The 72,089-nt window shown below is 40.6% G+C and overlaps 2 protein-coding genes across 2 annotated transcripts in view; both read right to left on the bottom strand.

The window, feature by feature from the left end:
• Positions 1-7,923: 7,923 nt before the first annotated feature.
• Positions 7,924-27,715, bottom strand: UGT3A2 (UDP glycosyltransferase family 3 member A2). Its single transcript, XM_062211710.1, has 7 exons — positions 27,478-27,715; positions 25,141-25,242; positions 20,714-20,828; positions 17,737-18,268; positions 14,720-14,951; positions 13,915-14,134; positions 7,924-11,245 (listed from the first exon to the last, which is right to left on the bottom strand). The coding sequence occupies exons 1-7, from the start codon at positions 27,569-27,571 to the stop codon at positions 10,969-10,971; spliced, it is 1,572 nt and encodes a 523-aa protein (XP_062067694.1). The 5' UTR covers positions 27,572-27,715; the 3' UTR covers positions 7,924-10,968.
• An 18,923-nt stretch (positions 27,716-46,638) lies between these two features.
• LMBRD2 (LMBR1 domain containing 2) overlaps positions 46,639-72,089 on the bottom strand; it is a 64,552-nt gene continuing 39,101 nt past the window's right edge. The window contains exons 12-18 of the mRNA XM_062211764.1: positions 67,352-67,457; positions 66,463-66,560; positions 60,731-60,834; positions 59,527-59,573; positions 57,039-57,144; positions 53,366-53,495; positions 46,639-52,097 (exon numbers count right to left, since the gene is read on the bottom strand). Of these exons, the coding sequence (XP_062067748.1) occupies positions 52,037-52,097; positions 53,366-53,495; positions 57,039-57,144; positions 59,527-59,573; positions 60,731-60,834; positions 66,463-66,560; positions 67,352-67,457 (652 nt within the window). The 3' untranslated portion in view covers positions 46,639-52,036. The remainder of the gene's footprint in view (positions 52,098-53,365; positions 53,496-57,038; positions 57,145-59,526; positions 59,574-60,730; positions 60,835-66,462; positions 66,561-67,351; positions 67,458-72,089) is intronic.

Raw genomic sequence — 72,089 nt, forward strand, 5'->3', positions numbered from 1 at the left:
GCATGGCCCTGCTCTGTCAGATTACACTACACAGTTTGCAGAATTTGGAAAACTTTATTTCTGTTTGACTTCAGATGATGAGATGTAAAATGGGGTGGGGATGGGACAATGTTCAGACTAGGGAGGAACAGTACTCAGACTGGGGGGTGGGGGGGACAAGATACTGGATGGCCATGGAGTGGTGGCTAGCCATGTGTGGGAGAATCTCCGGCAAGCCTGTCGCACACAGATCAACATTCATGAGATTAGGACAACCAAGAGAGGGTGACCTGTGACCCTTTCTTCAGTTTGCTGTCTTGTGATGCTATCTCCACCCAACTGCCAAGCCTGTTTCTGAAATACATTAAACTGATCTTCTGAACCGGGGGATTTTTCTTTTATACAAAAGTGTCCGAGATGAGAATAAAAAAGCAAAATATTACAAGAGAAATTCAGTAGGGTAAAGCCATACTAAACTCATAAATTAATGCAATTGAACAACAGTTGAAGCCGAGAGGGTTACTCTGTGGACTAAACACCCCTCTCCTTGCTCCTGCACGCCTCATCACCACTGTAAGTCACAGTGAGAGGCTGGCCCTCATGGGACCTTCCCCACAGAGCCACTTGGACTTTCGTTGGCTCCTTATTCCATTGTAAATCTTCTTGTCTTGTCTTCTTGTCTTGATGGGCTTCTCAACAACTACCTTCACACTGAGCTGAATGTGGACTATCCAGATTCCTCTCCCAATCCACTCTCACCCCAACTGTGTCACAAGAGGTTGACCTCCAGAACTGCACTGACCAGATTTCCTGCCCCCCCCCCCCGCCCGGCTTCCAGTTGGTTCCACTAATAGGAGGAGAGCAGAGGGCAGGAAGAGCAGGAGGTTTAACTATTTATTTCCCTGGTTTCCTCTCTGCCAAGCTGCGGTTTTTCAGCCACCACAAGCACTCACCAAAGGCAGCCCTCGCTCCCTACAGCAAGGCTCCTGTTGAGGTCTGGTCACCCCTCCCCTTCTTGCTCTTTCATGACTCTGGGAAGTTCCCCCTCTTTTCTGTGGCAGGTTGGAGATCCCAGCATCCCTGACCCATCCTATATCCCTTAGCTTTTTGCAAATGGTCCAGCATTAACTCTTGTCTGCCTCCCATTTCCTGCCAAGACACAGGTTAAAATGTCTTTGTTCTGCCTGGTCTGATTCCGTATAAGGTGCTCTACTTCCACAGCCTGCTTAAATGCAAGCACTTCTTACCCTACATTCTGAGTTCTAAGGAACCTCACATGCATGATGTCACCTCCTGCTGGTCTCCTCAGAAAATTCAAAATTCAACATTGACTGTTTCTGCAACATTCAGGTCATTATTCTAACTTGATTGCAACCCTGTGCGACCTCTAGTCTCTTGCATTTTCACTCCACCCATTTCCTCTGGTATCCATTCTACACACTATGCCCATCATTCTGAGCACTCCTCACCAGATACCTCTTGTTTTCACTTCCACAGCCTCACTGATAAATGCCTAACTTGGCCCAATTTGGCCACACCCTTCTTCTGAAAGACAAGCTGTTAAGTGCAGCTGACCAAGCCCACATGTTAAGGTGGATAGGGGACATTGCATTTATTCTTTAACCACCACTGGACCTTCAGAAATACTCAATTTACTTTCCACGATGCTGACCAGATTCTTCTCACAGTCTTCTCAAAGGCAAATTCAAACATTTGCTGGACCTCCACATCTTGTCTTGATAGTCACAGAAAAAAAAAAAAAAAGCCACCAGATGTGAATGAACTCACTCCACCCTCCTCCAAGTCTGTGAAGCTCAGTATCTGGCTGAGCTCATCCTGACTTTGTCACCCATCCCCCTAAGTATTGCTGAACTTCCTCCCATTTGAGGAAACCTTTCCACCTGCAACATAGAACCCAATCCCTCTTGAACCCTTGGCCATCACTTATGCTCTTTCTTTCCTTTCCATTAGCTTCTTCCTTTAGTACCTGAATCCATGGTGGTCTCTCAATCCTAGAATCCCTGGGGATGTCACTCTTCAAAGTCAAATTACTTGAAGCAGTCTCCATTTTCTCCCTGCCTCATTCATAATTCAGTCATTTGCAGGGATCTCCACTTCATCACTCCAATGAACATAAACTCAGTAAGTTGTTGCTAACGCAATTGCCAGCTTTAACAGCAATTCTTAGTGCCTAGTTCACTTCTCCAAAGAGTTGATCCTATTGATCGTGCTTCCTTTTTGAAACTCTTTTCTCTTAATGTCTGTACCTCTAAATCCTGTCTCTCCACCTTCCTCTTGGTTCTATCCTATTTTGTTTATTCCTTGTTTTCTGCCCATTTCCTTAATGCTACTCTTTCAAGTCTTTATTTATCTTCTTCTCATTCTCATGTTGTCCTGTGGCACAACAGCTATATCCATCTCTGTAATTCTTACTCCCAAATCTTTATTGCAACACATGCACTCTCCTGAGCACTGTGTTTATGTTCAGAACTGCTTGCCCTAGTAGACTAAAAGCTCCTTTGAGCAAGGGCTCTATCCCTGGCATTTCCTATCACCATGTCATCAGCACTTCATATGATGCTATTAGATTGCTGTTAAAATTGGTGAGTTCCATTGTTATTAGATAATAGCTATCAGAACATAAAGACAAGTGAATGCCTACAATTTAAATCTCAAATATTTAAAATTCACAATAGCAAAATAAGGCAATCTGTGTTGTTGTTAAGGAAAACATTAGAGTTCCAAAAACAGGAAATAATTCCATCTACTTAATATGAGTTAATTACAGTCTAGAGAAAAGGACCTGGGATCTGGCACCTGAGCAGACGATGTTGCCATTTACTAGGGTCCTTCCCAAGTCATGATTTATCAAATGAAGTCTTTGATACAGTTTTGAACAAGCCGTGTCAGTATACCTTAGTCTGGATTCTGATGATTATTCTGATTGCAAGTAGTCAGTTCAGCATGCACTAGCAGACTCAGCACACACTTTGACTATCACACAAGGTAACGTCTGAATGAAAGCTCAGTCTTCTCATTGTTTTGTGGCTTGGTGATACTGAAGCTCAGTTTTACGATGACCATCAGAATTGAGACAACAATTTACCCAAACACTTCACATTCAAATTTACTGACATTCATTCTGATGTATTTTTGAACCAAGCGTCTCTTCGCAAAGATTGAAATCTTTACTTAATATATACTAAACTGATCTTCTGTATATAAAGAGAATTGAAAATGAATCTTGATGTGAATGGAAGGGGAGAGGGAGAGGGAGCAGGAGAGGGGAGGGTTGCGGGTGGGAGGGAAGTTATGGGAGGGGGAAGCCATTGTAATCCATAAGCTGTACATTGGAAATTTATATTCATTAAATAAAAGTTAAAAAAATTTTAAATAAAAAATTAATTAAAAAAAGAACCAAACTATTTCCTCTAAGGACAGAGAGGCTAGTGCTGACTTCTCCAATCCAAAAACTCTCATCAACTTGTAGGTTCTCTTTTTACAAAGTAACATCTATTATCTTCTTTTCCTAGCTAAAATAGAACAAAGGGGGGTCAAATTAACAAAAACACCGATTTACCTTAAATGTCAACCTGTTGCCTCCAGTTGTTTGGAACTGAAACTATGGACGCTGTCTCCTGCATCTGGGAAATCTGGTCCCCTCCCTGCCCTTTTGCCTCCTCCCTCTTACCTGTCTTCCTCAGATCTCCTGGTCCACCCTCTTAGTGCTAATTGGTCAGCCTGGAAAGAACTGCTGCAGACTCACAGCTTTATTGGCCCAGATCACAGTCAATCCCTATTCTGGGCTGGCCTTTTCTCAAGTTTACACTCCTGTTGCCTAGGAAATCCCAGTAACTGAAAGCTCAAGCTGTTTACCCTGGGCGAGAAACCAGCCGGAAACCTTGCTTGAAATTGTTTGGTTTCTAGAATGGTATTAAAACTTGTCAACCCTGTTTTATCTGCTAATATTTAGCAACTTGTCTTACATCTTTTAGGCAGCCCCTCCCTGCCTTCTGTTGTCTCCAGAAGACTTATTGCTAGGGTACTTTATTACCAGGTGAGACTAAAATCATGACTCTTGGGAGCACACAGATGTAATTATAGGTGCTTCAAGGTCTTCCCTAGTTCTCTGCATTGACACACTGGTATGGTGCCATTTCTGCTTTTTCCATCCTTGGTTTCTTCCCTCCTTTTTTCTTCTCTTTTTTACTTTTCTTTCACTTATCCCTTGGCACTGAGATTGCCAGACAAAAAGCAGCCTAGTGATTATCTAAATGATCTTGCCTTTCATTGAGTATGGCATTCACTCTACCCATGCCAGTCTCACCCCTGTGCACCCTTACATCATGGAGTGACATAAACAACCCAGCACTGGAATTATGAAGGCTGGAGTCCCACGTTCCACTTCACAGCGTACAGGATGTGGGTTCCCAGGCCAATGCTGGTTTCCAGGATCTCTAAATTAGACAAAGTGTCTTCTTTTCAACTTCTTAGACTTGCCTAGGAGCGCAAGGAGGTGGATTTTAATATTCTCTGTCAATTGTAATAAACACTGAAATCAGTTATGGAGATTTCTGACAATGTGATTTGTGGGGCAAGAAAAGCCCACTTGTTCAAAAGTATTTCCTATGTCCCTCCTGGGCTTAGATGCTGTTTCTAGAAGGCCCTTACCTGTGGTGCATGACACCTGCCAGGCAACAAGAAGCTGCTGAGTTGGCAAGGATTAAATGTACCTCCCATTGCCTCACTAAGGTAGTTCAGCTCTGGCTGGCCTAGTTTTGTTAAGCTGTGTCATGTCACTTTCAACAAGTGAAATTGTGAAGCTAAACTACTTAGCTGTTGAAGAGCAACAATTTAGGTAATATGAACGTCCAACAACCAATAAATCCAAATTTTAATTAATCAATAACACCTAGGAAGCCAACAGAGTGCTCAACAGGGAGGACCAAGAGGGTACCTGGTTATCTTTGCATCTTCAAAGGTGCCCTGCACAGGTTCTGCACAAACATGAAATCAATCACTGTTGGCTGAGTCAAGTTATTGAGCTGAGCAAAATACATTCACACTACAGACATTGAAAAATGAAATATGAAATTTTGAGTGGACACTTAGTTCAGCCATTAAGCTGCCACTTGAGATGCCTACATCCCATACTGGAATGCCTGGGTTTGAGACCAGGCTCCACCTCTGCTCTCCATTCCAGCTTCCTGCCAATATGCACCCTAGTGGGTAGCAGGTGATGGCTGAAGTAATTGGGCCTCTGCCAACCACGTGGTAGCTGCAGATTGACAGTGAGTTCCCTACTCCTGGATATGGCCTGAGCAAGTCCTGGCTGTTGCAGACATTTGGGAAATAAACCAGTGGATGGGAGATGTCTCTCTGTCTCTCTCTGTCAAAGGACTTGAACAGGCATTTTTCAAAAGAGGAAATTCAAATGGCCAATAGACACTTGAGAAAATGCTCAGGATCACTCGCCATCAGGGAAATGTAAATCAAAACTACAATGAAGTTTCACCTCATTCCACTTAGAATGACTCTCATACAGAAATCAACAAACAACAAATGCGGGCAAGGATGTGGGGAGAAAGGTTCCCTAATCCACTGTTGGTGGGAAGGTAAACTGGTGCAGCCACTGTAAAAGATAGTATATGTTGAGGAACAGCTTACTATTTTATTCTTTTCAGTATTTTCTTTTTCTACTTAATACCATTGGTTGAACTCTTTAATTAACACTCAATTATTCTTAGGTGTTTAAATTTAACTGAAAATTGATCCCTGTTAAAAATAAAAGTGGGAATAAGAGAGGGAGGAGACGTAGAGTTCAGCACATGTTCACTCGGACTTAGCCCTAATGGTAGAGCTAGAAACGTGCCATGGGACTCCAAATCCCATTAAGTTGGCACGTACCAATGCCATCTTACAAGTTAAAGTGATCAGTTTAAGTTCATCATTGATCATCATGAGAGGATTAAGTGTCAAAGGATCATATAAATAAGACCGGTGTCTGCTAATAGCAATGGATAGAATTAAAAAGGAGAGAATGACCCAACATGGGAAGCGGGATACACAGCAGACTCATAGAATGGCAGATGCCCTAAACAGCACTCTGGCCTCAGAATCAGCCCTTAAGGCATTCAGATATGGCTAAAAAGCCCATGAGAGTATCTCAGGCATGGAAAACCAAGAAAGACACTGTGGCAAAAAATGACCTAAATGAAAGATCTCTGGGAGTGAGATCCCAGTGGAAAGAACAGGCCATCAAAGAAGGAGTACCTTTCTCTTAAGGGAGGAGAGAACTTCCACTTTGATTATGGCCTTGTCTAAATAAGGTCAGAGTTTGTGAACTCAAGAGGCTTCCATAGCCTTGGCAGCTCATGACAAGAGCCTCGGGTGATTACTGCCGTCATAAATAAGAGTGTCAATTGTTAAATCAACAACAAGAGTCACTCTGCACTTACTCCCTATATAGGATCTCTGTCCTTAAAGTGTTGTACTATGAGAATTAACGGTAAAACTAGTATTCAAATAGTACTTTATTCTTTGTGTGTCTGTGTGGGTGCAATCTGTTGAAATCTTTACTTAGTATATACTAAGTTGATCTTCTGTATATAAAGATAATTAAAAATGAACCTTAATGAAGAATGGGATGAGACAGGGAGTAGGAGATGGTATGGCTTGCAGGTGGGAGGGAGGTTATGGGGGAAAAACTGCTATAATCCAAAAGTTGTACTTTCAAAATTTATATTTATTGAGTAAAAGTTTTCTAAAAAAAAAAGAAAAGAAAAAGATTGGAGATACCTCAGAAATCTGAATATAGACCTACCACATGACTCAGTCATCCCACTCCTGGGAATTTACCCAAACCAAAAGAAATCAGCACATGAAAGTTATCTGTACCCCCATGTTCATTGCAGCACAATTCACAATAGCTAAGATATGTCCATCAATCATTGACTGGACAAAGAAATTATGATATATATACACTACAGAGTTATTTTCTGCTGTAAAAAAAATGAAATCCTGTCTTTTGCAACAAGATAGGCACAACTGGAAACCATTGTACTTAGTGAAATAAGCCAGTCCCAAAAAGACAGATATCACGTTTTCCCTGATCTGAGGTAACTAATTGAGCACCTAAAATGTAATGTATTGGGGTGAAATGGATGTTTTGAGATTTGATAATTATTTACACCTTATCTCTTCCATTAAGGAACAGTGTTTTTTTTCTTCATACTATTTGTTAAACTCTTTTAATTAGTGTAGGATTAACTATACAATCATTAAATAAGCTGAAAATAGACCTTTATAAAGATCTTTGTAAAAATTAAAAGTGGGAATGTGAGAGAGAGGAGGAAGGGTGGGAGTGTGGGTGGGACGGAGGGTGGCAGGGGGGAATATCATTACATTTCTAAATCTGTATATATGAAACTTGTATAACAAATAAAATTTTCAAAAATTAAAAAAGAATGGCAGAGTTACAGAGAGAGAAAGGGAGAGACAGAGAAAGAGAGGTCCTCCATCCAGTAGTTCGCTCCCCAAAAGGCTGCAATGACCAGGACCGGGCCATACAGAAGCCGGGAGACAGGAGCTTCCTCCAGGTCTCCCATGTGTGTGCAGGAGCCCAATTACTTGGACCGTCTTCCACTGCTTATTCCAGGCTATTAGCCTGGATCAGAAGTGAAGCAACTGGGACTTTTTTTTTATAAGGTATACAAATTTCATTTAGGAACCTAGTGATACTCCCCACCCTACACTCCTTCCCGCCGGCCCATGCTCCCACCCTTCCTCTTCCTTCCTCTCCTAATCTCCCTCTTAATTTTTATGATCAGCTACTTTCAGTTTACTTTATACTTATAAGATTAACCCTACACTAAAGAGTTCAATAAACAGAAGAAGAAGAAGAAGAAAATAAAAACACTGTTCAAGGCTGTAAACAATCATCAAAGCTCAAAATGTCAATTTTACTCCAATACATTACATTTTAGGTACTCTACTAGTTACCACAGATCAGCACTGCAGGTAGCAGCTTTACCCACTATGCCACAGAGCTGGCCCCCAGATGCCTCATCCTTGTGCTTCTAGAACTGTGAACTAAATAACCCTCTTAGCTTTACAAAGTTAGCTGGTCTTCGGTATTTCATTACAGCAAAGAAAAGCTAACTTGTAGGGACAGAAACCATTTCCATGTTCACAAAAGTGACTTTCCATTTTCATGTTCACAGTAGGAGGCATATGTCATTATGTTGTATTAGTGATCCTAACTTTGATCATTGATTAAGATGATATCCACTAGGGTTCTTGGATGTAAAGTTGCTGTTTTTCTATCTATAATTACTAAATAATTTCCATGCAAATATTTTGAATCTACCTTAAAATGTTCTGTATCAACTGGTTTTTTTTTAAAAGAAAGGATTTATTTATTTAGTTGAAAGTCAGAGTTACACAGAGAGAGGAAAGGCAGAAAGAAAGAGAGGGAGGGCTTCCATCCGCTGGTTCACTCTCCAGTTGGCCGCAACAGCTGGAGTTGTACCGATCCGAAGCCAGGATCCAGGAGCTTCCTCCAGGTCTACCACGCAGATGCAGGGGCCCAAGGACTTGGGCCATTTTCTACTATTTTCCCAGGCCATAGCAGAGAGCTGGATTGGAAGTAGAGCAGCTGGAACTCAAACCAGCACCCTTATGGGATGCCGACACTGCAGGCAACAGCTTTACCCACTCTGCCACAGCGCTGGCCTCCATCAACTGTTCTTTATGAAGCTTTCACACAATCATTTCATCATCTTTTGTGATTGATTGAATCAATTATAGTTTAGCTCCATTATTCATCCTACATTAATCATAAGGTATTTTGTTATTAAAAAAACTTTTCTTTCTGCTCATTTATCAATCTATGTTTCCTTTTTTTAAGGTTTATGTATTTATTTATTTATTTGAAAGGCAGAGTTACAGAGAGACAGAGGCAGAGAAAGAGAGAAGTCTTCCAGCTGCTGATTCACTCCCCAGATGGCTCCAATGGCTGGAATTGTGCCAATCCAAAGCCAGAAGCCAGGAGCTTCCTCTGGGTCTCCATGCGGGTGCAGGGGTCCAAGCACTTGAGCCATCCTCCACTGCCTTCCCGGGCCACAGCAGAGAACTGGATTGGAAGTGGAGCAGCCAGGACTCAAACCGGTGCCCATAAAGGATGCCAGCACTGCAGACGGTGGCTTTACCCACTATGCCACAGCACCAGACCCCAATCTGTGTTTCTTTATTATCAATTTTGAAGCATATATTCTTATTTTCAATGATATATTATTTATCATTATCATTATTTGCTGTGTTACTCCTGTGCATGCTCCATCTTTTTGGGACATTTTCTTTATTCCTAGTACAGGATGCTCATCTTGAGCATTCCTTGTCCTCGTCTTAAAATCATGCCTTTTCCAAGGCAGCTTGAATGGGGATTTAGAAACCAGGATATGGTGTGTCCATTGCTCATGAATCACCATTGTTTTTAATCCTTTCATTGAAAAGAGCTAGGAAATATAAAAATATACCTATGGATATAAAGATTTCATATCTATATCTCTAGCTCAAGTCATGCCTACATTATTATATAAGATTATGAATTAATACAACTGCACTAAAATCTACATGGGTTCTTCTAGTCTACACATTCTCACATTTCTAATTCCCCTTCTCAACACTAAGAAAATTGACTGTCAAAATTACTGATATATTTACTCACTTGTGCAAGACTAAGTAGATTCTAATACACCAGGTCACACAATTGAGAATTACAAATCTAAACTCTACATAACAAGCTTGTTTGAAGTTACATTTGTCTTTAAAGTGAGAATTCTGTGATCAAAGTACTTTTTTCAGCAGTTCATGTGTTAAAACTTTTTTTGTTTTGCCATAACAGCATGGTTGTGTTGTTCATCTGAAAATAGATAAAGTTCATTTATTTCTGTCTATATTTTTCAGTAAAGGTTTCACCTATGGTTGATTTAAATATATATTTATTATGTAAATATTAGCATTCATTAAAAATCCAAAGCTGCATAGAAAGATAAACTCAGAGATGTGCCATCCTCTTCCTACCTCCAGCTACTCTAGCAAATGCTTACACTCTATCACAGGATTCTCTGGTTTATTCTCTGGTGAAGAACAGGTGTATATTCCATGAAGAATAAATGCACATGTTTCAATTTCCTCTCAACTTTCTTTGTCTTGCAAAAAAAGGGCATGCTACACTTTCGCTTCGCTCCGTTTTTGTTGGCAATGTTAGAATTCACTCACTACAATTCATAGTGCTCTTGCTCCATCTAGCTTATGGTTCATTCCACTGACTATATCGATGTTCCATCATTTTGTCCCTATTTTAACTTGCTTAAATTTTCAGCAACTGTGTGTTTCATTTGTTATGCATAGTGAAATCTTTTTTCCCAGAATGTCTTTGCTTCTGATTTTACAATACAAAAATTGATTTGGCTTTCTTATATTTTGAAATCAGTTAACCTTTTTTTTCTTTGCTGAGAGGGTCTGTTCCTGCCTAAATGCAAGGGAGTAGACCAGGCTTCCTGAGCTTTGAAGACAGCTTACAGAAGATGCAAGAGCCTGGAATAAAAAGGAAGAATGTGCCAAATATCTTGTGTATTTTTTATGCAAAGTGATAGAAAGAAACATATGGGACAGAGAGTGAGAATTCATCATGGCAGGGAGGATGAAATTATCAGAGCACTGTTTCTTGGGAAAGGGAGTGAGGAGGGGGCAAAGCAGTTATGAAATTCGGTATCTGCCAGAAGTCTGGGTCATAAGGAACAAGTCAAGAAATCTGTGAGTGATACATAGGATTTCTAAACCAAGGTAGATAATAGGAAGGAGTCACTTGCAAGACCATCAGCAGGGGAGAGAAAACGGAGACCCACGCAGAGCTTGTCCAGGTCAGGGGAGACTCCAAAGAACCAGGGACTCCCAGATACCTCCACTCCAGTGCCACACTTGGCATCACATCTCTTTCAGCTTCTTGGCCCCACACAGCCACCTGACCACTATGCCCAGCAGCTTCCCACCAAGCCATACAGAGCCCAGAGTGAGCCCCAGCAGGAACAAGAAGACATCAAGTAGGTACTGCTCATGCCACGACTGCTGGAAGGCATAGGGCTTGAGGTGCGCTGCCCCTCTGCTCTGAAGGATGTGGTTGACCCAGCCCACCAGCCTCTGGGATGGGGTCAGGGGGTGGGAGCACCTGACGACACTGGCAGACATGGCTGCAGCCTTGTACCTGTTGGCAGAAATAGAGACAGGTTGTTTCTGATGTGGCCTCACAAGACCTAGGATGTGTTCTCCTTTTCTATCTTATGCAACAATAACTGAGTTTTAAGGAAACTTTGGCTTTACAATAGTTTACTAGGGCCACCTCCAAACATCAATAATGATGCCTACACACAAACATCCATGCTTAATGCTACAAACGCTAAACTACATGTTTAATCTACAAGATCCAGCTTGTGAGGACTAGTCTCTATGCCAAGGAAGCTCATGATATACTATAAGAAGAGTATGCATGGTGCAGCTATACATATACACAGAGCACAAGCTTTGTGCCAGCCTCCAGACTAAGTGACAAATCTCAATGAGGACTCCCAGGCACAGGATGAGGTCTGTGCTTTCTTTAGTCATCTGTGTATCCTGTCGACCAGAGCTGGCTTCCTGAGCTACAACCTGCATATTTACACAACACACTTGATAGCATCTTCATAGCATCTTCTGCTTTCCTTAAGTCTCTGCTGTCATTGTCTTGACATTTTTATATTTATGACAATAGACTATGCAATTTCAGTTCACACTGAACTATGTGGCTGGTTCTGGTGCTGCACAGTGACTGGGGATCATCCCATCCCAGAATGACTCCATCAAAGGGGCCAGTGGATCATGGCCATTTGGGGTCTAGGCCTTTGAAAAATCTAGTGAAAACTATAAACTCACTTGCTTACTTGCAGTTTGAGTGGCCCCCAAGAGTTCATGTGTTGGGATCTTGGTCCAAAGTGTAGTGATATGAACAGGTGGTGAAACCGTGAAGACCCATCCCCGGTCTCTATCTTCCTGTCCCTCCATGCGATCTCTTCCTCTCACATGTGTGCCCTTCATGATGCCATTCACTGTGATGTGACCCAGCCACGGGGCCCTCACCAAAGGCTGAATCAGTGAGGCCTCCTGATCTTAGATTTTCAGTCTCCAAAACTGTGAGCTAAAGAAACCTCCTTTGGGGCCGGAGCCACAGCTCACTTGGTTAATCCTCCTGTGGCGCCGCCATCCCATATGGGCGCTGGTTCTAGTCCCAGCTGCTCCACTTCCAATCCAGCTCTCTGCTATGGCCTGGGAAGACAGTGTAGGATGGCCCCAGTGCTTGGGCCCCAGCACCCACGTGGGAGACCAGGAGGAAGCACCTGGCTCCTGGCTTCGGATGGATGCAGCATAGGCCGTAGCAGCCATTTGAGGAGTGAACCAACAGAAGGAAGACCTTTCTCTCTGTCTCTCCCTCTCACTGTCTATAACTCTACCTGTCAAATAAAATCTTTAAAAAGAAAGAAAGAAAGAAACCTCTTTTATTTATAAAGTACCCAGTCCCAGGTGACTTTATTTTAATATACCAGCAGAAAATGAACTACTTCAGAAAAATAAACATCCACCACAATGAAGTTGCAAATACATACAATTGTTCTGGAATGATCTGGCCGCTGGGTTTGACAACTTTTCTGGGGCTAAAAATCACAGCAGTGTGTTTGTTTTTCAGTCATCTAACAAGAATTGCCAGAATGTCTTCTATATACAAGGTAATATGTAAGCCCTCAGAATTGATTCAGATTGGTATCCTTGAAGCTCTAATAACCTATTTAGTACTTCCTTCTTTTTTTTTTTACAGAGTTAGACAGTAAGAGAGAGAGAAACAGAAAGGTCTTCCTTTTGTTGGTTCACCCCATAAATGGCCACTACAGCCAGAGCTATGCTGATCCAAAGCCAAGAGCCAGGTGCTTCCTCCTGGTCTCCCACGCGGGTGCAGGGCCCAAGCACTTGGGCCATCCTCCACTGCCTTCCCAGGCCACAGCAGAGAGCTGGACTGGAAGAAGAGCAACCAGGACTAGAACCCAGCGCCCATATGGGATGCCAGCACCACAGGAGGAGGATTAACCAAGTGAGCCACAACACTGGTCCCTGTTTAGTACTTCTTAAGCACAGGAAAGAGGATTTTTTTTTTCTTCACATGAGGTCACTCTGCTAAATGAGTAGTTAATGATCTTGGATGTCACCAGAACCCTTTTATTTCCTCATTTAACCAAAATTGATTAACCAACTCAGTTTTGTGACAGGTACATGTTAGACACTGATAACACATTGGAAAATATCAGGCACAAGTTGCTATCCTCACTAGTGAGGGGAGACAGGTAATAAATGAAAGCATTAAAAGTGGTGTAATCCCAGATGGTAAGTATTGTGACCCAGCAAACAATATAATTGGGTGGGCAGGAGAGGAGATGAGACCTGACTGTCTTGAAAGACTCATCCCACGAAAGGAAGGGAAGGAGTGTTGGGGCAGTCGCATGGACAAAAGGCCAAGGATGGACCAGTGTGGTGTATTTGGAGAACAGAAAGGAAAGCTCCTGCCTCAGTGGGAATCTACTCTAAGAACCCTGAACACCAGAGCTCTCATGGAGACTCTGTAGGTAGTTGGGGTTCCTCAAAACCCATAACATAGACAATAATTCTCAGCATCTCACCAAATTGCTCTAGTCTTACTCCAGGAGGGCACAAGTCAGCTGTTAGCATTGCTGGCTTGACAAATATTCCATGCCTTGACAAATTCACTTTTTATTGGAAAAGAGTCCCGCACAGTGCCTGCGTGTTAAGGTCTTTGTTCAGTCTACATGACCACCACTCAAGAAAGGTGCATACCTCTTGTCTTCAATGACTTTCTTCATTGTAAGTGCCAGTGTCTCTGCTTTGAGGTTATGCAATTGAATAGAGACACCAAGTTTCTTGGCTTCTACTCTGACAATGTTTTCAGGCTGGTCTCCAAAAAGAGGAATCCCCACCATGGGCACACCATGCTGGATGGCTTCCATTATGCTGTTCTGCCCTCCATGACTGACAAACAGACGAATGTTAGGGTGAGCTGTTGAAAATAAGGGAAAAAATGGAACATATCAGGATGGAATGTTTCAGAACACAAGGCATAGCAGGAAGAGCATAAGAAAATACCAAAGAGAACTAGAAGTGTGTTAAAACCATTGCAAATAATACTGTGCTTATCTCTCCCTCTCTCTGACTATAACTCTACTTCTCAAATAAATAAATGAAATCTTTAAACATAAAAAAAGAATGGGACCAATCTCCTGTTGGTAAGTGCTCTCAGAGTTCATAGGTTGCCATGGATGTTTGTTTTGGTTACCTTGTTCAGGACCAGTTGCAAAAGTATACAGAGGATGTTATAAGAATACCACCTCTGGCTCCAGGCTATAGGCCTAGAGTAATAAAGAATGAGGACACAATGGCTGTTTTGGCATCTGACCTCATTGGAGGTATAGCCTGGTTCTCCAAGAATTCCAGCTGGCTGATCCTTTCTTATCCTGTAGAGTCTTGTGTTTATCTACCAAGAGTTCTTTCTAAGCTGGTACAAATGCTAGCAAGGTGTCAAAACACTGAAGACACCCAAAGATAGATAAATGAAGATAGAGGAGCAGATCTGGGCAACACTTACCTAGGAGGTCATTCTGAGGAAGCCAGTCCATAATTTTCACATTTTCAGCCAACTTGACACCTTTGGTCCAATGAGAATGCTTACACTTCCATATTACCCCTTGTGAGAGCTGGGCAAAGGCACTGTTCATCTCCTGGAGGACTTCCCAGGTCTGGTAGGTGCTCACCATGGAACCAAGGGCCACAAGGACAAAACCAGAGTCCCCATACTTAGCAATGAAGTTCTCTAAGTCCTAGAGAGAGACAACAAAGGAAAGGGGGTAACAGGTTGTAATGAAAGCTGAGGTGGAATTGAAAGGCAAGTCAGACTATGTTAAAAATACACCTTTTCATCTGTGCCTTGCGCTCACTATCCTGAAGCTATTATAACCCCTGGTACAGGCCTGCGTTGTGGCTCACTTGGCTAATCCTCCGCCTGCGGCGCTGGCACCCCGGGTTCTAGTCCTGGTTGGGGTGCCAGTTCTGTCCCAGTTGCTCCTCTTCCAGTCCAGCTCTCTGCTGTGGCCCAGGAAGGCAGTGGAGGATGGCCCAAGTGCTTGGGACCCTGAACCGTGTGGGAGCCTTGGAAGAAGCTCCTGACTCCTGGCTTCGGATCGGCATAGCACCAGCCATTGAGGCCATTTGGGGAGTGAACCAATGGAAGGAAGACCTTTCTCTCTCTCTCTCTCTCTGTCTATAACTCTCTCTCTCTCTGTGTCTCTCTCTCGCTCTCTCACTGTCTAACCCTGCCTGACAAAAAATTAAAAAATTAAATTAAATTAAAAAATAACCCCTGGTACAGCTCAGTGTCCTGTGCATTGTGTTCATGTCCATTGTGATGGGGAGAACTTCTTTCTTCTTTGAAACCTTGGCCCCACTCTCAGGCCATCTCTGCCCTCCAGGAGTCAAGGTCAGCTGGCAGTTTTCCAAGGGCAGTGCAGAGGTGGCAGTATCTGAAAGACTACCAGTGGGAAATCAAGGTCCAGCAGTGAGTGGGACTTCTAGAAGCTGGAATGGAGAAGCTGGGAAAACACCTGGGCAGTAAAAAGAAATGGAGGCAGCATAGGTTGAAGCTCCTTGCTGCCTACACACAATGCACCATTCAGCGTGTGTGTCTACAGTATTCCATAATATTCTCAGCCACTGATCTCTATTTATTTATTTATTTATTTACAGATAGAGTTATAGACAGTGAGAGAAAGAGACAGAGAGAAAGGTCTTCCTTCTGTTGGTTCACCCCCAAATGGCCGCTACAGCCAGTGCTGTGCCAATCCGAAGCCAGGAGCCAGGTGCTTCTTCCTAGTCTCCCCATGCGGGTGCAGGGGACCAAGCACTTGGGCCATCCTCCACTGCCTTCCCGGGCCACAGCAGAGAGCTGGCCTGGAAGAGGAGTAACCAGGACTAGAACCCAGTGCCCATACGGGATGCCAGCACCACAGGGGGAGGATTAACCAAGTGAGCCACGGCGCTGGCCCCAGTCTCTGATCTCCGTACTTCATCCCTACCTCAGTGATTCACTCACATAGCTCTAAATTATACCCTCGTGGGAGGATTTTTGTTAATTCACATTGTCCATTCCCAGGGGCAGACCCTGGACACTGCTTTCTTCAAGTCCTCCAGGCAGTTCTTTTTAAGGAGGTTTCTGATATAATATCTTCATATTCACATTAATACAGCGCTGTCAATTTTTGCTTCTCAATATTTCTTCGCTTTTTAGTAAACCTGCCCCCAGCTTCTCGAACCTTACCCTATTAGGGTGCTTTGCCCTATGGGATTCCCTCCAGAATATCATTGTGTAATATAGCATCCCAAAGGGCCACTTTAACATAGCCTGTCAACTTTTCTTAATTATAAAAGTGAAATAAGATCATTAATGTATAAAAATTGGAAAATGCACTGAGGAAAAGGCTTTTTGAGAACAGCATCTGTTATCTCTTAGCCAGCACACCCTTACTCATATTATTACCCTCCTAACAATCCCACATCTGTCCCAGGGGCAAGGCCTGACACTTTCCTGTCAGGTAAGGCCTCTCATAATCCCACCTGGCTTTATCTGTGCAACTGAATCTTCCACTGCTCTGGTTCACATGTTACCAGGGAACCAATCTCATGGCCATCTCACTTCCACCTCCGCTGGAGCCCAGCTCTCCCTGCCTGAGAGGCCTTTCCTCCCAGGCCCATTCCCTAACATTCCAACCACCAACACAAAGTCCTTCTCACCAAGGATCATTCCCCAATTCCTCCTGCTCGCTCAATGCAAGGTGAGGGGAAGGAAAGCAGACACTGTGGTGCAGGAAAGACCCAGAACAAACCCTGGCTGACCCTGACTCAGAGTTGAACTAAACTGAGAAAGCCATCTGCTTCATCGGAGCTTCTGTCTTCTGTTCATGAAAATGATCGTGCCTCCCTACAGTAAGCAACATATTACACATGATAATTTGCATATAACAGCAACCCAGTGTTGATATGCAATGGGCAGCCAACTAATCTAACTAGCTCTTCTCCCTGTTGAAAACTTTCATGACAGTGATTCTGAGGCCAGGCTGTGCATTCAAATCACCTGGGCCCTGTTCATAGCTGATATTAGATGCAGCCCACCCTGAGCAATTCAAATTAGAAGGTCCAGATAGAACTAGGTGTCAAGGGTCCATAGGTAGGAGACACTGGAGACAATATGTGCAGTCCTTGCTGTCAGACCCTGGTAGTGTTCTCTGGTTCACTGGGAATAATTCATTTCCTTAACAATGATTGCACATTATGAGCACTTGTTACATAACTTTCATACACATGGTCACATAAAATGCAAATGAAAACATCAACCTTAGTAAAAAGAGTTTATCCCACTGAGGCCAGGACTGGAGGAAGGTGAGAGGAGGCCAAGGCGTACTGGAAGTGAGAAGTTCTTCAGAAAGCATGGCCCAGGTACCTCCCTTACCTAACCCTACTTCATTCTCAGGATCCCTCTGGCCAGTGACAGCCACCAACGATGCACTGGCAACCTCTATATAAAGCTCAAATGGAAGGCAATATTTTACTTACTTGTGGTACTGGCTTAATAGTTTTGACCATTAATCCTCCAATATAAACAGTGTTGGGATTCAGGGGCCGAGCAAATTCAAAGGCAAAGTCAGAGTTAACAAACCAGAGCTCGGCTTTCTGTAGAAGGTGAGACAGAACTGGCCTAGAGCCCTCCTGGAAATGCTCCTTGATGCTGTTGTCAAACTTGGACTGTATTTGCCATTGCTTCATGGAGAAACCAAAGAACACTAGGAAATTCTTCATCCGGCCCCAGAAGCTCATGTGGTCAGTCAGCAAAGAACTGAATACCGGAACGTAAGACAGGGGACTAGGGAGCCCAAAGTCCAAAGTGCCAAATGAGGAGGAAAGAAGAGACACAAACGGCTTCCCGAGCTTCTCAGCAATCAGGAGAGGACAGTAGTCAAAAATTTCAATTATCACCAGGTCGAAGTTCTCACTCTTTAGGGACTCCACAATATCCCTTCTCCTCAGCAAGTGACTGCACTGAAACCCCAGCTGTTCCATTAATTTTAAGAAGTTTTCAAAACTTCCTCTGTAAGAGAGAAAATAAGTGGTAGTCATGGCAGGTGGTAAATTTATAATGCCTAAAAGTATCTTGAGATAAAGAGAAAATATCCCAGGTAAACAAGAGGACATCTAGCAACAGCCCACAGATACAATCATTTTCCCACACATAACCTCTACGATGGTCAGCCTCGTTTAGTTATTCCTGCTCCCTAGAGCGCTTTCCTCTCCCCTCCCCTTTCTTCTTCTGATCCAAATCCCACCCAGCATCAGTGTCAGCTCAAGGTCCTGCTGCTCTGGAAGCTGTCAATCATTGTGGCAGAACTCAGAGTTCTATGTCTACTTAATAAATTTGGAAATTCTCTATTTACCTCTCATTTACACATTGATTGTATGGTTAGTGATTTTCTTGTTTTCTGTAGAAGAAACTTGATGACAGAGTCCATCAATATATGATATAGGTTATTTTCCTTAGTCATTGTGTGTTTGCATATGAAAGATTGCCTTGCTCAAGAAACTCTTTGATCATACTCAAACACAAAACATGAATTAAAAATAGGAATTATGGGGCCAGCATTATGGCCCAGTGAGCTAAGCCCACCTATGATGCCAGCATCCCATATCAAAGCACCAGTTGGAGACCCAGCTGCTCTGCTTCTGATCCAGCTCCCTGCCTGCAACCACATGAGAGACCCAGACTGATTTCCAGACTCCTGGGTTGGGCCCAACCCAGCCCTGGCTACTGCAGGCATTTTGGGAGTGAATTAGTAGATGGAAGATCTCTCTCAATCTGTTTCTCTGTCTCCTTCTCTCTGTGTCTCTGCCTTTCAAATAAAAATGAAAATAATTTTTTAAAAAATTAGAAGACAACTCTCTCCTTTGTTCCTTGCAGCACATTGTCCCTATCATTCTGTACTGCTGGCTGCCTTTCCCTGTTGACAAACTGCTGCCAAAAATATAGCCTGCCTTTTGTGATAAATTCTTCTCCAGTGAATTTTTGCTGACAGTTAAGCAAGGGAGTGGGGGAAGCAAAGCTAATTCTGAAACACATTTTTAGCCTTTCTGTTACAATGCAGGCTGGGATATTCAGACAAAACGATACCAAATCTTTACAACAAGATTTAGCCTATGCATCTGTTCCGGGAGGTTTCTTGAAATACTTTTCCATCACTGCCTGCATTCAATGTCCTGCTGCACAACATGTGGGGGAAGTAGATGAGGACACCCAGCCACAGGTGATAGGCACAAGGCTCTAGACCCTAGAGCATGCTGGCTACAGGAGGAACTGGGGTGCCAATACCTTGGCACACTTGTAACCTGAACACCAGCGCACACTGCCCTCCTGTCAGAGAAGATACACAGCCTAGACCTCTGCTTGGTCTTGAGAATCAGCTTCAAGTCATTCAATGGAAGTGACTGACTGAAATCATCCTTTGCTGTGCATCTTTAAAGATTTCATATAAGTAAAGGAACAGTTACCAACTCTTTTTAGATAACTTCATTAATGTAGTAAAAACACAGTTCATTAACATATTTAAAACAAGTTAATGAATGAAAAAAATTCAAAAATTTACCATTGGCTATTCCTATCTTTGAAAATATATTAAGCTAGGGAGAAGAGACAAGGCAAAATTCAAATTCAGTGCCAAGTGTGTGGGTTAGAACAGACCTACAGGGGAGGGAATGTGGTCTTCCAGCTTGGTTGGGGAAGAAGACTTAATGGAAGAAGACTTGACCACACCTTGACAACTGAGTAGAATTTTCAGGAAAGAAAAGGGAGTGGAAGTGAGCCATGACAGTTAACCAAGTCAGGCAATGCTAGCATTAAGGAGTTCTGTGCTCCTTTCCATTCCAGATAAAGCAAAAGGAGTCCACTTCATGTCTCATTTTGTACTTGGTTGATTGCTTAAAAAAAAAAAAAAACTTTTCATGACCATTCAACTTATACAAAATCAAGGTTTATATGTCTCCTCTCCATTTACAAATCAAGAATATTTAAATGCATTCATGTAAAAACGGAATTTAGAGTTATGGTTATTTTGGTATGAAAAAAAAATGAACATCCATGCTTAGTTTTTGTATCACATGCAGTTTTCATGAAGGGAGGAAAAAGAAGTAGGAAAAGGTGGCTGACATTTCCCCATCAATAATGAAAAGTTGAGGGATCTATCCCTGTTTCTCTGTTGGGAAATTAAAGGCAAAGTGTTGCAGGGAAGCCCCTGAAGGAACAACGCTTCCTGATCTCCACAGAACCGTGTGCAGGCTTGCAATGTGAGGACAACAAGAGAAAGGAAGGGTTCCCAGGGACTGTGCTGGATGATTGTGTGTGGTACTCATTTATTCACGCATCGCCTGTCTCCATCCATCCATCCAGGTCTTGCTCTTATCCTGCTTCAGTTGTCCATGTAGCCATCCATCCATTAGCACTGAGCAAAATAGTGACTTTTTGGCTCAAAGAGTAAAGACAAATTACCTGCCATGCAGGGCTTCTTCCATAAAGAAATCAAAGCACTTCTTAAATTCTTTTCGATGATCTTGGGGTGGAAGCCAAGTAATAACTTGGTATGATTTTGGCTCCTCTTTAAAATCTAAAAATGTACCAATAGACTAAAAAAGTTAATTACACCATACAACATGGTAACATTGTCATAATCATAACAAATTTTTTATTCTAATTATTTTATAACTATGTAAATATGTGCCTTTTGAAGCATTTTTACCTTTTTGTTGCTTCTTCATTCACTCTGGCTTATAAACTGACAACATTTACTGAAAACCTTACAATGATTCAGGATTTTTTCTCATTTTAAAGTTGTGGAAGTTTTAAATGAAAACATTTAAAGGTATAGCTATTCTATGTCTCATTTTACAGGTAATACAACAAAGGCTAGCCTAGTTACAACAATCTGCCAAGGTTCTACACACAAGTGGTAAGGTTAGTACTTAAATACAGGTCTGTTTGATTACAGAAGCTCTGAGCACTTCACTGATTGTAGGGGGGGGGGATTTTTTTTCATTGTTAAAAGTGACATGCAAAAATAAATTTTTGCTCAGTCAAAAAGTACTAAAATGCCTCATTAAAATAGAACTTCCATGCATCCTTATTTATTAACTTGGCCCTTTTTCCATTACCCAGTAGAAAACCCAACTCCATTCTTGATGCCTGACTATTGATGGGTTTCAAGCCTATCTCCCCTTCCTTTCCCGCCTCATCTGGGGTAACTGGTAAGAAAACCCACATGCTCCCTCCTTTGGTCCTGGCAGGAGTTTCAAACCATGCAAGTCAGGCCAATGGGGAATATTTAAACCACTGCTGCTCACATAAAATCTCAAGCCAGTTCATCCATCTTTGATCTCAAAGTCATTTTTCAGATTTTCTTTGGAGCCTGCCTTGATCTTCTAAAAGAACCCTATTATAAGAGTTATGAATTGTTCATGCACTCTTAATGTATGTGAGCCTTCATCAGTCATGACAACCAAATCAAATGTTGTATAGAGATTAAAGGTAGATTAATGCATGATCCCACACATTAAGGCCTCATGATGCATTATTCCATGCTTTAAGGCCCCATAACCAATCTGACTGAAATTACAGACTCTATCCAAGGATCCATAGGAAAATACTTTGCAGACAGATTTGGTTATATGTTATTTTCAGAGCCTATTTTAACAGGCCCTCATCCAGAGTTTACCCACGATGTGGAAGGGATGTAATATACTTTTAAATATCTACCCATGGGGTATATTATCCAGAATCTTGCCAGAAAGACCTTGACTGCTTCCAGCTTTGTCCAGGGGTCCAAATATAGCATTGCCTTAAGGACCTCCTCCTCTGAGAATATTCATTTGACATACTTATTCAAGACAGACATTCACAAAGGAGTTCACAAAATGGATGAACCATCGCCCCATGCAAAGCACAAGGTCTGGTACCCCAGCGAAATTCCTAGTAGTCACTTGCTCAGCTGAAGGCCTCTCCATTTCTGATTCTACCACGAAACAACTATTGACCCTCCCTGCACCTGCAACATTACAAGTCCAGCATCTTGTAGGCCATTTTGCACTCTAGAGACAACACATTTCATATATATATATATATATATATATATTCTAAATATATATATGTATTCTAAATATATACTAAATATATATTTATTAAATAAATATATATACTAAATATATATTCATATATAAATGTATATATAAGTATATATATACTAAATATATATATTTAGTAGAGCCCATTCATGCTTATAACTTAGAAATCAGTCCACTTTTAATAAAGCCTCTTATTTTAAAAATGCTCTGGAATATGTCTGCTTTGCAATACAACAGGTACTACCAGAAGTGCTCCCCAGGGGCTCTTCCACTATGGAGGCTTTAGCAATTTCCCAGTTGCTCTCTAACCACCTATCATGTGTATAATTCCCTATTTCTGCTGTGACAAACTACTATAAACCCAGTGAATTCACACAACACATGTCTGTTATCTTACAGTACTGGGTGTCAGAAGTACAAAATGCATCTCAAAGTTAGCATGGCTGCATTCCTGCCAAACACTATAGGGAGCGAACCATTATTTTCTTTCTTCTCTCTCTCTCTCTCTCTCTCTCTCCCTCTTTCTATAACTCTTTCAAATAAATTTTAAAAATAAAAAAGTTAAAGTAATATACTAGTTATTTAATCATACCTCCATTCAAGGTAGGTTCAAAAGAATTTAAATTATGTTCAGTGAAGTATATGGAATCTAATAAAAAAAGGTGATTAAAATGGTTTCAAGTTGGGACTCACAAAGACATTTATACACCAGTGTTCACAGCAACAATATTTACAACAATCAAAAGATGTAAATAGCCCAAATGTCCATCAACAGATGAACGAGTGCAGAGAATGTTATACATTCTTGGAAGGGAATATTATTCAGTCCAGAAAAGGAAAGAACGTCTGACACCTGCTACACCATGGATGAACCTTGAAGACATTACAGTAATTGAAATAAGCCACACACAAAAAGAAAAATGTAGTATCCTTTTAATTATATGAGCTATCAAATGTTGTAAAATTAATAGAGTCACAGTGAGACAGTGGTTACCAGAGGCTATAGATAGAGCTAACAGGCAGTTATTAATTAATGGTAGATTTCTGGATGATGGATGATGGTGATGATTGTGTAGCAACATAAATGTCATTAAAGTCACTAAACTATACACTTAAAATGGTTTAGAATGGGCATATTACATGTTATGAATATTTTACCATATTAGAAAAAATTCGTTTTAGAATTAAGTAAAAATTTTCTACAGAAAAATATTGTTTTAATACATTTTGAATGATATTTTACAAACCTGCAGTCACCTTCACAATTTTATAATATCTCTCAGAATCTTGTTCCTCAGAGAGTATTGATTTTTTTAAAAATTTTTATTCATTTATCTATTTTTATGTATTTGAAAGGCAGAGAAACAGAGATAGAGAGAGACAAGCAGATGGACAAACAGAAATCTTCCATCCACTGATTGACTCCTCAAATGCCCACAACAGCCAGGGCTAAGCCAGGTGGAAGCCAAGAGCCCAGAACTCAATGAGCTTTCCCATGTGGACGGCAGGGACCCAATCACGTGAGCTCTCACCTGCTGCTTTCCCGGATGTGCATTAGCAGGAAGCTGGACTTGGAAGCTGAGTCGGGACTCAAACTCAAATGCTCCAGTGTGGGATGTGGGAGCCCCAAACCCCATTTTAACCACTGCACCTAGTATCTGCCCCATTCTTGATTGGAAATTAAAAAAAAAAAAAATCCAATCCTGCACAACACTTCATACTGAACAATCCAGAACTTGCAGTTCTAAATTCACCCAATTCTGTTACTAATGCGTCATTTCACCCAAGCAAACCTTTTAGATTTTCTTGACTGAAGTTGTTTCCTTATCTGTCAGCAGGGAAGAGTTGATATGATTTAGAAGCTTTGTTTTGCTAAAATTCTCTGGATCCAATGACTCGGTTAAGAACTTTTGACATCATTATACATAAACTCATTGGTGGCCACCAATTTTTCCAAAATAGGAAATTACCTCAGTGGTAGATTCTTTTTTTTTTTTTTTTTTTTTTTTATTTTTTATTTTTGACAGGCAGAGTGGACAGTGAGAGAGAGACAGAGAGAAAGGTCTTCCTTTTGCCGTTGGTTCACCCTCCAATGGCCGCCGCGGTAGCGCGCTGCGGCCGGCGCACCGCGCTGTTCCGATGGCAGGAGCCAGGTGCTTCTCCTGGTCTCCCATGGGGTGCAGGGCCCAAGCACTTGGGTCATCCTCCACTGCACTCCCTGGCCACAGCAGAGAGCTGGCCTGGAAGAGGGGCAACCGGGACAGGGTCGGTGCCCCGACCGGGACTAGAACCCGGTGTGCCGGCGCCGCAAGGCGGAGGATTAGCCTGTTGAGCCACGGCGCCGGCCTCAGTGGTAGATTCTTAACTTAGCTGCACAAAAAGGGGGCTCCCTGAGCTCCCTTTCAAATATCATAAAAGGAAAAAGTAGCCTGCGACTAATAGAAAGAAAAGTGATTTTCACAGATTAAAATTGTTCAATATGGCTGAATACTTCTGCCCATACTTTCAAGCCATATTATAAAGTGGCACTTATCAAAATAATCTGTAATAATGCATAGAGGGTTGCTTCAAATAGTGTAGAATCCAGATAAGGGAGAAAAATATGGGAATATGGAGTACAGAGTCTTGGTTGAAAGCATCTAAAAAATTTTGCAATCCTGTACACACACAGATTGTACACACATCTTTTGCTTCTCTTCAGTCCGACTAGATATTTTGAAAACATTTTACTAAGTTTTTCCATGCAAAATGCATTTTACTCTTTGCCTAGAGTAAAAACAAATCAAGAATTAGAAATGATACCTGACATCAAAGAATTTCCTCGCTGCTGAAGCATGGTGACATTATGACCATGATCTTGAAGAATCTGGGACACCCGGTCCACCAGCAGGTAATGGCTTCCACCTAGGAGTAATGTACAATGTCAGCTTCTTAAAGATGAGAACAGAGGGTCTGAGGCTCACAGGGTGAGAAGTTCAGGAGAGGAGGGGTGGAGGAGCAGAAAATTGGAGTTGAGATTAAGGAAAGGAAGATGAGCTTTGCCTGTCCTTCCATCTCCCTCTGGGTAATCCCCACATACCAGAGCCCGGGTGTCCAAACCCTTGACCTATGGCAGACCTTCATCAAAGAGTTCCTCTTGTGGCTCCTGGTCTCCATGTCAGTGACATGAGTTTCTCTGTGCTTAGATCTGAGGAGTTTCTGATTCTCAGGTACGTGCTCTATTTTCTCCAGGGCCTTACAGAAACAACCGTGTCCTAAAGAAATAACTACACAGTGGAAAGTTAGGCACAGAGTTGGTCATGTGTTTTTGAAGGATTCCTAACAACCAATCAATCAAAGCCATTTCTGAACTCTTCCTCTTTGGAAATTAATGCTACTGTAGGAGACAGAGATATAGAAGCTAAAAGTGAATCCAAGAAACAGCTCTTGGAGCAAAAGATGTGGATCTACCACTTACAGCCCAAATCCTTGAGGTTCAAAAGTATTTGGCAAGAAGTTTAGCCTGAGAGTTACTCATCTTAGGATTATGACATTCAGGACAACTGTTGGGTCCCAGCTGCAGCAGAGACTAAGAAATCATTGATCCTAGCACAGCCCTGAGATACTAAGGAGAGGGAAGCCTGATACTCAGGGGAGGTGTAAGTGCCACAACCTCAATATTTGCTCTTACACCATGTCCCAACACGGAGAGCCTCTGCTTGAACCCAAGGGACTCAGCAACAGAGAAAGTAATGGAGAAGTGAATGGCAAAGCCAAGTATTTGAGGATATGGTTGAGAGGGTTGTGGAGCTAGAGAAGCAATGCATGGCCCTGGAAATGATTCAGTATTTTTACACCCAGACTTGCATAGTTTGAAGTAACAGGAGGTATTTAAGTGCAAATCCTTTACATGCTTACTCATGTTAGAACTTGGTACTATGGAGATGCCACAAATGCAGCCATTCACCACGGGTCTGGGTGAGTCAGGTGCATTCTGGGGCAGAATTCCAGAACCTCAGAAACCACACCAGCTCTCTCTTGGAGTGTGAGGAAAAGGATCAGTGTATTTTCTACAAGGATGGACACTCTTTACTTCATTGCTACTCATATTGAGGCAGAAAAACATACATATAGGTTTCAGGGGGAATTGCAGAGTTTCTTAAGCTGTGATTTAAAAAAAAAAAAAACTATATCCTCACTGTAAGGGACTTAAGAGAGGAAGGTGTGGAGAGGGCAGTCCTGGGGTTAGAAACCACGAGTGAATTCTCCGTGCTCCTGAAAAACAAGTTGCACCCCCTCGACCCTGAGGTTTCCTCTCTGAAAATTCCAGATTAGGGCTGACCTAGCTGATCTAGGGTTCCTTCCGGCTCCAAGAGGATCTAAACGTGATCTAACACAGCCCACGACGAGTTGAACGGAGTCAATGGCAAGGACGACCGAGGGCGACCTCTATCCTGTCATATTTCCCTCTTTCATTTCCTATCCACTTTGGGGCAAAAGTAAAGAAGATAGCACCGAAGCCACCAGACGCAGAATTCACGGTCCCACGCGATTCTGAAAAACTTCCAGTAGCACAGGTCAAAGGAAGGAAGCTGACCTGGGTCTGCTGCACGTCAGCTCCGACCGGTTCTCAGGGTTTGCTCGGGATGGAGCCAGGCTCCCGTCACAGCCACCCTGCTCCTCCCTGGCTCTGGATCTCCATCGGGAAATCTGCGCTCCAGCCCTCGGGAGCACTTCGTCGCGGCCTCCAGGACTCGGAAAACTCTCGCCACGCTTTCTACCCGAGGCTACTGCGCGTCTCTCTCTCCCTGAAGCTTCAGGTGAGCCTGGCTGAGTCCTGCCGCGCCCTCGGGGAAAGGTACCCAGCCTCTGGCTCACTCGGGGATGCCCTTCTCACTCGGGGAGCGCGTCCCGAGCAGGGAGAGAGGGCACAGGAAAGCTCTGTTTGCTCCAAAACTAGCTTCTCCACGTCAGCGGGAGGGGTCCCTGCCTGTCCCCCAGCGGGGCCAGCTCCTCCATCTCCAGCCCGGACACTGGGCCAGCTCCTGCATCTCCAGCCCCGCACCAGCCCAGCGTGAAAGCCACATGGATGACCCCCGCTGATGCCCCGGGAGCGCGCGAACCCCGGAGCCGCCTCGGGTTTCTCCAGCGCTCACTCACCCAGTGTTGACACAGTTAGGATTTTGGCGGTCTCTGAGAGCAGGGTCCCGGAGAGAAGGAAGCCCCCTAGAAGCAGTGCCCGCTGCCCAGCCATGTTCACTCCCGCGGAAGTCACGGAGCCGAGCCCCTGAGATGCGCGCCCTGAGCCCTGCGGAGGGACTTGTGTCCCTCGGCGCCAAAGGCACTGGACGTGGACCTGGGAAGAGGTAAGAGAGGAGCAGGATCCAGCTGGCTTTGCATCTGGCCCCTCCTCCCTTCCCCCCTCCTCCCTCGGCGCGCGTCCATTGGATCTGCTCTCCTCGCCCACGGGCAGTCGACAGGAGGGGCTGCTGAGCGGCTCCGTAACCCTGCTCTAGCCTTGGAACCCCTTTCCTCCCGCCTGAAAAACACCATGAATCAGGGTGGTGAAAACCTTAGGGCATCACGTAGATGGCAGCTCCACCCAGTTCTCTTTAAGGGATGCTGTCTTGAATTTGTGGCCCTCTGCCTCTCTTCCACCTGCCTCTATGACGTCATACATCGCCATCTCGGTGCCCTGTTTTCCCAGGGACCTGCTTAAAAACTCTAGCCGGTCTCGAGCTCTGAACCTCTCTGGAAGCGAACCACCAAGGGAACTCTATCTCCCATCCCTGGCTACTGTCTGTGACGGCCTCTGTAGACTGCCACAGAGATGATGCGGTAGCGTCCTAACCTTGGAAGTCCGCATCTCTACCTGGAGGGCTGAACTTTCAAAGACGAGACTAATTCCAACTGAGTAGCATTCTATGGGGCTGAGGATTTTTCCCTATCTCCTAAGCACGAGTTAAGAACAACTTGTAAGCTGGGGAGGGCAGAGCGCACCATCCCTGGAAGTCACCTTTGCCCTCTGCCCTCAGACCAAGACCTGCCTGCTTTAGGGAAGGCTTTCAGTGCAATCCTAAAGCAGGCAAAGAGCAGTGAGAAAGCAGCTATGCAGATAAAGGGATTCAGAGATATGCATACAAGTTCCCTGAGGTCCTTGGCCAAATCCTAGAGAGTGTGGGACAAGATTTCCTCTGTTCTCTGTTGTTACCGCAGAATACCAGGGACTGGGGAATTTATAAAGAAAAGAAGTTTATTTGGGCTCACAGTATTGGAAGTCGCAAGTCCCAGATCCAGCAGCCTGAGAAAGGCCTCAGGCTGCATGGTAACATGGCAGGTGTGTGTGAGTGGCAAGCGGGTACATGCAGAAGACCGGGAGCGGACAGAAGAACAGAGCCACTTTATGACAACCTGCCCTGGGAGAAATACTCCATTCCTGCAAAAACGAATCCAATCTCCTGAAAAAGACTTTGATACCTCTTGCTGCCACATTGACAACCAAATCTCAACATGAGTTTTGTTAGGGACCAACCAAGTACAAACCATAGCATCCTCCATGAGCTCTGGTGGAAATAAATCCCGTGGATCTTAACACTAGCAGACATAGGAGTTCCAAGAGCCAGAGTGAGAAGCCCTCGCTCAACACACACAGCACAGGGAGACAGATGTCTCCCTGTCCCATTGTTGGTGAGGCTGTGTTACACTGAGGTGGTGAGTGTCCATCAGGTTTCTCCAGCGTAGTTAATATGTTTCTCCTTACAATTATTGAGTAAAGAGATATTTTGAGGTTATGGCTTATCAAACTGATTACTGAGGGGAAGAGGAGGTAATGGAGGATTTAGTGGACACAGAGTGTCAGTTTGGGATAATGGAAAAGTTCCAGAGATAGGCTTGAAGATGGTTCTTCAACAACGTGAGTATACTTAATGCATTGTACACTTAAAAGTTGTCGAAAGAGTGAATTCTATGTAATGTATATTTTACTGTGATTAAAAGAACAGCGATTGGAATTTGAGATCTGTCATGGCTGTTTCTATCATTAGATTGAGGATATAGATCTGTCCAAAATTTACCTGGATTATCTTCCCCTTTGGTATGATTATGTCATTTAATTTGAAATGGTTATTTCATTAACAAATTGATTCTGAATGTCAAAACTCTCTAGAAAGGAACAGCCACTTCCTTTCCAGTCCTTTCCCCGTCCCCATCCACCTACTATGGATAAACAGACTCATTCTTTTCTGTTTTATTCCTCATTATCCTTATTATCTTTTGGCAAATATTCAGATGCACTGACAGTACTACACTGTTCTTCCACAGAAGGAATTATGTTCTAGAACTTATACCACACTGATTTCTAGAAAGCCATATAGTATCCCGTTACATGGCTGTAGTATAGTTTCTTCAGCTAATCCCCTAGATATAGATGATTAGGTTGTTTCTAATATTTTGCAATTTATTATATGTAATGCTGCAATGAACAGATGGGCTTTAATGTTGCTGGAAGTGTATCTTCAGGGTACTGTCTTCAATTTGGGAATACTGGGACAAAAAAATAAATGCATGTGCAGTTTTGTCAAGTCCTGCCAAATTCCCCTTTGCCTGAGACTAATGCTGTCAGAACCTGTATCCCTACAGCCTCAGCACAGAATGTGTGTTCAAGCTCTGCAGTGGTTAGATGGACTTTTGGCCTAGCCATTTAGATGTCAATTAGGATGGCTGCATCCCATATCAGAGTACCTCAATCCTATAACCAGATCAATATTCTAATTCCAGCTTCCACAGCGATGAAGGCTCAAGTAGTTGTGTTTGTTCTATCCACATGGATGACCTAGATTGAATTTTCAGCTCCCAGCTTCAAACTCCAACCCCACCCTCTGCCAGCCAGTATGGGCATTCAGGAAGTGATCCAGCAGATAGGAGCTCTCCTTCTCTGCCTCCCGCTGCCTCTTAAATAAATAAATAAATTTTACGCCCTCAGTTCTTTACTGAGATGCCTGCCTGGTCTGTCAGGTGTACTCTCTTTCATTATTTCTCTCCATTAAACTTTGCTACCATTCTTACCACTACACAAAAAATTAATAGATGATATAAACCTTTGTAACTCTTGACAATCTAATGGGTAACAACTGACATAATAGTGGTTTTAATTTACATTTATCTGAATATAAATGGACAAGCATCTTTTCATGTGTTTTAGAGTCATTTATACAATTTGTATGTGCACACATGAACGTGTGTATAGATCTTATGCTCTTGACTTTAGTCCATTTTTCCATTGAGTTTTCTGGTGATTTTTTTTTTTTTGACAGACAGAGTGGACAGTGAGAGAGAGAGACAGAGAGAAAGGTCTTCCTTTTCCGTTGGTTCACCCCCCAATGGCCGCTGCGGCCAGCGCGCTGCCGCCTGTGCACCGCGCTGATCTGAAACCAGGAGCCAGGTGCTTCTCCTGATTTCCCAGAATGTATTATATAATAGGGTGGAGTTTTGTATGGTAATATCATTCATGAATAGCTTTTGTTGCTTGGTGATAGGGTTAGGGGGTTGTATCATCCATCTTGTTATTGTTGTCTATGGGATATTCTCCCTGTTACTTATATTTTGTTTAAACAAAATATCCAGAAGCAGAGAGAGACAGTGAGGTCTTCCATCTGCTGGTTCAATCCCCAGATGGCAGCAATGGCTGGAGCTGAGCTAATCCAAAGTCAGGAGCCAGGAGCTTCTTCCAGGTCTCCCATGCAGGCACAGGGGCCCAAGGACTTGGCCCATCCTTCACTGCTTTCCCAGGCCAAAGCAGAGAGCAGGATTAGAAGTGGAGCAGCCGGGACTCAAACTTGCGCCCATATGGGATGCCGGCACTGCAGGCAGTGACTCTACCTGCTATGCCATAGAGCCGGCTCCCTCAGCAAAATAAACAGTGCCGTCCTCCTTCCCTTTTACTCTTTTTCCCCTCAGAAATAAAGCCTTCCCCAGAACATTAGCTTGAGTCCATAACATGTTCATGTGTACCTTTGCTTTTGTCAAAATGTTGATCTGCTAGAGCTCTTTCTCAGAATTTTCAACTGTAATGTAGATTTTCTCTTGTGAGCATGCTTTTCACTCACAACACAAAGGAAAGATATGGAGAAAGTCCAGGGAGGCTCATGTAGCCTGGCAGGTGTGCTTGTTTGACAAAAGAACATTGCAAGGCCGGCGCTGCGGCTCAATAGGCTAATCCTCCACCTATTGGCGCCAGCACACCGGGTTCTAGTCCCGGTCGGGGCGCCGGATTCTACCCCGGTTGCCCCTCTTCCAGGCCAGCTCTCTGCTATGGCCTGGGAGTGCAGTGGAGGATGGCCCAAGTGTTTGGGCCCTGCACCCCATGGGAGACCAGGAGAAGCACCTGGCTCCTGCCTTCGGATCAGCGCAGCGCGCCGGCTGCGGCGGCCATTGGAGGGTGAACCAACGGCAAGGAAGACCTTTCTCTCTGTCTCTGTCTCTCACTGTCCACTCTGCCTGTCCAAAAAAAAAGAACATTGCAGATCCTCATGTCTCTGGTTGAATGGTGAAGTTAAGGATAGTGCCAAGGTTACCAGGTCCCCACCTGAGGCCAACAGTACAGTAACTCTGTACTGTCACTAAGATAAAAGTAGAAAAGAGGAGAATTAAACTGATGACATCAGGAAATGTGGGGATAAACATGGTGACCCAGCGTGTTTATCTGTTCATGGAGTAGGCCCTTATAGTTCATTTGTGTGTCAGTGACCATGCTTTTTCCTACCATGGAGCGCATTATTTTGAGCATCACTGCTGCTTGAGGGGCTTTGCCATAGCAATGGGGCACATTCACTCCTTCCTGCCACCTTAGCTACCCAAGCACCATGAGTTATTTGGCAAAAGCAATAACCTGTACTGAGTGAACTGCACATTGCTTTGTTAATTCAGGATACACCCCACTCTGTTACAATATAAGAACTCAGTTTGGCTAATCAAAAAAGTCTGTTAGGCATGAAGGGTAATGACAAACTTTTGTAGGCTGAATGCCAAGGCCACCTAGGTGGGATTCCAAAAAGAACTCCAGATACAGTCAAACAAAATTCCTGCTCTTGGAAATACCCACTAACAAAAAGGAGACCCAAAGGCAAGTAGGCCCCTTTAGGTTCTAAAAACAGCATGTACCCAACCTGGGTGTTCTTTCTGCCCCCTTAGTCAAGATGATCCACAAAGCTGCCAACTTTAATGGGGCTCTTTGGCAGCATCAAGACTTGGATGCCATTCAACACACCATGACCCAGGCACAGCCTTTGAAATCTGTAGCGCCTACTAGCCTGATAGGATTACAAATGTCTGCACCCACCAGGCCTGCTGATTAGAGTTTGTAAAAGCTAAAAGTTTCCACACTAATGAACCAGACTCTTAGATTCTGGAGTCCTTTGTTGCCTAAGGCAGCCACCACTTCTTTTGAATGGCAGCAGCTCCTTGCTTGATGCTGGATACCGGTAGAGAATGAATGTTTTATGGCAGTAATGCGACATGAACTGCCCATTCTTAATTGGGTGCTTATAAACCCCTAGAAATGAATGTGAACAAACTCAATGGAGCCCAATTATCACATGGGAGTGGTACGTTTAAGATAGGGGCCAGACAGGATTGCCAAAGGACCAATAGCCTCCAAAAACAAAGGACAGTTTGCTAGAAGGGACGAAGCAACCTGTAGGGAATAGTTCAGCCCTTATCATGACTACCTTGAACTGACAACTCCCAGTCTACTGTGGCTAGTGACCATTTGGCTGGTTTTCTGATGGCTCTGGAAAAATCTAAGCATATGGAGTCCATTGGGCTACTGCTGCCATACAACCAAAGGCTGACCAAGACTGGACATTGATGTTCTTCCCAATGGGCCTAACCAAATGCTGTGGTGATGGCTGTGCTATATATTTTCCCATGTTTATTGACCTGTGGGCTCATGCGTAAAGGCTTGGTCTCCAAAGACGTATGTTAATGGTACTAAGAGGGTGGCATCTAATCTGATTAAAGTTTAGATGTGTGGAATTTGTGAGGTGATTGAGTTGGATTGAGTCATTAGAGTAGATCCCCCATAATTAAATCCTGGTGGCTTTACAAGAGATCCCATAGTTACAGCAAGTGTGCCCCCTGTATTTTGCCTTGTGGTTTTCTGTACTGCCTTGGCATTCTGCCAGCAGAATGTCATCACCAGAAATCAAATCAATTGAGCCCACCAGATCTTGGAACAGTGGACCTCTCTGTAGGTTGGGCATCTCAGGTATTGCTTTCCAGTCATGGAAAGCTGGCTCATACAAGCTGCTTCTCAGATGCCTCTGCTGTGGAGTAAGTGGGACAAGGGCAGAGGAGACTCCATCTTTCCTGGGCAGCTTTCCTGAGCCTGGGGGATGAACCACCACCAAGTCCTAGGTTTCTGTTTTCCCTGGATGCCTATCACTAATAATAAACCCACTTTGTATAACTTGAGTTTGCGGGTGTTCTTTCTCACAGGACTCACACATTGGACCTGTGCACAGTGACTCTACTTCACGTTAACTGTTTTCCCAGACCCACTCACTCTTCTCAAAGACTTGTAGCCGGAGTTCAAGACAAAGCTCTGTTACCATCCGGTGTTTATTTTCTTATTATGGGAGGAATGGATGGATTATGTGGTTTGTTCCCATTCCTATTTATCTTTACAGTGCAGGTGGCACAGAATTACTCAGAGGTTGTGGAGAGTGGAGAAGGAGGAGAAGCTCCTATGGCATGTCCCATTTCCTCCTTCCTGATGCCTACCTCAGCATTTTAGAAACCTTAATGTCAGAAAAAGGGACAAAAGTTATCAAAGAGCAGGGTAACCTTGATATGGGAACACTATGCATGAGTGTGCAGGTTAATGCCAGCTCTCATTAGGAAGTCCAAAGTCGCCATTCTCCACCTCTGTGGGAACATGCTGGTGTGGACACATTCCTCCTACTCATTCGTACAAAGAGTTTTGCACAGGATTTCAGAGCCACGTCCATCAAAAAGAAAATCCATCACAGTTTCTACAGAATCCTAAGTAGGGTAACTCACCCTTCTTGTATTACTTAAGGTTCAGTGCCCACTGGTGTGTGGCAAGACTCTCAGGAAAGACAACCTGCAACCCTCTCTGTGCTGTCCTTGGAATCAACAGCCACAATTTCATTGCTTCTCATCTGCACAAGAATCAGGGGTTGGCACTCCAAGACTGAGACTATGTGCTTCCTCTCCCTATTTCACAGCTCCCATCACACATAGAAGTCGCTGAGGCTAGCTTAGCGCCAGGTGTTTCATCAGGCCCAGCCAGAGTCTGTAACCAAGAAAGAAGAATGTTTAGTGTCTCAGTATTTCCAGGAGTGCTTGCTGCTTTGGCGTATCAGTATAGGCCAAGATATAACATCAGAACACAGAAAATTTTGCTTCAACTGGTTGAACAATCTGGAACATTTTTTGTACACTTTCCCATGTTCTTCAGACACTACAGGTAGGTTAAGCCAATGCCCACTTCCAGCTCCCTTAGTTCTTGCCATTTGCCAATGAAGAGACTCAGCTTCCCTTTCAGTCTTTTTTTTTATGTAATTTTTCTAAAATTTTTATTTAAGTTACACAAGTTTCTGTATTGTCTATATACAGACTCTGGAACACAGTGATACTTCCCAACCTATCATCCCTCCCTCCCTTTCAGTCTTGAGTAGCCAGCTGACAGAATTCGGAGAAATTTGGACAGAATTCTCTTAGCCAGTGGTGGAGTAATTTTGCTTTCCACAAAATCTGAAAATGTACACTCTCCATGCTTGATCAGCAAAGAAGCTCTCTACGGGGAGGCTGGAACCACCTGTGGCAACTCACCAGGTCACGTTCAGTCTTGAATGCACATGCATGGCACAGCTTCCTCAACATTGCTGAGAATGTGCAGGAGAAGCAAACAGAAAATGGAAGAATTGGAGTAGGCATTAAGTGTAGCAGATAAGACATTTCTGGGAAACTCCACATCCCATCTCACAGTGCCTTGTTCAAATTCTAGCTCTGCTTCCGATTCCAACTTCCTTCTGATGTACATCCTGGGAAGCAGCAAATGATGACTCAAATACGTGAATCCGCCTGATCAACATGGGAGACCCAGATCAAGTACCTGACTCCTAGCTTCAGCCTGGCCCAGCCTTGACAGGTACAGGCATTTTGGAAGTGAACCAAAGGATGGGAATCACTCTTTCTCTCACTTTTTTTTTCAAATAAATAAAAATGAATTTTTTAAAATGAATTTTAAAAATAAAAGGAACGAATTTCCCAAATGTTCTTCTTAGGTGTTATTATTCTCAGATGTTACATGATGGAGGTAGCTGGAATGGTCATGCTTAGTGATTTAGAGAGGGGCATGAGAAGAATGAGGGCTGAGGGTCAGCGATGCAAAGCAGACATTCACAGCAGAGGTCTTGCTGTGGTGAGCTAAAGAAGGATGAGAGGATTGGATACAAAGGAAGCAAAGGAGAAAGGAATTTGTAGCAAAATTAGCATGTCCATATGATGCAGAGAACAAGAGTGTCCAGAATTGGTGGGAAACTCCCAAGAAATGGTAATACTGCCCACCAAACCCACCCATCCCGAGGCTGTGCTTGGCATCATGTCTCCTTCAGCTTTCTGGCTGCACACAGTCACCTGGCCACCGTGCCCAGCAGCTTCCCACTAAGCACCACAGTGCTGTGGCTATTGGAAAGTAGCGGGCTTGGGGTGCGCCACTCTACCCTCCTCTGGAGGATGTGGTCAGTCTAGCCCCTTGGCAGCCTGGTAGGGGAACAGAGGAGTGGGGGCACCTGAAGACACTGGCAGCTGCTATGGATTCGCACCTGCTGGCAGAGACACATTGAACATGCAGGGTGAGCAGCAGGAGTGGGGAGATGTTGGTGAAAGGATAGGGAATTTTAATTGTGTTGGAGAAAGATGCACAACAGAGCTATTGTACAGCACTATGACTACAGCTATTAACAATGCACTGTTTGCACTACAGTGACTGACACAGTAGGGCTTTTTTTACCATGTAACGTAAGTTTATTTTGTCTGTCCAAGCAGGTTATCAACCCTGGACATGCTTATTCTATTTTTTCCCCCTCTCCTCCAAAGCATTCACAGGCTCTCAAGGCAGATCTTTGGCTGGGAACAGCACCCTGAGATCAAAATCTTGTTGATCTCAGTTTCAAACAAATGTTTTCATAAAATCTTTCACTGGCAGAATATGGTTTCTCTGTTAATCTGTTGGTCTGAAAAAGCAAACTAAGAAAGAAAGTGAGCAAAGAATATGAACACAGAATTAAAACCATCTCTTCTCTAGAGGTTCAAATCTGAAATCCTTTTTGGTTAACACGGTGATAGAGTTTACATATTAAACTTCTTTGTCAAACTGACATAGAACAGCTTTTGTTCAGAACCTTGGAAATCTGGCAGAATATGAAGAATCACCCTTCAGCAGTGAATGCAACGTTCCGGAATGACCTCCGTTCTATTTGATTAGGCAAGCCAACCTTAGATGTCGAGAAATAAAAGAGGTATTGGACAATGATCAAGCACAGAAAGTATGCTACTTTTGCTGAAACTGTCTCCTTTTGGGTTTCACATTTTAATCCTCACCAGGGAGGATTTCCTGATACCATTCAGGAAGCCCAGGCAGCCCAGGTGGTGCCACCTGTAGTATGCTCCATAGAGCTGCTTGTGTAAGAAACAGCTCAATTTCAAACCTGTGCCTACAGTTCACGCGAGCTTTCCCTTGCTCTTTGACTTAGCGCTCATACTTTTCATGTTCATTCCTTTCACCACATTCCAGGGAGGGGTCATGTGGGCTTCTCCTTGCACCCAACAGCCAGACAATCCCCACCCAGACCTTCAATCCCTGGGGTAAACCAGTTAATGGCTCGTGGTGAGGCAGTAAAGCTGAGAGGAATACCCCAAAGGGTCACACAGCCTTCCTTGACGGCAAGAAAGTGGAGAGATTCACTGAAGTTTGGGCTGAGACTGGAGAGTTTGAGAGAGATCTCTCTCCGAGCTGCCTTCACTGGGCCTCCACCAAGTACCTGAAGGTGCCCTGCTGAAATGAGGGGAGGACAGAAAAGCGCAGTGAGATCTCCTGAGGCACAAAAACCTGCGGGAAGAAATATCTGATCATGGTTACTATTGTTACATCTTACCGCGATCAGGCAATAGGAACCAAAAAGGGCAGACATGCATTTTGGCTCTAATGCATCACAGCATTATTCAGATCAGTGAATTGAAGAGCAGGTTTTTTTGAAAAAATAAACAAAATTGATACTTCATTGGCCCAACTAACAACAACAAAAAAAAGGGGGATAAGACACAAATTAATAATACCAAAAAAAAAAAAATGTAACAAAAGATACCACAGGAATAAAAAGAATCATCCAGGCATTACTACAAACAGCTATATGCCAATAAACTGGAAATCCAGAAGAAATGGATAGATTCCTGGACAAATACAATCTATCAAAATTGAGTCATGTTGACACAGAACACCTAAACAGGCCAATAACCAAGACGGAAATTGAATCAGTAACAAAGACCCTGCCAACAAAGAGATGTCCAGGACCGGGTGGCTTCACTGCTAACTTCTACCACATGTGTAAAGAACTAACTCCAATTCCTCTCAAGCTATTCAAAAACAACTGAACAGGAGGGAATCCTCTCAAACTCCTTCTATGAAGCCAGCATCACCTTATTTTATAAACCAGAAAACGATACAGAAGAGAAAGAGAACTATGCTTCTTAATGCCCACTCTCACCATTGGTAGTCAATTTAGTCCTGGAAGTTTTAGCCAGAGCCATTAGGCAAGAAAAAGCAATCAAAGGGATACAAATTAGAAAGGAGGAAGTCAAACTATCCCTATTTACAGATGACATGATTCTATATATAGGGGACCCAAAAGACTCCACCAAGAGACTATTGGAACTCATAGAAGAGTTTGGTAAAGTGGCAGGATAAAAATTTTCTTTTTGACAGGCAGAGTTAGACAGTGAGAGAGAGAGACAGAGAGAAAGGTCTTCCTTCCATTGGTTCACCCCCAAAATGGCCGCCACGGCTGGTGCTGCGCCGATCCGAAGCCAGGAGCCAGGTGTTTCCTCCTGGTCTCCCATGTGGATGCAGGGCCCAAGCACTTGGGCCATCCTCCACTGCACTCCTGGGCCACAGCAGAGAGCTGAACTGGAAGAGGAGCAACCGGGACAGAATCTGGCGCCCCGACCAGGACTAGAACCCAGGGTGCCGGTGCTGCAGGTGGAGGATTAGCCAAGTGAGCCAGAGTGCTGGTGCCTGCCAGCAGGATAAAAATTAAGACACAAAAACCAATAGCTTTTGTATGCACAGACAATGCCATGGCTGAGAAAGAACTTTAAAGATCAATCCCATTCACCATAGCTAAAAAAAATTTTAAAAATCTTGTGAGTTTCTGATAAGAAAAAAAAAGTAAAAAGGGGAGGAAGAAGGAAGAGAAAAAAAGAGAAATAGTCATGGAAGCCATTAACTTTAAAACACAGGAAAGAATCTTGACACCAGAAAACATGTAGAAAACACATCTTCTAGCAACTCTGGTTTTGTTGCTCTCTTCTAACGACTTTCTGACTCACAGAGTGGTCTTTTCACAACCTCCCATCTCATGTGCCATTTCCTTGATTTTGTCTTTGCTAACTTTTTTTCTTTTTTCTTTTCTTTTCTTTTTTTTTTCTTTTTTTCTTTTTTTTGACAGGCAGAGTGGATAGTGAGAGAGAGAGACAGAGAGAAAGGTCTTCCTTTTGCCGTTGGTTCACCCTCCAATGGCCGCCGCGGCCGGCGCGCTGCGGCCTGGCGCACCACGCTGATCCGATGGCAGGAGCCAGGTGCTTCTCCTGGTCTCCCATGGGGTACAGGGCCCAAGCACTTGGGCCATCCTCCACTGCACTCCCAGGCCATAGCAGAGAGCTGGCCTGGAAGAGGGGCAACCGGGACAGAATCCGGCGCCCAGACTGGGACTAGAACCTGGTGTGCCAGCGCCGCTAGGTAGAGGATTAGCCTGTTGAGCCATGGCGCCGGCCTGCTAACTTTTTTTCTGATGCTTCCAATGTTCCTGCCTTCCTCTCTCTTCCTTTTCACCCCTTCTGTAAATCTTACCCTTCCTTCCAGGCTCTTTATGCCCTGAGACACAACTGGGAGCAGCACTAGTCTCTCTCCTGGCTGAAAGGCAGAGCTCACCTGTGATGTTCTGTTTGGCCTTCAGTGACAGGTTAACTTTGCTCACAAATGTACCCATAAGTAGGACTTATTTTTCTGGGGATCTGTAAGCATCTTGATGACAGGGTCCCATAAACACAACTGGAGCAAAAGGATTTTTCATAGGAAAAACTGCTCTAAATGTTGTATGCAAGTAACATTTGCTGGCCTCTCACGTTCAACTATTGCACCAAAAGACCTTACCACACTGGCCGCAAATCCTTCAAAAAGTCGCTGTCGCCTGGTGTCCCCCCAAGAGACAAAGAGTGAGGACAAAGGATGCCCCCTGCAGGGGCTCTTCTAGGATAAGAGTTCATAAAACCCTGCTAAGAATGAACACCCTGGGTCAGCTTTTTCTGGAGGTTTCATTTAATTTCCCTGGGGAATCATTAACTTTTCCTCTAATAATGTTTAAACATTTGCTACAGTTTATACAGTGGTTGACAAGTATCTCACCTGTAGGTTTCTGTATTGTAACTTCAAAACATATAGCACCTGCTGAAAGGTGAGATTTTTACTTCCCACCCACGGTAGTCAGACAGTCAACTCCATGAACCTAAAGACCAGCAGTCAGCCCTATGACCTCCTTTTGCCACAGTGAATTCTAACTTTTAGCACCTTGGGGCTACAGCCCTTCACAGCTTCCTGGAAAAAAGGGAATGGTGGTGAAGAGACCTGGCTCCAGGGATAGGTGTTCTGTGTGCCGTAATTCCTGCAGAGACTCACAAATGCGTCAGTGCTAGGGTTTCACCATAAACGATTTATATGAGACATTCTGAGGGGGAAGACAGGCATCAGTATGATTTGCAAGCTTTTCTGGTGATTGTAATATCCAGCCAGAGTTTAAAGAGGGAGAGGGAGAGGGAGGGAGAGGAGGAGGGGGAGAAGAGGGAGGGAAGGGGGAGGGGGAGGGGGAGGGGGAAGGGGAGAGGGAGGGGAGGGGGGGAAGGGGAGAGGGAGGGTAGAGGGAGAGGAAGGGGAGAGGGAGGGGGAGGGAGAGAGGAAAGGGGAGAGGGAGGGGAAGAGGGAGGGGAGAGGGAGAGGAAGGGGAGAGGGGGGAGAGGGAGGGGAGAGGGAGAGGGAGGGGAGAGGGAGAGGGAGGGGAGAGGGAGGGGGAGAGGGAGAGAGGGGGGAGAGGGAGGGGGAGAGGGAGGGGGAGAGGGAGAGGGAGAGGGTATAATATCTGAAGAGGGAGAGAGAGAAATCTTCTATCTGCTGCTTCACTCCCTAAATGGCCACATCAGCCAGGGCACTGGCTGGCTGAAGCTGGGAGTCAGGAGTTTCATCCAGGTCTCTCACGTGGGTGCAGGGGCCCAAGTACATGGGCCATCTTCCTCTGGTCTTCCCAGGCCATTAGCTGAGAGCTGGATTGGAAATGGAGCAGCCAGGACTCAAAACAGTATCCAAATGCGATGCTGGTGCTGCAGGTGGCGGCTTTACCCACTATGCCACAATGCCAACCCCAACCTTGTAAGTCTTTAAAAAAAAAAAAAAGCACAAAATTAATTGTTAAGTCATTGATGATGATAAGTTTAGAGAATGAAATTAGGTCAACCAGCTTAGAGAAATAAAAAAGGATTTTATGCAAGAGGGCAGATTTGAGAAGTGCCTTGACTAGTAGCAGTATCTTCCAATAGGGATGAAAAAGGAGCAAGGACATCCTCGTGAGCATAGGCAGGCGTGCTTTCCCTCCAGTGATTACATGCTGGAGAGGAGTGGTTTGAGTTATTTTGAGTTTCAGGTGAGGGGCATTTCCAGGAGTCAGCTTCAGGTCTCACTCTCTGCAAGGCTGATTGCTTTTAGGACTGTGAAGAATGGATCTCAAGTGGACAGGCTCAAGTTCTGCAAAAATTAATATTTGTAAGTGGCCCTATAACCAGATGATTCATGTGATGAGAAGGGAATAAAATCAATACATTTGAGTGGCTGTGACTTTATCTAACAATGCAATAATGATTCTATTCACTATTACTGCTGGAACGAGTGAATGCAACCAGAGAAGTGGGTAGGTCTGAGGAGGTAGAATTCCCCACAATGGAAAGGTAATATTCACAGACTCGGAAGCTGGGCAAGCTGGGAATGTTAACCAGAGCGGTTGCATCTCTGCAACTGTGTGAAGTGCCTGTGTCAGAGATGATAAAAACATATTGCTAATTCATTCATTCATGTTTCTCAAATAATAATTACTTCATCTTGTTTTAAAAATATAAAAACCCACCTCCCTAGAAAAGCTCCCTTTAAAAAGAAATCTGAATGTTTCCTGTATTCTTGTCGAGACTTCAAGTGGAGAACAACTCACACTTTGTATTTTTCCCCTTCTTTTGAAAATCTAAGAGGCAGAAGAGAAAAAATAATGAAACACGTCCAATCCCTAGCTACAAAAGAATGTTAAGATATCCAGTTATGGGGCTGGCCTTGTGGAGCAGTGGATTAAGCCATAGCCTGGGACACAGGCATCCCACGTAAGTGCCAGTTTGAGCATGATTTCAATTCATGCACTTTTTTCTCTCTCGACTTCACATTTCTGTTCATTTTTCATTTGGTTAAATGTGGTTTGTGTGTGTATGTGTTGTTTGTTTCTGTGCCTATCAGTACCCAAATCCCTCCAGTATACTATTTTCAAGGTAATACGTAATAAAATATAATTTTCAATAATATCCATTTATTGCGTAAGTTTTTTTTCCCCAGGTGTTCCTTCTCAATCCTTCCATTGATCCAATCTAGACTGACTGCTCTCCAGGCTAACTGCACAACTGGTATCTTAGGACAAATCTTCCACTCTATCATTTTGGCCATTCCATTTTCTGATTGTCACTCTCTTTCTTGGTTAACCTATTGTTCTGGTGGGACTGAATCCTATAATAATTTTCTGAGAAATAGTACATGGAAAGGAAAAGCTTTGAGACTGTTTGACCTTCAAATCTTGTTGGTTTACTGTGTACATTTCTGCAGCATTCATTAAGGTTCATGCCTGAATATTATTTATCATTGAAATTCATGAAAACTTTGACATTTATGAATAACTGGAATTCTGAAATTTCAGCTGTAGGTAATTTTTTATTCTTTTAGATATGAAGTGGAAACTTTCAATAACAACATTCTTGTGCGGTATCTTAATTTGGGGAATTTTTCTTACATTAGTTCTTTGATAATTTTCTCCCACAATCTTATGCTATTTCCTTTTTCTGGAATTCCTCTCTATGCTTTATCTTTTCTCTACTCTTGTTCACTTCTTTTTTCTATTTTCAGGGGTATTTCTTCAATTTTATCTTCCAACTCATTTATTTTTCTTCCCAAGAACTCCTCTCTGATCTCTGTTTTTGTTTGCTTGTTTTTTATTAGACAGGCAGAGTTAGACAGTGAGAGAGAGAGAGATAGAGAAAGGTCCTCCCTCCGTTGGTTCACCACCCAAATGGTCGCTATGGCCGGAGCTATGCTGATCCAAAGCCAGGAGCGAGGTGCTTCCTCCTGGTCTCCCATGCAGGAGCACAAGGTGCAGGAGCACAAGCACCTGGGCCATCCTCCACTGCCTTCCTGGGCCACAGCAGAGAGCTGGACTGGAGGAGCAACCGGGACTAGAACACGGCGCCCATATGGGATGCTGGCGCCACAGGCAGACCATTAACCAAGTGAGCCACGGCGCCGGCCATCTCTGTGGTTTCTGCAAATGGCATCCTCTTTTTGTTTCATGGACAGGGTATCTTCTCCTTTCTCTCTGAGAATATTAACTATAGGTGTTAAGTAAATTATCCTGAGGGCCTCCATTCTCATATACTTGAGTCTCTATGCAAAGAACTAACCTTTGTATATAAGCAAACTCACTTTTGTATATAACTTAGGAATTTGCTCTGGTAACAAAGAGCAGCTAAACTTTTGTCAATTGCAGGTGACCAAATCATGTTCAAATAAAGCAAATACCACACTGGAAGTGATGAGGCTTTCTCTGTACCTCATTTCCATGTTCTGAACATCACTTTGCTCTCTCTTTAGTGCTTTCCGGAACATATTGCAAGTGGAGTTTTCCTGAATCTGCCCAGGGTTCTGAGGACTACCCGATTCCCAAATCTTTCACTCTGTGAAGTTTCGCTGTTCTAAGGTTTTTCTGTAACATAGGGGTCTATGTTTCTGTGGAAGCTATTCTGTACTCCATGTGTTACCACTCTTCCCTCCTTTATCCCTGCATTTGCCCATCCCTCGCTGGAAGCTTTCCCCAAATGCTTGCGGATCCTAGGTGTTCATTTATATTTAAACATTGACTCAGTTTGAACATGTTAGGGTTTGTGGAAATGTGAGCGTCTTAGATGGGCAGAAAACTGGCTTTTACAGGCCATCTCTGAATGATAATACCTGAAGGTCTTTACTCCGGGATGTTCAATTCCTCCAGAAAAGATTTCTATCACCTCCTACATGCAATCAATGGCTTTACTAACACATAATTCTGAACCTTAGTAGTGTGAGAGTATGAAGCCCCTCTGGGGTGTTATCCTTGCCCACTGCTTGGTTTCCCTGGGGAAGTCTCTCTGGTTTAATTTCTCTGAAGAATAAGATCTCGGACTCATGTAGGGAGTGGGACTGGGAAGTCACCTGGCTTTGAGGGGTGCAGGGAGTCCAGCTGAGCACTCTGTTCAGAGGGAGAAGGTCACAAACCCATGCCACGGCAGGTCCAAAGCCAAGGTTGCCAGTCAGCTTTCTCAGAGACAGAGATGACAGCTGGTCCTCCACCTAACTCAGGCATCTCTTTCTCAATTGTGTCTCCTAGAAGCATTATTTAATTTTATTTGAAATGCAGAGAGGCACAGAGAAACACACACACACATAGAGAGCGACAGAGAGCGAGCAGGCTGAAACCAGGAGGAGGGAACTGAATATCTGGTTCTCCTCTGAGGAAGTATTTATGAGAAGTAGGGAAAGAGCTAAGAGTTCTGTACGAAAAACTATTTTAGGATGTTTTCTTGAACTTGGGGTGTTACTTCACAAGGTAATATATGAGGGCTTCAAAAAGTTCATGGTAATGGGCATTTTTTGTGTGTTTGAGATTTGCTTTTTTTAAAAAAAATGTATTTTTCAGAGCAGTTTTAGGTTTACAAAAAACTGAACAGAAAGCTAACGCAGTTTCCTTGTTTGTAATATCTTGCATTAGCATAATATATTTGAAATTATTATGTACATATTGATACATCATTAACTAAAGCACATAACTTGTCAACCACTACAGTATCATATAGAATAGTTTCATTGCCCCAAATATCTCCCAAGCTCCACCTACTTATCCCTCTTCCCTCATCCCCACACCAGAAGTCTGATCATTTTTACTGTCTCTATCATCTTTGTCTTTTCCAGAATATCATATTGTTGAAATCAAATAGTGCATAGACTTTTCAGACTAGCTTCTTTTACTTGGTAATATGCATTTAAGGTTCCTACATGTCTTTCCATAGTTTGACGACTACTCATTTCATCATTGAGTAATATTACATGCTATGGATGTATCATAGTTTGCTTTCCTGCTCACTTACTGAATGATCTTGACTGCTTCCAATTTCTGGTAACTATGACTAAAGCTGTTATAAACTTTTCTGTCACTAAATTCTCAACTCATTTTGGTTAAATTCAGCATGATTGCTAAATCAAATGGTAAAGCCTATGTTAGCTTTGTTAGAAATTGCCAAACTGTCTTCTAAAATGGCTGGCCATAAATGACAGTACCTGTTGCTCCACCTTCTTTTCAGCATTTGGTGTTATTAGCATTTTGGATCTTAGCCATTGTAGTAAGTGTAGAGTGGTATTTTATTGCTTTAATTTGCAATTCCATAATGACATGCTAAGCATGCTTTCATATGCTTGTAATCTGAATATTTTCTTTATGAGGTGTCTGTTCAGATCTTTTGTCCACTTTTTGAGTTTTGTATATATTTGGATACAAGTTGTTTTTTTTATCATAGTTCTGTTGCAAATATTTTTCTCCTAGTCTATGGCTATTTTTTCATTCTTCTAACAATGTCTTTTGCACATGAGAAATTTTAACTTTCATGAAGTTCAACTTTAAAATTTTTGTCCCATGGACTGGGGTTTTGGTGTTACCTAAAAACTCATTGTCAAACCCAAGATAATAGTATTTCTTAGTCTTGAGCTTTCTGTTTTTAGATCTATAATTAATTTTTAGTTAATTTTTGTGAAAGGTTTAAGACCAATGTCAATAATCACTTCTTTGCATATAGATGTTCAGTTTTTCCAGGATCATTTTTTGAAAAGATTGTCAACTTTTGATGGAACTTTGTTCCTTTGTCAAAGATCAACTGAATATATTTATGTGGCTATATTTTTGAGCTCTCTGCTCTATTTTACTGACTTTTCTATTATGTAACCATGATCACAATGTCTTAATGTAGTTTATGTAAGTCTCTTTCGACTTAGTTCTTCAATATCGTATCAACACTTCTGGGTATTTAGGCTCTTCATATCAACTTTAGAATGTTAGCTAATATCCAGAAAATAACTTTCTGGGATTTTGAATGAGAATGTGCTAAATCTACAGATCAGGTTAAGAAAAATGGCATCTTGACAATATTGAGTTTTCACATCAATGAACATGGAGTCTCTCTATATATATTATTTGACTCCTTTAATCAGTTTTAGAGTTGTTCTCATATAGATCTTGTACACATTTTGTTAGATTAATACCTAAGTATTTCATTTTGGGGAAAGGATGCTAATGCAAATGTTAGAATGTTTTAATTTCAAATTCCAATTGCTCCTCCTTGATATGTAAGAAAGTCACTCTGTTTTCTTGGTTAGTCTGACTAGAATTTCATCAGTTTTACTGATCTTTTCAAAGATTTTGGTTTTGTTGAATTTCAATGATTTCTGTTCTAGTTTTTATAACTACTTTTATTTTACTTATAAACACAAGGTAAAAAATGTGGAACCTAAACTACATGCAATTCATTACTTACCTTAAAACAGTTCTTTTGTAATCATTGCTAATAAATTTTTGAGGAACAAAGAAAGCATAACAATACTTAAAAGAGCTTATTCTCAAATGAAGTAAAATGCATAATCAGCAAATCTCTTAGTAGTTTGTAGAAATGTAGTTTATTTCATGCAAAGCTATGTACTTTTCTATATTTTAACAACCAATCATATAAACATTTCAAGATTCTTTACATCACAATAAGTTAAAATACTACAAAGAAACTGCAAGAACTGCAACTCAATGAGTTTGTCAAAACCAGAGACAACATTATACATAAAGCCAAAAATGCTAACTTATAAACAGCACTTTGCCACTTCTTCTAAACACGTATTTGAAAATGTAGTGAGAATCTTCAGAGAAAAACAGTCAAATTATAACCCACCCATCAGATAGGAAAACATCTGTCATTACACATCAGGTAATAATGAGGGATGAAAGGTAATTTTGGCATCATGCACCAAAACTGAACATAATTAACAGTTTGAAAAATCATGATCAGATACACACTTGAAAGCCTTATTTTCTACTTCATCTAATCAACTGAATTAGATAAAGGCAAATAACAAATAGTTTATTAATGCAACACAGAAATTAGGCTTTTGGTATACTTTGCTTGGGTACTGGTATATATAAAACCATACTAAAGGAACGTGGGAATATTTCAAAGCCACACTGGAATACTGAACTTTAGAATATTGTCCTAAGTAAACAGATCTTGTGAAGACTTATTTGAAAAAGATTTTTAAAGTATATCAAGCAATATTATAATTAGCTACTTAAAAAAACATTTATAAAAACTAAATATCAGGTAGGGCCATCATCGGCACTAGAGCTCTTTTGTACTTTTCAATGCTATAATTTATAAATATATATAAGACTATAGCAATTTAAAGGACAGTCCACATATTCTCTACTTTCTAAAATGAGAAAAATTCTTCAGGCTGTTTTCAAAATATGGACAAAAACAAATCCATTGGATTGCTTTTAAAAACATGAATACACAATCTCTCCCCTAAAACTTGGTATACTAAGAAGGGAAGATGTTAGCCAGCATTCTTTTGAGAAATCCAGTGCTAGTTTTGTAGGCTGATCAGAGTTATGCCAATAATATCAATTCTAAATTGTGTTGTACAGTTTCATAAATTATGACTACCCTACATATGTCTGCCACAGTAAGCCACTTTTTCTATTCTTCTGCACTATGTACAGTAAAATTCCTTTTTAAAAAAGATGTGAGATAATCTCAAAGGAATTTTCAGGGAGAAAAATAGTTCATTTCCCTCAAGGAGTGTGTTGAAAGCATGCATCATTTAGGATATCCAAGAGAAGAGAAATATGCAATAGTCTTGCTGTATAAACAAATTTTAAAATTACAGGAAGGCCTCAGTTGACCTCAACAGACAACCTTTTTGAAAAAGGAAGCTAAATTTTAGCTAAATGAGGTTGATCATGGAAGAAACTAGAAGTGAGGACATATGTTTCCAATGCAACAGGAAATAGAATAGGGTACAACTAGTACCTGTGCTGCTACAGTTGGGAAAAAAGATAAATCTGCCTGATCTTTCAAATCTTGGGGGGGGGGGGGCAGGAAAGAGGTAATGAGTTAGGAAGAAGTAACTCTACATGGAGGGGAATTCAGAGTTCAGGAGCCCTCCTGACACCCCAATATATTGTTCTGACTCTTCTAAAAAAATGTTGATGAAATATGCTATCCATGAATTCCTTTTCATAAGAGGTTTCAAGGTTGTTAATGTCTTGATTGGTTATTTTTTTTACTGACGTGCCCTCCTTAGTCACCTAAAAGACAGCAAAAAACTGAGCCAGCATATTTGATATATATATATATATATATGCATATATATATACATACATTTAGATGTTGCTTAGTTGTTCAGCATAATCTGTTTCATTATTTTATGTATAATACTGCAATTTCAAGTAGTGGGATTTGTAGCTAGAAGTAAGTGCTTTTGAGTGTGCTGCCCATCAAAAACAATTGGGTACACAAAACAAACAAAAAAAAAATCTGCTAACACATTTAAAGTCATATTACAAAGAATATCATCAGAAAAAGATGATATAAAAAGGAGTGAGGTAAAAAAAAAAAGACAAAACCCTAAATCTATTTACTTCTTAATATTTAGAATTTAATATAATACAATCCATTACACTTGGAGATTCAAGTATACTTGGGTTTTTCAAGGACATTTGCCTCTTAGTGCAAATATACTTTTTATATGTGTGATTTAAAGGCATGGTTCACTCAAATCACAAGGACAAAACTCACCTTACTAAACAATGAATTATAATATTGAAAGTTTGTATAGTCTCAAATTTACTGAAGCTATTAAAAATGAAGTTTGCTGTTGAACATAAATGAAATTCCTTCATTAATATGCTAAAAGATATTTGGAAAAACTACAAAAGCTGTCTTTCCTATCCACATTAGACTGAATATTTAGCTTAAATTTAAGAACCAGTAATATTATCAAATGATAAAATCTAAAGGCAAATCAATTGGCAGCATTTCTTTCTGAATATTTAGATTGTCAAAGTTTCCAATCATTTATAAGAGAAAAACCTTTGAATATTTTGAATTCGCTCTAACCACATTTTTTGAAATGAAATTTTCTGATGAAATTATTCTAAAGCCCTTGTTAATTATTTGGTAAGAGCAAAGTTTAATAATTAGACTTACAATTTACTTCATATTTTAAGAATTTTTTATAAAAGTTATCTATTACTTATGGGATAAAAAAGTTAATTAGCAACTTACAGATGATGCATGAAATTAACTGGTTACTATTATTGTCTGCAGTAGTTAATTTGAATTATTAGCTTACTGGATATCCTTACCTACACAACTATTTAGAAAAATAATTTAGAAAATTCTAATCAGATATTTATTACCATGTAAGCAAGACATCAAAAAGAAGCTGCCAGAAATAATTATTCCAAGTATGTACTTTGCATGTAAATTACTTAAAGTTACATGACAATAAGCTTCTTAAAAACAGAAAACTTGTACCTTCCACAGTTTCTTACACAAGGTAGCTTAATAAATATTAACTTAGTTCCCAAACATTAAACTCTTACTCTACAGAGGGTTAAATCATTGCCTTCTGAACTCAGACTTACCCAATGAAGTAGCCTTCCTATGTGATCATATATAAAATTCTACAAGACAAGTCTTACTTAAAAACTTGAATATTCTGGATCACAGAAACAACCAAAAATTATTTTGGAAATAACTCATAAGTCAAAAAGGGATCTATACTATTTGTTAAGTATATTTACATACAAAATTCAATTATTATAACCATAAGAATAATAAAGGAAAATAACATTCTTTTACACATTCCTATCAATTTATTATAAGACACTACAAAATTTGTTATAAAATTGGGTAATTTTTCTTTTTCTGCTTCTTCTATAACAGCATTTGTCATGACACAATTGGTAAGAAACATTATAGTTACAAAAAATATTCCAAAGTAAACACACAGACTAAATAAAATGACACTATTTTCACAAGACTTTGATGAATTAGCTAAAAAAAGTTTTTGCTTTGGGGATTTCTAAGATTTTCTGCAATTATAAGAAACTGTACCCCTTTCTGGGACGATCATTTCCCTCTTCTAATACCTTCAAGTACTATTAGGAAAATAACACAGCACAGCTAAGGATTGTTTTGTCTTTTTAATCTCCAGTGCCTATACATAACTCTAATCCCTCACAACACTTTTGTGAGGTAGATCAGTAGGTAAATGGCAAGTGTCATCTTCATTCTGCAAATGAAGAAACTGAGGCACCAATGGGTTACACAAATTGCCCAAAGCATTCTATGAGTTGATCGCAACATTAACGGCAGTATGAAATTCCTCTGCCTGGCCTATTGCTCTCTGACCACACTTCACAATACAAAAGGGTGTGTGTGTGTGTGTCTATCCTCAAATACACATGTTCTACAACCTTACTGAGAGTAATCTATACACTTCTAATTATTTTAAAGGGGATCTAATCTCAACAATAATAAAAACTAAAAGATCAAGAAAGTTAGATGATTTGGATAATGCACTATTCTTTTCAGTACCTGCACAGAACTGTGGCTTTAAAAGATTTACTTGAAAGTACTCATTAAATTAAGAGGAAAATAAAAAATTTAAATGTATGACTCATGATAAGATTACCTTCAAGAAATATATAATCATGTAGTTAGGGTGACACTTGAGAGTGAAAGCACTGGTACTCACAGGATACTAGGTGTTAAGCTGAGACTACCTTTGGCAAGCTCAAGTATGGTCACTCAGCATAGGATGGATTCTATGAGTTGCAAATATTTTAGGGACATAAAAAACTCTCCCCAAGCATGTTGCACTCAACTATGTTTACTTTGTAATAAAACAATGGTGTTTGAAAATAATATTTAACTTTGGCTTAAACACAACAGTAAAACAATAAATTAAAAATAATAAGCATGTTTAATGAATAGGCTATTGTTATATGCTTCTATTTTTAGTGTTGTTTTCTTAAAAACATAATTTAAAGTGTTAATAATAAATGGATTTACTTTTTACTGTTGAATATAAGATACTTTTCCCCAAAGTCCAAACAGCCACCTATACTTTAAGAGAATTTTCTAGGGCTATCTGGCTATTTAAAAAAATGAAACAAGATAAAACAATCATTAATGCTTAAGATTTCTTCTTGAGTGGAATGATCAACATTGAAATAAATAGGCTATATGATTAAGGTGAATAATTCTCTCTGAAATGAAAATCCTACAAAGCAATACCAAAGCATAAAATCCAGTTCCTATGAAGGCTGAAAGAACAATATATCACCTGATTTTAATATACATGCTAAAGACACTTTCAGTTGAAGTATAATCTTAATTATACATGCAAGAAACTACATTAATTTGCAAACAGATTTGAAAAATAGCTTTTTACATTCAGTTATGTCTAGGTAAGTAAGCCTTGGTTTAAGACATGGGTATTGTGAATATGGTTATTTGTTGAGGTCTCCATTCACTTATATTTCTTTGGGAAATACAGATTGAACACATTTTTAGAAAAATCAAAAATATAAATCACAATAATAAAACTATATAATATTATTTAATATGACTTATGGCTTCCTTGGACACTTAAAATAACTCTCCTGAAAAAATTAATCTGAAACAAACTGAACTACCTGTTCTCAACATATACTGATGCTTACCTTGAATTAAATACTTCCACTGATAACTGCACTGCTAAGGCAGACACCTAGGAAATCGTATGGTAATAAGCCCTATTAGCAAAGATAATAACTGTATTCAGAGAATAATCAACTATCACTCTAGGATGTAATTAATTCTCAGTGCCTTTTTTTATTTTCCAATCTTGACACTTTACACTGAGAGTACAAAGGAAACCATACGGCACACAGATGTTCATAAAGACCGAACTGCTGTGTCAATCTTGGTTAGTTGTTCTATAAAATTTTTTCAAACTTTAGACATCATCAAACATTCCATTGTGAGACATTGAAAGATATCGTCCACCAGGCTGATACCTAGAAGATGAACATAAAGAAATGGTCTGAGGCATCAAAAAATAAGAAAGGAGCACAGAAAATCACTAACTCATTAAAAAGAACTGGCAAGATAACTTGTTAACATTGTAAAGCCATCCAGTAGCTGAGAGCAGAAATTTATCCTTCACGGATATTATCCAAAAAGATAACTATTAGTTACAAATCAATCAGCAACTGTTCTAGAGGCTAGAGTACATGTACAACAGAATGAGGGATATAAAAAGAAAGAGGGAGATAAAAGACATATCCAGGAGATTAATCAATTTAATAACCACTCTCAGTTGTTTGATATAAACAGAATGTTCTAGGATTTTTCTATTTATAGGCAACAACATGGTAAATATCTTCTTGTAAATATTTTGCTTTTAATTACTTCCTCATAGTATAACATACTATGCAGCCAGAGCATGAGGGTTTAAATGCTTGACTTCATTTATGAGCTGTGTGACTCTCGAAAAAAGTTAATCTATGGATTAAAACTCATTTAGGTTTGCAAATGTAAAATAAGATATTATTGTTAAAGTGCTTAGAATGGTGTCCAACATCCAGACATGCAGCTGTTGCCAAATATAATACATTTCATATATAGGGTTTTCAGGAACAGGCATAAAAATATTGCTGTGATTCTTTCCTATTATAGTTCAATTCTTTCTTATTTATACCACTAATGTTGTACGAAGATACCAGTTTCAATTACCACTACTGAATGTTACAATTTCTCAAAAATAAAAGCATTAGAGATAAAAAAAGAAAGTTATCAAAGGTTAATTTTTTTTAGATTTATTTATGTATTTGAAAGACTTACACGCGAGAGAGAGAGAGAAAGAGAGGTCCTCCATCTATTGGTTCACTCCCCAACTGGCCACAATGGCCATAACAGCACTGATGGGAAGCCAAGAGCCTCCTACGGGTCCCCCACGAGAGTGCAGGGGCTCAAGGACTCCCAAGGCCATCCTCCCCAGCTTTCCCAGACCACTGCAGAGAGCAGGGTTGGAAGCAGAGGAGTTGGGACTGGCGCCCACATGGGATGCCGGCACTGCAGTAGCCCTACCCGCTAAGCCACAGCCCCGACCCCCAAAGGTTACTGAATACATTTTTTTTACTAGTAGCACAGATGGTAGTTTTTCTTCTTCTTCTTCTTCTTCTTTTTTTTTTTTTTGTATTGCTTGTGTTTAGCCTTGTGGTGTCAGTATGTTATTAGTATTTTGGAAGAATGCTAGAGCCAAAATGACACAGCAGGAACTTACCTCCCTGATTCCGATTCAAGAGGGTCATCAGTGAATGTTTCTGCATTAAAATCCAAAGGTTCTGCATCTTGGAGAAGTTCTATTCGGTCCCTTTCAGCCTTATTATTGGCCCTGGTATATTTGGATACCGCTGCAAAGGGAGGAAAAAAACTATCTATTTCTTTTGTCTTCTTTTAATTTATGGGTCACAGTCTATGGACTCACAGAAAAATCAATATTATAAAAGACTTGAACTTTGTGAAGACAAATAACATAAGAAAAGACAAGTACATGGCTCCTTAAAAGTCAGATTAAAATTATAAACAACATAATAGAAAATAAGAAAGAAAATTTCTCTAGCCTTGTAGCAGAAGCAGATACATGCAAAGACTTAATGGAGATAGAATATATAATTATGGTATTAAATTGTTCACTATCAAATCAATTTTCAGTTGGTTACACACAGAATCTCATTTTGGGGACTAGGACTAGAAGGTGTAATCAACTCAAGCTCCTGCAGAAAGATCTAACAGAAATAAAATGCAAGCCCCAAATGTAATTTAAAATTTTCCAGTAGCTGTATTATACAGTAAATAGATAAAATTAATTTTAATATATTTTATTGAATATATCCAAAATATTATCATTCCAGCCTAGGGTACTGGTTACATTGCAGGTGCTCAATAGCCACATGTAGCTAAATGGTTACTATAATGGGTGAGAACAGATCTAGAACTAATTGTCCCTTTTTAATCTCCTCATGAACAACCTAAATTCTTATAATATTGTTTCAAATGATCTAATAAAAAATCTAATTGTCTGTTAAACAACTTTATGATACAGCTTTTTAAAAACTTAAGACAAGTCATCCATATTCTTACTTTTTCATCTTAACTTAGCCCTAAATGCTAGCCTTTTCATTTTTCCTCTCATTATTCAGCAATTAGAGGTTGCCTATCACACACCAGGTTCTCTCTAACTCATCATCCTAAGGTTTTTGTGCTTCTTACCCAGATTATTTCCATCCTATAAACTTCTTCTCTGTGGTAATCAAACATCCGCAATCCTTCAGTGAATCTTCCCTCTATTTTTCAACTTTAACTAAAGCTTTAGCTCTCTCTTATTTATTGTACCCTAAATGTCATTCAAAAAAAATCCTTTTCATCTCCAAATCACTGCCTCATTTTTCGTTCTTGGCATTTTTTGACACCATTGCCAAAAAGACCCTAAAATGGGCTCTATGTCTTACTTCTCTGAAAGTTGTGCTTTATATGGCCATCAAATCCCTCTTTCTAAACCAAAAATCTTTTCATGCTTCTTCCTAGACTAAAATCATATGTCCAGGATTAAATAAAAACTTTTGAGCATGATAATATCTGTTCCCTAGCTATCTAGGGCCTCTTATCAATGCTTCATGCTGAAAATTTTTTTTTTTTTTTTTTTTTTTTTTTTTTTTTTTTTAATTACAGAGAGGCAGAGGCAGAGAGAGAGAGAGAGAGGTCTTCCATTTGCTGATTCACTCCCCAGTTGGCTGCAACAGCCAGAGCTGGGCCAATCCAAAACCAGGAGCTTCTTCCTGGTCTCCCATGCGGGTGCAGGGGCCCAAGGACTTGGCAATCTTCTACTGCTTTCCTAGGCTATAGCAGAGAGCTGGCTCAGAAGTGGAGCAGCCGGGACTCAAACCGGTGCCCATACTGGATGCTGGTACTGCAGTTGGCAGCCTCACCGCCTGTGTCACAGCGTCGGCCTCAGTCAAGTTCTAGTCACAAAGGAAAACATGGATTTCCTCAAAAGTTCTCTCATTTAACTATATTCTACACTCACTCTTCCTTCTAATTAAAACACCCTTTGCTGGATAAGCATTAATAATTCCTAAACACTCAGCTAATAAAAGCATTTATTATAAAAATCATTCCTAAGACAGAATTTTTTTCCATTTCCAAACTTTAGCATCAGAAATATACCCTTTTGTCACAGCTCTCATGACAAATTTATAACTTTGTAAATAATCTGTCATTAAAATATTTCTAATATTTCCATTTATCCCTTTTATATAGTTTCTGTATCTCTGGTAAAACTGCCCATCTGTTCATGCACATTGTCTAAGCTTTCCATTAAACGTTTTAGTCACTTGTTATATATTAATTCTATTAGTGGTTATATTAACAGTAATTAGTTGTATTAAAGTCACATCATTGTCTGATAATTTCAACATATGAGCCACCTTCAGGTCTAGTATGTGACTATTTCATATTTTGTAGATGGCATACATATATTTTCTTTTGTGCATCTCATCAATTTTGGTTAAATGTCAGGGGTTGTGTGTAAAAGGAAGTATAGGCTAACATCAATAATATGTCCAGAGCTGGCATGTCTCTTCTGTTCTATTAGTGTTGAGGGAGTGAATCAAACTAATCCGGATTTGGACTGCTGTTGCTTTAGTTTCATGTTCCCACAAATTTCACACTTCTCCAGCAATGCTATTCCTTGAGCTTAAAAGGGCTTCAAGTGTCAGACGGCTTCTCTCACTGTGTTTTTCCAATCTCAGACTTCAGGGGTCTCTGCATGCCTATGCTGCAGAGAGGGGTCTGTCTCCATATCTACCCCTGCCTCCAACAGTAGACCACTGATGTTTGGTACTCTGTGCAAAACTGTAGCTGAGTGGGAGAGAGTGCTCAGTTTTCCTGCTCCACTCCTAGTCTTGGGGAGGCCTCTATGCACTGAAACCTTGGCGGTGGGGCTCTCTACAGAATATTACATCACTCCAAAGACAAACAACAATTGCCTTCTTTCTACTTGTTGCAATGTCCAAGACAAATACAGGTTTCTTGGTACCAGGACAAATGGCTTCATTCTCATTTCAGTGCAAGGTCAGTGATATGAAGGTTTTCTAACCCATTCCTGGGGCAGAAGGCTTCTGCCTGGTATTAGTTCCTCAACAAATTATGAGCATCCTGAAGACAAGAAATATCTCTTCTCTATATTGCTGCATAGCTGGGAAAGTGCCTGCCAAACATGGGACAGTCAGAAATCAGTATAGAAATGACCGAATAACTTATATCTACTAAGATAAAAGTAAAGAAAAACACCAAGGTAAATTGTAGAAATAAGCACCTAGCCAGAACATGTCTGCAATAAGTGCTTATTTTTTTTAGGTTAGTGTTCTTTCTTTTTTTTGACAGGCAGAGTGGACAGTGAGAGAGAGAGAGGCAGAGAGAAAGGTCTTCCTTTTGTTGGTTCACCCCCTAAATGGCCACTACAGCCAGAGCTATGCTGATCCAAAGCCAGGAGCCAGGTGCTTCCTCCTGGTCTCCCATGCGGGTGCAGGGCCCAAGGACTTGGGCCATCCTCCACTGCACTCCCGGGCCACAGCAGAGAGCTGGCCTGGAAGAGGGGCAACCGGGACAGAATCTGGTGCCCTGACCGGGACTAGAACCTGATGCAGGCGGAGGATTAGCCTATTGAGCCGTGGCGCTGGCCTAGGTTAGTGTTCTTACAACTATTCATTCAATTTCCCAGTTTCTACCTCCCCTAGTACCTCTGTTTTCCTGAAGGATGTGAGAGAGGAAAGTCACTGCAGATGCATATTCACAATTCTATTAAGCCATTTCTCAACGGGTACCCAACTTTCAGTCTCTTTGCAAGCAAGCATAAGAAAACAATTTCTAAGCAAACTAGAAAATAATCTACTTACACCGGTTAGTACTAACATCTGAGAAGTTTGACTCTTTTAGATCCATATATGTATTTCTGTTCCTTGTGGAATCTTCTCTATTGTGTCCATAACGTTCTTTCCACTCCTAGGAAGGAAATAGAAATAAAAACAAAAGAACTGAAAATAAATCTTAAGTGCTAAAAGATTATATATATGGGATAATATAATTTCTTTTTCATCTGAAATTTATTAGCAATGAATATAGTTAAAGTACACTTAAAATAATATATCATGGCCTCTATCTTTACATGAGCTATTAAAATTAGCCTCTGTAAGTTTTAAATTTTTAATGAAGACATTTATAGACTTTTTCCTAGCCATGGTTATGCAAAAATTATTCTATCTAAAATAACAATATTAAAATTACAAGCTTACCACACTATATAAAAATTATGAAAACCCATAATGCCGAACAAGATGCTAACAAAATTTTCTTTCACTCAAATCAATTACAAATATACTGGAAATCTGAAAAGTTATTTCCAATAACAAAACTAAAGTTATTTACAAGCACAATTAGACTATGACTCACATGGAATTACAAACTATCTTAAATTTAGCAAAACTACATTAATAGGGATTCTACTCATTATATTCTGAGAATCAAAGGGTCATGAGGTCACCTAATTCAACCTTTCATGCATAGCAGGGTCTCATTTGACTAGAGGGCTTTGAATTTTCTGTCTGAGCACCCTACTGCAATTTTGATAAATTGTGGAAGTTAGACATTTTCAGAGAACTGCAATCTATTGCCAGTAACTTCAACTCTGGTTTCAGCTATGCTTTCTGAAATAAAGAGCAAGACTCCCATTTACATGACATAGGCTACACTATATGAAGACAATTGTCAAGTCTCCTGTTAGTCTTCACTTCCCCAGTAAGCACAAGTTTTAGAAATTTGTGGTAATTATGACTAGATTTGTCTAATTTTTTGCCTTCTCTCTGTCTAGGAGGAGGTTTGCTTCAGCAAATGGAGGACCAAAGAAAAACTAAGAGTAAATTAATGTCATATTACAAAAAAGTATAATAATTTCAAAGTAATCAAAACCACTTTAATAGAGTACATAAATTCATTCATTCATTCAACAAACATTTACTGAATATCCACCTTATGTAAAAAATGCTTGATGTTGGGCACAAATAAAGTAATTTATTATTACGACATTTTAGAACTGGCCTGACAACATCTAGCATATATATCTGAAAATGTTAAAATTTCCTTTTTTAAAAATATATGCTGTCACATCTATTTTGTTACAAAAGACAGGATTTGGCCGGCGCCGCGGCTCACTTGGCTAATCCTTGGCCTGCAATGCCGGCACCCCAGGTTCTAATCCCGGTTGGGGTGCCGGTTCTGTCCTGGTTACTCCTCTTCCAGTCCAGCTCCCTGTTGCGGCCCAGGAAGGCAGTGGAGAATGGCCTAAGTGCTTGGGCCCTGCACCTGCATGGGAGACCAGAAGGAAGCACCTGGCTCCTGGCTTCAGATCGGCGCAGTGCGCCGGCCATGGTGGCCATTTGGGGAGTGAACCAAAGGAAGGAAGACCTTTCTCTCTGTCTCTCTCTCACTGTCTAACTCTGCCTGTCAAAAACAAACAAATAAATAAATAGATAGATAGGATTTCATTCTTTTTATGGCTAAGTAGTATTCTGCACACATGTATGTGTGCGTGTACAAATATATACATTCACATTTTCTTTATCTAGTCAACAGGGACATTTGCATTGATTCTATATCTTAGCTATTATGAATTGAAGTGCTATAAGTATGGGGACACAAACAACTCTTTCATATGCTGATTTCATATCCTTTGGGTAAATTTCCAGGAGTGGGATGGCTGGGTCATATGGTAGATTATTTTCAGATTTCTGAGGAATCTCCATACTGTCTTCCATAATGGTTATACTAGTTTACATTCCCACCAACAGTGTAATAAGGTACTTTTTGTTTAGTGAAATAAGCCAGTGCCCAAAAAATCAAATATGATGTTTTCTCTGATATGTGGTAGTTAATATAGGATATAAAAACAAAACAATCTATAAGAATGAAACTGACATCTTATGATTTGATTATTGTTTACAGCCCTTGTCTACATTCCTGTGGAATACTGGTCTTTCTACTTTTTACTTTTTGAACATTATGATTACTGGCACATTATAAATGGAAATTATCCTACTGCAAATATTAAAGGAAAAAAAGAAAGGAGGGAGTACTGAGGGAAGAAGGGAGGGTAGGGAGCATGGTTATCTTCTTAGAATCATATCTGTGAGTGCTCACTTTGGTAGCACATATACTAGAATCATATCTATGAAATACATGAAATCTCTTTATATTAATAACAATTCAAATAATATATATCCTATGCATTTTCCCACTGTTTTCTTTCTTTAGCTGATCATTCTAAATAAGTAAGATTCACATATTCCATATTTATTTTGAGGTTATGGCTTTAAAGAATACTGCACTTACTCTTCTTCGATTTTCACCTTCTTCTTGCCTTTGCCGCTTTCTCTTTTCTAGAGACAGAAAAATGGCCTCAAATTTTGTGTAACATGGTTTAATAAGACATTGAATAATTGAAGTAAAAATATCAGGCTATGAGTGATGTTTTTATAAATTATCACAAAATCAAATGCAGCAGGCTACTGTTGGTAAAGAGTTGAGAGAACACCTCGTCTACAGGGGATAAACATACTCTAAGTTTGTTAGAGATGGCCCTATAATCTCTATATAAATAGCTTTAGTAAAAGAAGTTTATTCCTTATGGTAAAGCAAGATTTGTTTCTCTGTAATTTCTATTCTTTTTTAGATCCATCTTCTAAATTAAACTCAAGCATATATACATATATATATATATATATTTTTTTTTTTTTTTTTTCCTGTGTAAGAGTCTTTTCACCTGTTAGTCTCTTCAGGTTACACATTCAGTGTTCTCCCCCACCCTTTTTTCCCATAGGATATGTTCTACAAATGTGTAATTCTGGCTACTCCCTCTAAATATATTCTATTTATTAGTCTTATTCTCATCAAATCTTACCCAGCACTTGATGTGATAAAATCTTACCCAGGACAGATGAGGACTAATTAGTGCAAAACAAAAATACATCCACTGAACACTATTTTCCCATGACAGTGCATGAAGGCTAAACCAGCTTTTGTAAAGAATGTCTAAGAACCAATGTCCCCAGGTATTTTCTCCCTATTCTACCTCTCTTAAATATCAGTAAATTTAATACACTTGGTTTGTGATTATAGCCTAGTAGAGTGCTATGTATTCTAATAGGCTGCTGAAGATCACTACATTCTAAACAGGTTTAGCTTGACTTCCCAGGCAGTATCAAACTGATAATTCCTTAAATTCATGAGGTTTATGGTTGTATAGAACTTGGCAAATATGTTTCAAAGAAAACATAAAAAAGACTCCTACACCACACAAGGGCTTTATCTAGTTGAAATCATACTAATAGTTTGTCCCAGAACTTCTTAAAAACTGACAAAATAATTATTTATGTTTTCAAACTATTTTTGATAAGAAGGGTGTCTGAAAATATTTAGCTTAAAAATGGTATTTCTAGTTTCTTAAAACAGGTCAAAATAATTTACTAATTATATAAACATTTCGTATTTTGAACCTTAACACTTAGTATTTTCTATTTTAGAAGCCAAATCTTACCTCGTTTAATTAATTCTTTTCCTTCATCAATTAAGTCTGATGTCATATCATTATCTCCCATGAACTGCTGGAAACCAAGCAGATTCAAACAACGGGTCCCCAAACTAATAAAAACAGATTTTCAAAAAGGAAGCATTATTTCACATTGTAAATACTTACATAAATGTTCTTTGGCACTGTTACTCACCCCCACCCCACCTCCTAAAGAAGTCTGTTTTCATTATTACTTATGTTGGCCACTGACAGAATTTTATTTGTCATTCTTTAAACTAATTTAGAATTTTTAAAAACTTATTTATTTGAAAGGCAGAGAGACAGGCAGAAATCTTCCGTTCACTGGTTCATTCCCTAAAGGCTGCAACAGCCAAACAGGTTAGGGTTAGGAGTGAGCCAGGTCAAACCCAGAAGCTAGGAATCCAATCTAGATCTCCCACCTGGATGAAAAGAACCCAATTACTTGACCAGCAGTTGCTTCTTCTCAGGCTTCCTCCTCCCATGGAGGAATCTGGAATGTAAAGTGAGCCAGGGCTCAAACCAGGCACTTCAGTTTATGATGTGGGTACCTAAGTAGTGTTTTAAGCACTACATCAAATGTCCCACCCCTGTTGTTCTTTAAGAAACTTTCTAAAAAGCTTATCCCCAGGACTTCTTTGAGTAGAGTAAAATTGATTATCAGATTTCTTATGGAAGTAAATTAAGTCTGTCCATTAGCATGCCTTCAGAATATAATTATACGAGGATGCTAATGGATATAATACAAGAGCAACTTATTCTTTTCTTATATTCACATAGCAAGCAGTTTTAATACTGAAATACACATATAAACCCAGATTTTCCAAGAATAGAATATTCTGGTTTAGAAAGGTTTACTTATGCAAATTTATTTTGATGTTCCTTTTTTTTTTTTTTTTACCTGAAAGCCAGTCAACTCCATTTAAACTTTAAAACATTTATTATTTAATTTATTTGAAAGGCAGAAAGAAAGAATAGATTTCCACTGGCTGTTTCAATGCTCAAATACCCACAAAAGCTGAGCTGGGTCAGGCTGAAGCCAGCAACCAGGGACTCAGTCCAAGTCTCTCAGTTGGGTGGCAGGCTACTTCAGCCATCACCTGCTGCCTCAAAAAGTGTGCACTGCAGGAAGCAGAGAGCAGGCACAGAATAGGGACTTGTACCTAGGCGTCTCAATTCTTACACCAAATGTTTGCCCCAGTCAACTGGATAGCCTTTAAGATACACTGTAAAGTGACTACTCTGTTTACTTGGTGGCTACTACCTTTTATCTTATTTGCTATTTACTAAAATGTGATTGTCAATATAAAGGGACAAGAGTAAAATGAAAATATGGCACACAGGAAGGAAATATCATGAGGTAACATTAGTATTTGCTAAGATCCTACTATGCATGAGACAATATACTCTTATTTTATTCTTACAATAATCCTAAGAAATGAACATAAATTTACAGATATGGACATAGGCCCACAGGGGTTAAATATTTTGCTAAACATCACTTAGTAAGCTGCCGAAATAGAATTTAAATTTAAGACAGAAAAAAAGTTCTTTTATTATATTAATTTTCAAACTTTTTGACTCATTACTTCTAATAGCAGAACACATATGTAGAGAGATACAAAGAGAGAGGAAAAAAAGGGATGAAAGAGCATGTGTGGGGGCCAGTGCTGTGGCGAAGTAGGTAAAGCCGGATGCAGTGCCAGCATCCCACATGGGCACCAGTTTGAGTCCTGGCTGTTTCACGTCCGATCCAGCTCTCTGCTATGGCCTGGGATAGCAGTAGAGGATGGCCCAAGTCCTTGGGCCCCTGCACCCGCGTGGGAGACCCGGAGAAACTCTTGGCTCCTGGCTTCAGATTGGCTCAGCTCCAGCCATTGTGACCACTGGGGAGTGAACCAGCCAATGGAAGACCTCTTTCTTTCTCTCTGCCTCTGCCTCTCAAATAAATAATCTCAAAAAAAAAAAAAAAAAGAGTGTGTGCATGCAAGTACCAGGAAGGGAAAACAGAGAGGCAGTTAAAAGAAGATCCTGCATTTTATATTAAAAATATATAAGCACATGACTGATTCATAATATATGTCTGTTTTAATATAAAAGGAATGTTTTATATGAATTACCACTGAGTAAAATTGGGGTTTCAGGTAAATAAGCTAATTTTTTTTTTTTTTTTTGACAGGCAGAGTGGATAGTGAGAGAGAGAGACAGAGAGAAAGGTCTTCCTTTGCCGTTGGTTCACCCTCCAATGGCCGCTGCAGCCCGCGCATCTCGCTGATCCGAAGCCAGGAACCAGGTGCTTTTCCTGGTCTCCCATGGGGTGCAGGGCCCAAGGACTTGGGCCATCCTCCACTGCCTTCCCAGGCCATAGCAGAGAGCTGGCCTGGAAGAGGGGCAACCGGGACAGAATCCAGCGCCCCAACCGGGACTAGAACCCAGTGTGCCAGCGCCGCAAGGCGGAGGATTAGCCTGTTAAGCCACGGCACGGGCCATAAGCTAATGTTAATTCTGAGACTTTAAACATCCCTTAACCATCTTCATATCTTTGTGAGAATGCTGTAGGATGAGAAGCTCTGAAATAGATCACTGTCTCTGGGAAGGTAGTTGGGTCCCTGTAGCCCATCTGGAAGCCATGTTTTGAATTCCTGGCTCCTAGCTTTGGCCTGACCCAGCCAGGCTATCATGGGCATTTGGGAAATAAATCAGCAGTAGTGAGAAGAAAGACTGTTTTCCAGAAACCACGCACATGCATCCTTTAACTGCTTTTGAATCCTACCCGTCAAGATTTTATCATTCTTTTAAAAAAAAAAAATTATTTATTTCAAAGGCACAGGGACAAGTCTGAATAGGAGCTCAGGGTATGGCTATGTTACTCCTAATACAGGAACTGGTAACACTACGATGGCAGCATTTCAAATGAAAATGGACCTATAAAGTCAAACTACCAAGGAAAGTCAGTAAGGGATTGTTTCCTACATTTCTGTGATAGAATATCCATTTTGTGTGATAATTTAAAAATGATCCAACCCCAATTTTTTCTCTTTAAAGATAAAATGGCAAGGCTTATCAAAATTAACTCTAAAAACCCTTTTACTGATTATTTTTAAATTTAATAAATTTCCTTTTAGATATATAGATGGCTTATATTTAAGATTTTGTAAGCAACAAAGCACTACCCTACTGCATATCACTTGATCCATATAACCATCTAGTAGGAAAGGAAGAAATGATAATATTGTCAACATAACTACTAATATGAAAAGACATAAATTATAGATCACAACCTTTTCATGTTCTATTAATAGTTTTATAAACTTTTTAAATGAATATGCATATAGTAAAAACTTAGTTTTGGACATATAAAGTATACTTAATTTTTTTTTAATTTACTTGACAGGTAGAGTTATAGATAGTGAGAGAGAGAGAAAGGTCTTCCTTCCGTTGGTTCACCCCGCAAATGGTCACTACGGCCGGCACTGCGCTGATCCAAAGCCAGGAGCCAGGTGCCTCCTCCTGCTCTCCCATGCGGGTGCAGGGGCCCAAGTAGTTGGGCCACCCTCCACTGCCTTCCTGGGTCACAGCAGAGAGCTGGACTGGAAGAGGAGCAACCAGGACTAGAACCCAGCACCCATATGGGATGCCAGTGTTTCGGGCGGAGGATTAACCAAGTGAGCCACGGCACCGGCCCCCTACTTAATTTTTAATACATCATTTTCACAGTATAAATCTGTTTTTGTCTTTCCTGCCTTAAAGAAAAACAATTCAAAACATTAGATTTGCTATCTGTTCATATTAACAGCATTATATCTCTGTCTCTGTCTCTCTCTCCCTCTGTGCTGTTCAAATAAAATTAAAAATTTAAAAACTGATAATTAAAATATAATTTCTTTTTTTTAAAGATTTTTATTTATTTATTTGAGAGGCAGAGTTACAGATAGTGAGAGGGAGAGATAGAGAGAAAGGTCTTCCATCCATTGGTTCACTGCCCGAATGGTTGCAATGGCCAGAAATGGGCCAATCTGAAGCCAGGAACCAGGAGCCAGAAGCCTCCTCAGGGCTTCCCCCGTGGGTGCAGGGACCCAAGCACTTGGACCATCTTCCACTGCTGTCCCTGGCCATTAGCAGAGAGCTGGATCAGAAGAGGAGCAGCTGGGACTATAACCGGCACCCATATGGGATGCCAGTGCCACAGGCGGAGGATTAACCTACTGCACCACAGCAACGGCCCCCTAAAATATAATTTCTTAGCTATTCTATTTAAGAGAAGGCAAAACATAAATAATTTTTACATTTTCTATAATTTATTTTAATTACTATCTCTTTACTTATTACCCTAATATTAGTACATATATCTGTAAAAATTATATAGTTATATTGGAAGATTTAAAAACAAGCAGATAAACAATTTTCAACAGAAAAGCAGAGATTGATATTAAATTCTTGACAGAGTAGTATTCTTACTACATCATAGAGCACTCAAGCAGTGAAAGAGCAGAATACAGGGTAAGGACGCATGACATGTGACAGGGAAAGTCCGCATTTCAAAAGCCAGGCATCTCTCTCTTTTAACTCCTTTTGAATTTTACCTGTTAAGATTCTGCCATTCTTTAAAAACAAAATTTGAAAGGCAGAGAGGAAAAGACATATAGAGCTCCTACCTGATTGTTTACTCTCCAGCTGCCCGTAACAGCTGGAGCTGGACCAGGCCAAAGCGAGGAGTAGGGGATTCAATCCTGGTCTTCCACATGGGTGGCGGTGACTCAACTACTTGAGCTATCATCTGCTGCCCCCAACAGTACATATCAGGAGGAAGCTGCAGTCGAGATGTAAACGCAGCCACTGAAGTATGGGATGATTAAATGCTACACCAAATGCCCTCTACTGCCATTCTTTTTAATTCCACAAAGAGAGTAACCCAGGTACTTTCCAAAATCAGAGGAGAATTTCTCTTTCAGTTCTGTATGTGTGGCTTGATTACAATTACTCCTCACCTGACCCTTTTTGCTGGCCACAGTTATTTAGAAACCCAGCAATAATAATGGGGAAAGCCCTAAGACAATTGGAGAGCCCTATTAAAGAGAACTTGGGCATAAGGATGTTTTGCAAGTTCCATTGACTATCACTGGCAGAGGCTGGGACTCAGAATTAACATTCTGTGATTAATTTTATCACTTTATAGCCTAAATAATCCTCATAGAATAACTCTACTTCTCTTTTCTTTAAAATATCTTCAAAGGGAGAACCTGATCTGATTACTCAAGCAGTTCCTTCAAACTATTCCCAGGGGCTGGCATATGGGTGCCGGTTCAAGTCCCGGCTGCTCCATTTCCAATCCAGCTCTCTGCTGTGGCCTGGGAAAGCATTAGAGGATGGTCCAAGTCTTTGGGCCCCTGCACCCATGTGGGAAACCCAGAAGAAGCACCTGGCTCCTGACTTCGGATCAGCGCAGCTCTGGCCGTTGCGGCCAACTGGGGAGTGAATCAGCAAATGGAAGACCTCTCTCTCTCTCTCTCTCTCTCTCCCTCTCCCTCTCCCTCTCTGTGTAATTCTGACTTTCAAATAAATAAATAAATCTAAAAAAAAAAAAAAAAAAAACTATTCCCAGTTCCCCAAAGTCGCAGAAAACAAAGAATGAAAACCAACAAGTAAATACTTGAAAGAGCTTCAAGAAGGTATATCCATATCCAATAAAGAATATTTAGAAAAAATGTTAAAGTTCTTACCTAAAATAAGTAGCAATGCAGAGAATTACCACCAACATAGGATAATATATATAGAATCCATCTGCAATAAAGGATAAAACTTTCATGGAACCCATAATCTGAAGAGCAAGAAAAAAGTAAGTTAAATTAGCATAATTCTGTATTTTTAATTCCTTTCCATCATTAGAAAGTTTGTCATTAACCAGTTACATCAATAAACCTGGACTAGTCAAAAAGCAGAAACAATAAAATAAATGGACTGACTTTTAAAAGTTTGCTCTTCAGTAAAGTTTTCTAAGGAAAATTAGTATCTCATGAATATTACTAAAAATTATCATATACATTATGACTACAAATAGAAAAGTCAATATTATCATCAGTTCTTTTTAAACTACTCAGCCAATCTATATGACCCACAAAACTTTTTTTTAATAAAAGCAAAATCACTTTTATCTTGTCATTAGTAATTACATATACAACCATTAAGAGAAAGATTTAACTATTTAAAAAAAACTAGAATTTTTCTGCCAGCATTAAAAAATACATTTACAATAACAACACTGCATATAGATAAACAATCTAGAGGCAGATGTTAGGTTTAGCTGTTAAGATGCCAGTTGGGACACCTGTATCCCATATCAGAGTGGCTGGGTTCAAGTCTCAGCTCTGCTCCCAATTCCAGCTTCATACTAATGCAACTCTGGGAAGCAGCAAAGAAGGCTCAAGTAGTTAGGACCCTGTTACCAATGTGGAGCCCAGGATTGGGTACCATTTCCCAGCTCCCAGCTTTGGCCTCAGCCAAGCTGAACATCTGTTATAGACATTTTGGGAATGAACCAGCAGAAGGGCGTTCTCTCTCTCTACCTCTGGAATAAAAGAATCTAAATAACTGCTTTTTGACCACACTTACAGATGTATAAGCAGTTGGCTGAGTATTCTTGTGAGAGATGGATGAATCCATATGGGTCAAACCCAAGAAGTTAAGACATAATGGAGGAGTCAAACGGCAAAATAACCTGCAGTAAATATTTACAAAAGCAGAATATATAAAGAGTAAAGGAGAAAAATACATTTTATATGATGTTAAATATATTAGGAACATTCCATATCGTTGTAGTTAAACTTTAATCCATTTGTGTAATATATGAGAAATCCTCAAAGAGTTCATTGAAAAGGTGCACTATGAAAAAACCATATATGAATTTCAAAAATTTTTGCACTGAAATAAACTGGTACTAACTTGTTAAAAACATGTCTAAACAGGATTTAGTTTGAGGCACCAAAACAGAGTAAGAAATCAGTTTTAAAAGAGCCCCTATCAGAGCAAAAAAAAATTCTGCTAAAAGAAGCAAGAACAAATACCAAATTTTTGGTGAAGCTTGGGTAAAGAATGATAAAAGCGCTGTCATTTTATTAAAAGTTTATAGGGACAATGTCCCAAGAAATCAGCAGTTTAAAACTGGTAACTCATTTTAGGAAGGGACAAGATAATGTTGAATTGAAGCCCACAGTGGTGGACAATCCACATTAGTTTGACAGGAAAAAACTCAACCTTGCTCACGTTCTAACTGAAAAGGACTAATGAGGAATAGCAGATACAACAGCCAATACCACAGACATCTCAACTGGTTCAGCTTACATATTTCATTTATTTCACTTGAGATATGGGGGAGGGAGAAAGGGAAGGGAAAACTAAGGGGAGGGGGAAAGGTGGCACATGGGTGGCAGGGCCAATTTTAAGTAGGGTCAAGATCTTGAAGCATTTCTTTGAAGAACTCTAACAGGAGATGAAAAACGGCTTTACCCCGGAAAAAGATGCAGCATTGAAAGAGAATTACAGACCAATATCCCTGATGAACATAGATGCAAAAATACTCAATAAAATTCTGGCCAATAGAATGCAACAACTCATCAGAAAGATCATCCACCCAGACCAAGTGGGATTTATCCCTGGTATACAGGGATGGTTCAACGTTCGCAAAACAATCAACGTGATACACAACATTAACAGACTGCAGAAGAAAAACCATATGATTCTCTCAATAGACGCAGAGAAAGCATTTGATAAAATACAACACCCTTTCATGATGAAAACTCTAAGCAAACTGGGTATGGAAGGAACATTCCTCAATACAATCAAAGCAATATATGAAAAACCCACGGCCAACATCCTATTGAATGGGGAAAAGTTGGAAGCATTTCCGCTGAGATCTGGTACCAGACAGGGATGCCCACTCTCACCACTGCTATTCAATATAGTTCTGGAAGTTTTAGCCAGAGCCATTAGGCAAGAAAAAGAAATTAAAGGGATACAAATCGGGAAGGAAAAACTCAAACTACCCCTCTTTGCAGATGATATGATTCTTTATTTAGGGGACCCAAAGAACTCTACTTAGAGACTATTGGAACTCATCGAAGAGTTTGGCAAAGTAGCAGGATATAAAATCAATGCACAAAAATCAACAGCCTTTGTATACACAGGCAATGCCACAGCTGAGGAAGAACTTCTAAGATCAATCCCATTCACAATAGCTACAAAAACAATCAAATACCTTGGAATAAACTTAACCAAGGACGTTAAAGATCTCTACGACGAAAACTACAAAATCTTAAAGAAAGAAATAGAAGAGGATACCAAAAAATGGAGAAATCTTCCATGCTCATGGATTGGAAGAATCAATATCATCAAAATGTCTATTCTCCCAAAAGCAATTTATACATTCAATGCAATACCAATCAAGATACCAAAGACCTTCTTCTCAGATCTGGAAAAAGAGATGCTGAAATTCATATGGAGACACAGAAGATCTCAAATAGCCAAAGCAATCTTGTACAACAAAAACAAAGCCGGAGGCATCACACACAATACTAGATTTCAGGACATACTACAGGGCAGTTGTTATCAAAACAGCATGGTACTGGTACAGAAACAGATGGATAGACCAATGGAACAGAATAGAAACACCAGAAATCAATCCAAACATCTACAGCTAACTTATATTTGATCGAAGATCCAAAACTAATCCCTGGAATGAGGACAGTCTATTCAATAAATGGTGCTGGGAAAATTGGATTTCCACGTGCAGAAGCTTGAAGCAAGACCCCTACCTTTCACCTTACACAAAAATTCACTCAACATGGATTAAAGACTTAAATCTACGACCCGAAACCATCAAATTATTAGAGAGCATTGGAGAAACCCTGCAAGATATAGGTACAGGCAAAGACTTCTTGGAAAAGACCCCAGAAGCACAGGCAGTCAAAACCAAAATTAACATTTGGGATTGCATCAAATTGAGAAGTTTCTGTACTTCAAAAGAAACAGTCAGGAAAGTGAAGAGGGAACTGACAGAATGGGAAAAAATATTTGCAAACTATACTACAGATAAAGGGTTGATAACCAGAATCTACAATGAGATCAAGAAAATCCACAACAACAAAATATACAACCCACTTAAGAGATGGGCCAAGGACCTCAATAGACATTTTTCGAAAGAGGAAATCCAAATGGCCAACAGACACATGAAAAAATGTTCAAGATCACTAGCAATCAGAGAAATGCAAATCAAAACTATAATGAGGTTTCACTTCACCCCGGTGAGAATGGCTCACATCCAGAAATCTACCAACAACAGATGCTGGAGAGGATGTGGGGAAAAAGGGACACTAACCCACTGTTGGTGGGAATGCAAACTGGTTAAGCCACTATGGAAGTCAGTCTGGAGATTCCTCAGAAACCTGAACATAACCCTACCATACAACCCAGCCATCCCACTCCTTGGAATTTATCCAAAGGAAATTAATTTGGCAAATAAAAAAGCCATCTGCACATTAATGTTTATTGCAGCTCAATTCACAATAGCTAAGACCTGGAATCAACCCAAATGCCCATCAACAGTAGACTGGATAAAGAAATTATGGGACATGTACTCCATAGAATACAATACAGCAGTAAGGAACAATGAAACCCAGTCATTTGCAACAAGATGGAGGAATCTGGAAAACATCATGCTGAGTGAATTAAGCCAGTCCCAAAGAGACAAATATCATTTGTTTTCCCTGATCGGTGACAACTGAGCACCAAAGGGGAAACCTGTTGAAGTGAAATGGACACCATAAGAAACAATGACCTGATCAGCTCTTGTCCTGACTGTTGATGTACAATGTAATACTTTATCCTTTTTAGTATTTTTTGTTGTTGTTGTTGTTGTTCTAGTACTAGTGGTTGAACTCCGTAATTAACACACAACTATTCTTAGGTGTTTAAATTTTAACTGAAAAGTGATCCCTGTTAAATATAAGAGTGGAAAAAGAGAGGGAGGAGATGTACAATTTGGGACATGCTCAATCACTTGCCCCAAATGGTGGAGTTAGAAATGTGCCAGGGGATTCCAATACAATCCCATCAAGGTGGCATGTACCAATGCCATCTCACTAGTCCAAGTGATCAATTTCAGTTCACAATTGATGGCTCTGATAGGTCTAAGAGTCAAAGGGATCACACAAACAAGACAAGTGTCTGCTAATACTAACTGATAGAATCAAAAAGGGAGAGAAGGATCCAACATGGGAAGCAGGATACACAGCAGACTCATAGAATGGCAGATGTCCTAAACAACACTCTGGCCTCAGAATCAGCCCTTAAGGCATTCGGATCTGGCTGAAGAGCCCATGAGAGTATTGTAGGCATGGAAAGCCAAGATACCATGGAAAAGAAAAAAAAAAAAAGAAGACCTAAATGAAAGATCTCTGCGAGTGAGATCCCAGTGGAAAGAACGGGGCCATCAAAGAAGGAGGTACCTTTCTCTGAAGGGAGGAGAGAACTTGCACTTTGACTATGACCCTATCGGAATAAGATCAAAGTCAGCGAACTCTAAAGGCTTCCATAGCCTTGGCAACTCATGACTAGAGCCTAGGGAGATTAATGACACCATAAACAAGAGTGTCAAATTGTTAAGTCAGCAACAGGAGTCACTGTGTACTTACATCTCATGTGGGATCTGTCTTTAATGTGTTGTCTAATGTGCAATGATGCTATAACTAGTACTGAAACAGTATTTTTACACTTTGTGTTTCTGTGTGGGTGCAAACTGATGAAATCTTTACTAATTATATACAGAATCGATCTTCTGTATATAAAGATAATTGGAAATGAAAAAAAAAAAAACCTGGTGTTAAATTGGAAATGGCATAGAAAATTAATTAATTTTTAAAAAAATATTATGTAGGATCTCTGTCTTTAATGTGCTGTACGCTGTTATTTAATGCTATAACTAGTACTGCAACAGTATTTTTTTCACTTTGTGTTGCTATATGGGGGCAAACTGTTGAAATCTTTACTTAATATATACTTAACTGATCTTCTGTATATAAAGAGAATTGAAAATGAATCTTGATGTGAATGGAAGGGGAGAGGGAGCGGGAAAGGGGAGGGTTGCGGGTTGGTGGGGAAGTTATGGGGGGAAGCCATTGTAATCCATAAGCTGTACTTTGGAAATTTATATTCATTAAATAAAAGTTTAATAAATGAAAAAAAAAGAAAAAAGAAAAATGGCTTTACCAGTATGATTCTGAAGACAAAGTACAAACAAAATCAGTGGTTACCAAGAGGTAGAAGTGGTCTAGTCAAAGCAAAAGCAGGGTCGGGG

This window comes from Lepus europaeus, chromosome 15 (assembly GCF_033115175.1).
Source record: "Lepus europaeus isolate LE1 chromosome 15, mLepTim1.pri, whole genome shotgun sequence".
Classification (NCBI taxonomy): domain Eukaryota; kingdom Metazoa; phylum Chordata; class Mammalia; order Lagomorpha; family Leporidae; genus Lepus; species Lepus europaeus.

Bases quoted from the DNA above. Each gene is read 5' to 3' on its own strand.
- UGT3A2 (XM_062211710.1), bottom strand. From the start codon at position 27,571: ATGGCTGGGCAGCGGGCACTGCTTCTAGGGGGCTTCCTTCTCTCCGGG. The intron at 25,243-27,477 runs GTGAGTGAGCGC...CATTACTCCTAG, and splicing joins CCTAACTGTGTCAACACTGG to GTGGAAGCCATTACCTGCTG. The intron at 11,246-13,914 runs GTATGCACCTTT...TTCTGCCAACAG, and splicing joins AAAGTCATTGAAGACAAGAG to GTACAAGGCTGCAGCCATGT.